This window comes from Prorops nasuta, unplaced genomic scaffold (assembly GCF_024137725.1).
Source record: "Prorops nasuta isolate Cenicafe-Biocafe unplaced genomic scaffold, Cenicafe_Pnas_1.2 PNAS00034, whole genome shotgun sequence".
Taxonomy (NCBI): domain Eukaryota; kingdom Metazoa; phylum Arthropoda; class Insecta; order Hymenoptera; family Bethylidae; genus Prorops; species Prorops nasuta.
In genome coordinates, this window is record NW_027116831.1 from 1,643,337 (window position 1) to 1,715,425 (window position 72,089).

Consider the following 72,089-nt stretch of genomic DNA (forward strand, 5'->3'; position numbering starts at 1 on the left):
TTCTTGGATATATTCCTTCGATATTATGTACATGAATAGAACTATACAAATTTTCAGACAATGTTTCCTTTTTTGTTAAATAATAAAAGTTGCTATATATTGCAAAATTACATGGAGGCACAACGCAATAAATTTCCAGCCTGAAATTTCATGCATATATTCTCTGAATAATGTGCAATTCAATAGAACCATGAATATTTTGGGAAAACGCTTCATTTTTTGTTTAGAAAGTAAAAGATCTTCTATCTTACAAATTTACGCAAAGGCCAAACGCAACAAGCATTTTAACTGAAATTTCTTGCATATATTTCTTGAAATATAGGTAGGATTATAGTGTCATGAGGGTATTACATATTATTCAAGGAATATATGCAAAAAATTTCAGCCCGGATACTTTCTGCGTTTGGTTACTATTAAAAGAGCAATATACGGGAACTTTTATTTTTTAAAAAACAGTGGAAGCGTTGGTCTATTATCTTCATGGTTCTATTGTTATACATATATTTCAAGGAATATATGCAAATAAATTTCAACTCTTATAGTCTTGGCATTTGGCTTCCACTTATTTTGCAAGATGTGAGAACTTATTTTTTGAACAAAAGAAAAAACGTTGGCCTAAGATCTTTTTGAAACTATTATATTACCTATATTTCAAGTAATATATGTAAAAATTTCAGCCTGGCTGTTCTTTTCGTTTAGCATAGGTGATAATTTTGAAAATTTAAGAGGATATAGTGCCTAACAAAACTTAAGCGGAGTCTAATGTTCTGACCGCTACTTTTGTCCGCCAGTTTCAGCTTTGTTTTCTTTGGAATTAAATAGGCTGCATGATTGTATTTTTGAAATACTTAGCTTTAAAATTTTGAGACCTTAGCCATTTAGCCCATTATTTGAAAACCTTATGTTTCAACGGATTTTAATATAGTCGCTATCTGTTTTTGGATTTTTCGATTGCTATACTGTTTTTCCTGAAATCATATAGGCACGAAGCTGGACCCAGCGTACAATTCCTAGTGGCTGATGCAATCATTCTTGTCATAATTGTATACTGACCAGCATGTGTAGCGACCTCTATGAATTTAGGAACCGCGTTAGAAGGCCACCCAACACTAATAACTCAAGACGAAGAAGCGCGTTGTAGTATACATTTTTGATTAAAAATGTTTAAGTCTTATTATTCAAATTTTGTTAATGTAAACCGGATGCTAATTTGCGGTTTTCTTTCTTGAGTTACTGATGATAAAAAACTATAACACAGTTCATAAATGCATTGACGGGCGCCATACATCGCGGCCTTTATATACGTAGTGCATCACGTAAGTAGAAACTCGTATTCTCGCTAACGCGCCGTATGTAGTCAGACATATTCCACATCTGTGCGTCTGATGCGATCAGTTCTATAAAGTTAAAAAAAAATTAATGACAACGCGTAATTATAATAAAAATATATGCATTTTCTTCCTTAATTTATAAGGAAGCGACCCATATGTGTTAAAGAAAATCGTGATCTACGTTAATTTAAAAAAAAAAATAAACCTCCTTAAATTTCATAATTTATTGCTCTCTAAACCTCCCGCGTAAAAAAAGTAAGTCTTGGTAATATCAAATACATGTCTGGTCAAGATATTAGCCGTATTATAATTTGAATATGGCCATGCATCGAGTCTTGGTAAGATACTGGAAATGTTATTTTCTCAAATTATTTTCCATAACTAAAAAAGTATTCCGCTAGTGAGCAAATTGTTTAATAACTATTATATTTTTACACTGTGCAAAATTGATTCGCCGACTTTTCAGTTAACTGAATTACGTACTTTCATTGCCATATTTCTTTACAAAACTTGACATTCAATCACACAGGAATTTGACTCTCTATGCGAACGGTTTTCTTTGATATTTCAAGATCTTGAAACACACCTTATGTTACACTAAAATTGAATAATCGGTGCATGAATCAGTTTTTCACTGTGTACTATATAAGTATTATATGCATGTTTCATTTACGAATAAATAAAAATAATATTTAAAAATAATATTTATTCAACAAGATGTTATAATATTTTACTCTATCTCTACATTATTTACAAATTCAATCACATAACTATTAGATGACATACTTAGGTAAAAACATACGCTTATCAGTTGTATAACATTTACTGCAACACATTCTCCAATGTTTAAAATGGAATGAATATAATTTAAAGAAATATTAGCATTGTTATTTTGAAATATATTATTACAAATATGATACTTTTGTATTATTGCATATGGAATGGGGTGACAATCACAATAACCTATACAGTGGCACATTAAAATCTTAAGAAAATATTTTATTAAACCAAAACAGTCCTCATTATCATTAATAAATTTACAGTGGGTATTATCAAACTTAACTGACTGTCGATAATCTGAAGAATAAAAGCAAATGTTATCTTTTAAAAGTCTAAAAAATTTGAAACATCTTGAATAGTTGCAATTTAATAGTATTTGTTCATCTTCTGAGAGTAAGTGTGTGTGTTCAATTTCTTTTCCACATATATAAATATTGTTTTCTATTAATTTTAAGTTTAGTTTATTTTTTACCTTTTTTAAATTGAATAAATTTCCTCTGTGATCCAATTCAGGGAAATTATCAATTTCATAATTATATAAACACGTATATTGTAAAATTGATGAGCTTATTTGAATTTCTGACCTTTTACTACTGCGTATAAACTTTTTTAAAGAACCATTTAGACTTTCAAAAGGAAAGCAACTAGTAACCCACAAAGGCCCAAAATCTATTACGCACTGAGACAGATGTAACAGAGAATGAATGTTGCAAGTCATGTGACACTTTCCATAAAGTTGTTCACATTGTGAGATAAATTTATGTAAATTTCTTGATGCTAATTCAATTTCTTGTCTAGTTATTGAATTTTTCATTAACAAATAGATACTAGATACAAATAATACATAATGGGTAACATAAGCTGGTTCTAATATATCGAAAAGAATAGGCAAACTGTAATAAAATAACCATAATTTCAGCTCAGATGCTTTCCAGTAACTAAAATGCTTGCTAATGGATCGTGGATAATGGCTGACATTACATGGTGGTCTTATTTTACTTAATTTATTATCAATAACATTTATAAATTAGGAAATAGAAAAGTGTTCTTTACTATATTTTTTATCGAACCAAAAATTTGTTAAATTTTTTGTTACACCTTCTATGACACAATGCATCGAATCGATACAAGTTGTTCGAATAAATTTATAAGCCATAGACGAAATTATTGTTGGGCCTTTGACTCCGTAAATTGCAATATTATTAACAATTGCTTCTTTTGCTTGTGCTATCGTATCTTGTTCGTTTCTTAATATAACATTTTTCTTATATGGATAGACTCTGGTACCGTTAAGATACTCTCCCATATCAGTACATTTTTGACAACCGTATTTACCGTTAAATTGTTTCATATTAAGAAACAAACATTTGCCGGTAAATCGCAGGTTCCACATATAATAATACCTCTAATTATTATATCTGAATTATTAATTTTTACTGAAATTCCATTATAAATTTCCTTAATACTTTTATACAATGGTTTTAAAAATAAGTTAACATCTGGTTTCTTTTCACCGTATACAATAAACCCGTTAGTAATAAATTTTGTAATTGAAACCGTTTACTGTAAGGCAATTCGTTAATTATTAAACATAAAGGCCAAATTGAAAATTTAGACGATTTAAATGGTGATACACCATCGATGTACCAAGTGAAAGAAATATTGATTTTATTATTTAATATTTCTCCTTCTTTATCCAGCTCTTTATATATTTCTCCATCGTAAATATCCGCAAAATCATTTGTAAGATTGCGATTAAATCTATGTTGAATATCTTTTACGAAAGTTTTTCTAAGAAATAATGATTTTATTTGATTTATTAATGGGATTTCAATAAAGCTGGATAACTCTACATTCTGTCCACAATTAAGGCAGTTTTCGTTTTCTGTTAAATCTACGTTGCATTTTTTGCAATAAAAATGCTTCCGTATATTATTTTCACACTTAAAATTAAAATGTTTTTTTAGCTTGTACAAGCTTTTAAAACATTTGTTGTTTACAGGACAATGCATTTCAATCAATTGTAAAATATCATTTACCATTGCTTTTGTACAATTATGCCTTGTAACTACTGATAAAATGCAACATGCACTTTCTTTAATTGTCAACTGCGAGTATTGATGAATTAATGAGTTATCATTCTGATTATCATCATCGTTTAAGTTTTCATCTTCCGATTCATCCTCATCTGAATTATTTTCATTCGTCCAATCTTCGAATCCATCAAATAGCTCGTCAGCATCCGATATATAATTATCTATAAAATAATTTTTACAGAAATGTCAAATTGGCAAATTTCCTTATATTTATTGTTAGTTTAAAAGGTCAAATAATAATCGACATTGGTTCAATTATTTACCTTCAGAATTATCTTCACTCATTATATCAGTGTTATCAAATTCATTAAATATTGTCTCCATAGTAGAATTATTTTCCTCCATAGTTATATTCCTATTTTCTATGGAATTTTCGGTAACCATTTCGGTTATTTCATTGTCAATTAATTCATTTAAAGTAATTCTACAAAATAGAGAATAATTCATTTAACCAATCTTAACTCAATATGAACGTACAATCTATGTCTGAATATTCAAATATACCTGTTTATATTTTCTAACTTTTTTTTTATGATTCTTTTACTGTTTGTAGAATAATCTGCAAAATTAATGCAGCGTTTCGGCATCGCAGCCTTTTCTTTTAACCTTTTCTGTAAAAGAGATAAAGAACTGCAACTACTTTAGAAGCAAAGTTTTATTGCTTTGTAAGGATGTAAGATTTATTTGGTTGACAAGGCAACATCAACATTGGATATTACAAATTGTGTTCCGTTTCATGCATATGCGACCATAGTATGCTATACTTCTACAGGGTCTTTTTCTAAACTGGAAACATAGGAGATACCGTGTTATCGGACTATAAGCTCTAATGATGGAATCCAAGAGCGTTGATTGGACAGTATCGAGTAGTGCCAACTTAAAGTAGGTCATTGCCAATAAAACGGATGTGATAAAAGTTTTATCCGCCATGTTGAGTGTTCATTAATGGTGCTCATGCTGTTTATAAATAGAAAGAGGTGTAAATAGAAGAAATGTCAAAATGTTGAGGTTACCGAGGGAAAATTTAAAAATATCAGAGTGAAATTATGGTACAAATATTAATTGACAGTTAAATTATATGTAATGTTTAGTTAAAAGTAGTATTTAATGTACTAAATATTACTTTTAAATTGTTTTTTTAAGATTTTGTTGTTTTCTTTTAGACTCGTCAGAAGGCTGCGCTGCTAGGACATTAAATAATAGGTAGAATAAGGAAATTTAATAATGTATTTTCAATATAAACATGTAATAATTCGTTTTTAAAGATATATTAAAAATAAACTAAAAAAAATTTTTACACAAATAACAATTGCAACATTAAATTTTTATTTACAGGTACAAATCAAATAAACCTCCAGCAACTGCAGAAAAAAGTTCTATTCTCTTCTCAAAGTACCCTAATACCTTCTGCAGTTGCTGGAGGTTTATTTGAGTTGTACCTGTAAATAAAATTTTAATGTTGCAATTGTCATTTTTGTAAAAATTGTTTTTAGTTTATTTTTAATATATCTTTAAAAACGAATCATTACATGTTTATATTGAAAATACATTATTAATTTTCCTTATTCTACCTATCATTTAATGTCCTAGCAGCGCAGCCTTCTGACGAGTCTAAAAGAAAACAACAAAATCTTAAAAAAACAATTTGAAAGTAATATTTAGTACATTAAATACTACTTTTAACTAAACATTATATATAATTTAACTGTCAATTAATATTTGTACCATAATTTCAATCTGATATTTTTAAATTTTCCCTCGGTAACCTCAACATTTTGACATTTCTTCTATTTACACCTCTTTCTATTTATAAACAGTATGAGCACCATTAATGAACACTCAACATGGCGGATAAAACTTTTATCACATCCGTCTTATTGGCAATGACCTACTTTAAGTTGGCACTACTCGATACTGTCCAATCAGCGCTCTTGGATTCTATCATTAGAGCTCTATAGTCCGATAACACGGTATTTCCTATGTTTCCAGTTTAGAAAAAGACCCTGTATAGTAAACATTATATAAATTATATACTTCATGGACTTTAATTGTGTGTTCTAATGGAGAAAAGTTGACGATCGCACTTAAGTTTGAAGTTGGTAGGACAATCGATATGATAGATGCTTTTCACATTTCATTCGAGTGTAGATTTTATTGATTAAATATTAATCTGTATTTGCTCTCAGGTTAGAGTATTATTAAAAATTTTAAATCAATTTGCATTAGAAAATGTATACTCTCGTGCAATGGAAATAGTAGTGGTAGCTAGGGGGTTCCTGTGACACGGTGGTGAGGGGAGTGCGGGTGTGCGGGGGGAAGTGTCTTGGGTTCCTGTGACATGGTGGTGAGGGGGGTGCGGGTGTGCGGGGGGAAGTGTCTTCTTAAGAGCTAGGGTTTATTGGGTGATGAGGAGGGTGCGGGTGTGCGTAGGAAATGCTTTGGCTATGGGGAGTGAGAGAGAGAGAGAGAGAGATCCCTCTCACCCTCTCTTTCTCTCTTAGAGTCTCTCACCCCTCTCCCATCAGCCTAGGGCCCGGATGGTTAATTATCCTACGGGTCCACTAGTTCTCTAAGGCTTACCCCCTCTCCCATGTCACTAGGGTCCGGATGGTTAGTTATCCTACGGGTCCACTAGTTCCCTAAGGGTTACCCCTCTCCCATCACCCTAGGGCCCGGATGGTTAGTTATCCTGACAGTTACCCAGAGAACTTTTTTTTGTATTTTAGTTGGTGGAGGAAAAAGTTTCTTTTTTCTCCACTAGGTAGCGATCACGAAAATTACTGGGGCAGCTACACCGCTAGGGGTCCTAAGCATCTTACGGACTGCCATTTTTGATTTCTTAGTCCTGCCCTCGGAGGGTCTTTTCTCCCTCCACATACTTATCCTAGACCCTCCCACTATTTTCCTACTATGGACCCGCCATTTAACTTGATTTCACATTTAACCATTTTTCTTCCCTCTCAACCTACCTCTACACCATTGAAGGGTCTTTTTCCCTCCACATACCCATTCTATTCCCTCCTACTATTTTCCTCCTTGGGTCCTTCTTTTAATTTCACATTGTACCTTTCTTGAACCTTGGATACAGATTCCTTTTTTCTTATACAAGCTGTCGATAAATATAAAGTGAAAAAATATGCAGTATCAAATGGTTATTAATTTAGCGTATAGACAGAATTCTCAAGTAATTCCTATAATTACAAGAATAATAGGTGAAATCATGTCAAATTTATTTCCTTTTTTCTTTTTTCTGTTTTTTTGTTTTTTTTTGTTTTTTACAGATTAAATTAAGGGAAATAGGAGTAGAGGAAAAGAAAGAGTCTTTTAAATAAAATTTATCATATAATTAAAAACGAACATGAAACTTATATAAAAACTAATACAAATGAAACTTATATAAAAGCTAATACAAATTAAACTTATATAAAAAACTAATACAAATTAAACTAATATTTAGCCCATTCAGCTAATAACAGACTCTGAAACATACAAAAAAGTTATTAATATCAAGTAAATTGCGAACTTAATTTTTATTATTTACCTTCTATTTGTTTTCGCACCCACTTTGCGAAAACATCCACCTCCTGGTAGACACAGTGGATTGGTTTTCCTGATCTGCCACTGAATTTTAATTTATGCAGTTCGCATGGGAGGTTGAAAGTTGTAAAATGTTGCCTTAAATTGTCATACTTGGGGCACTTGTAATATTCCAAATTAATGCATTCAATGCCCATTAAATTTAGAATATCACGTTCTATAGTGCCCCCTTTGTATGCAACTACTGGATACATATAGTCTCGTTGCACAATTCTTATGAAGTCATATATTTCACTTTGTATATACTTTTCAAAACCCATATTTCCATATTCTATGCCATGTACATTTCTATACACATAGTTAGCACTTTTTTGATCTTTAATACTTAAATCATGAAATGTGTTATTCACTTTAAACGAGGCGTAATATGTGTAATCAGTTTTTACATCTTTTATGGCTACTTCTTTATATACTATTTTCTTGTTCACCATAAATCCATCAATATCTATTATATGGGTGATACTGTTTAAACTGAACATTTTCTAACTTGAGCGAAAAAATAAAGTAGTATTCAATATTCTAAAGCTAGAACTGAACTGAAGACTACCCTACACGCTCCTCAAGATCTTTTAAATGCTGTAAGGGATGTGAAAAATTTGGTCTGTGGTGGGAGGTGACTAACCAGACACTTTTAGAAACACCATTGGTCCAAAGAGAGAATAGTTAAGGATAGTGGGAGAATTGAAATACTTGGTTTGAAGAGAAGGGGAAAACTTTAGAGAAACAAAAAAAGAATATATTTAAAATAACGGCAAAGTGTAATAAATTTAGTATTAAAAACGCTAACATGATGATCCCAACGTTCGTCGATTTTCAAGGATTCCATTTAATGGATAAGACATTTATAGTTAAAGAATTTGCAGTTTTACAAGAACTAAAAGTGCATCATATTTTATTTTCACCCCCCTTTCCACATACTTGGTTAAGTGAAGAGGAGAGAAAGAAAACAGAGTAAGTATATTTTATAAAAAACAACGAATTATTATTTTCAATGAATAAGGAATTTCTTTTTCAGTTCAATCTTTTTCAATCATCATGGCTTAAATTGGATGGATGGTTTTTCACCATATTATAAATATAAAGATATTATAAAAAAATATGTATATGAGGATACGGTTTTTGTAAAAGGGGTGGAAAAGTTAAATTGGTTAAAGAGTATTTGTGATTTAGAAATTAGTAATGTAGATGAATATGTGTGGGGAAATTATAATTTAGAAGATGGTTTATATAATTCACAACTTCCTATTTGCATGAATCATGAAGGTATATGCGCACTGAGAAATGTATATTATATGAAATATATGTATGAATCAAAAATCTAGAATATATGTATATTTTAAACTTGAATGCATTCTTTTTACTTCAACGCGAAACCTGATCCGTAAAGTATTTATGTTACTGAAGTGTCTCGGAGACTGATTATTTGAAGGGTTCTCCATCTAAGATTTTTCATTAGTTTCACGCTGATCATTTAAACGGAAAGAAGTACGATGTCGCTTCTAAATAGAGTTTTAAATAGCCAGGATGAATATCGTGAGTGGGTACGTGATTGTCGCGATTACATTAAAAAATTTAGAGTTGCTAGCCGCAATGCACGTATAGGGGCAAGGCAGAAAATATTTACGGAAATTGCTCAGATACAGTGTCGATTAATCAGAGCAGCAAGAGAAAAAAGTTATTCTTCAAATCACGCTCTTAAGAATCCCGATTTAAGAACTCAGCATGATTATCGCGAGTGGGTTTGCAAGTGTCGTGATTATATTCGAGATTTGAGAGAATCCAACCGGAATGCAACTCCAGATGCTATACAGAAAAATCTTGCAGAAATAAAATGTATTCGAAAGTTACTTCTCCATGCGGCGAAAAATAAAAATTCAATTGGAGCGGGCATTAATGCGGAAAAGCTTATTTGGAAAGATCTTGATTCATCATTTAAAAGTCGAATGTGTAGTGGTATGATAGTAAACACTAATTATATCGAACCACATGAATTTCTATTGGCAGCATCAGAAATGCTGCAATCCTACATGAACAAAGTATTCAGTAAAGTAAGCGCTGTTAAGATAAATATGGTATTCAACGGACAATTTATTTGCAAGGAAATTAGTGATATCAAATATATTTCCACAAAAAATGTGATTTTATTCAAGACTGATACTTTTAGTGATTGGTATAAAACAAACGTCATAGATAAAATTTTAACAAAATTAGGTGAATTTCAAGAGCGTGATAGTGGGTGGGCTTTGGAAAAAATATTAAATTTAATTGTGAATATTAATCACTATAATCCACTACATGCAGGCTGTGGAATCGACCTTCCAAAATATATTAAGAACAAACATGCAGTGATAAACATACAGAGTGATGATAATACATGTTTTGCATGGGCTGTAACGGCTGCACTCTATCCGACTATTTCAACTAAAAACCCACAACGACAATCTTCATACCCCCATTTTAAATCTGTTTTCAACGTCAGAAGTATAACATTTCCAACCACATTAAGGCAGATACCTAAATTTGAAGAAGATAATGATGTGTCGATTAATGTTTTCACCATGGTGGATGAGCAGGAAGGGCAGGAGAATAAAATTATTGCACCTCTTCAACTCACAAAATGTGAGAAATCGAGACATGCGAATCTTCTTCTTCTCGAACATCAAGGTGCAGCACATTTTTTATGTATCACGAATCTTTCTCGCTTGCTAAAGAAACAACTGACTCGAAAAAAACAATCTCATCTTATTTGTAATCGGTATGTTATACTGTTTATATTTTAATATAATTTTATTTAATGTTTATATACTAATATGATTTTTCTCTTAGATGTTTACACTATTTCTTCAATGAGGATAAACTTCAATCTCATAAACGTGATTGCAGTCAGCTCAATATAAACGTCCGTATACTGCTACCTGAAGAGGACCGTTGGGTGTCCTTTAAAAATGACAAGAACAATGAGAGGACCCCATTCGTCGTATATGCAGACATTGAATGTTTATTAGAGAAAGTGAATGAAACGAGCGGTAATAGTAGTATTTATCAAAAACATTTACCCTTTAGTGTAGGATATTATTTTAAAAGCGTTCGTGATTCATCGCTCTCAACCTATAAATCATATCGTGGACTCGAGTGTATAGAATGGTTTGTGCGAGAACTCGATAAAATTGCTAGCATAGCGAGCGAAAAACTAAAGACTGTAGTGCCTATGAGAACGCTAAGTATTAGCGAAAATTTTCGTCATAACAATGATCCCGACTGTCATATATGTAAAAAGCCATTTCTTCCAAATCAAATACGTGTTCGCGATCATGATCATTTAACAGGTAAATATAGAGGACCCTCTCACAACAATTGTAATTTAAACTATAAAGATTCGCACGTTATTCCAGTAATTTTTCATAATTTATCTAATTACGATGCACATTTCATCTTCAATGCGATCGCAAACATGTATGAGGGTTCAGTATACCTGCTACCTGTACATAAGGAAAAGTATATTTCATTTACAAAATACATACGGAAATATAATATTCAGCTCAGATTTATTGATTCATTTAAATTTCTTGCATCAAGTTTAGACAAATTGAGCTCATACTTGGAGAGATCTCAATTGCAAAACTTAGAGTCAGAATTTTCGAATTTAAATACGGAACAATTTAATCTACTAACAAGAAAAGGTATTTTTCCTTATGATTACGTAGATAATCTGAATCGTCTGGAAGAAAATGCTTTACCGCCTCGCAAGTTATTCTATAACAAATTAACTGACAGTGATATTAGTGAAGAGGCATATAATCATGCTAAGGAGGTATGGATCAATTTTCAAATACAAACACTTGGGGAGTACAGCGATCTCTATTTAAAAACTGACGTATTATTACTGACAGACGTTTTTGAAAATTTTCGCGATAGCTGCATGGAAAATTATAATTTGGATCCTGCACATTATTTTACACTCCCAGGCTTCACTTGGGATGCAATGCTTAAATATACTAGAATAAAATTGGAACTTTTCACTGATGTTGAAATGTTGCTTTTCGTAGAACGCGGAATACGTGGTGGTTTGAGTCAGTGCTCTCACCGCTATGAAAAAGCAAACAATCGGTATATGAATGATTATGACTCAACAAAACCAAGCAAATATTTAATGTACTATGATGTAAATAATCTATACGGATGGGCAATGTGTCAAGCTCTACCTACTCATGGATTTCGCTGGATTGAAGATACTAACAACTTTGATATCTCTAGCATACCTATAGATTCATCTGAGGGTTTTATTTTAGAGGTAGACTTGGAGTATCCAAGCGTACTTCATGATAATCACTCTGACTTGCCATTTTGTCCGGTACGTGAGGCTCCGCCCGGAGCACGACAGAAGAAGCTACTTGCAACTGTCGAAAATAAGGAGCGTTATGTTATACATTATCGGGCTTTACAACAATGTATTCGTCATGGAATGGTACTGAAACGTATCCATCGCGGATTAAGATTCCAGCAATCTGCCTGGCTAAACAAATATATAGACTTAAACACACGTTTGCGAGCTGCATCTAAAAATGAGTTTGAGAAAAATCTTTTCAAACTAATGAACAATGCAGTGTTCGGTAAGACGATGGAAAATGTAAGAAATAGAGTTGATGTGAGGCTAGTTAGTAAGTGGGAAGGAAGATATGGAGCAGAAGCATTGATATCCCAACCAAATTTTCACAGTAGCGCCATATTCAACGAAAATTTGGTTGCGGTAGAATTAAAAAAATTAACGGCGAAATTTGATAAACCTATATATGTAGGTATGAGTATTCTAGATATTTCAAAAACATGTTTATACGAATTCCATTATGAATATATGCTTCCAACGTTTGGTAGTAAATGTAGAGCATTGTATACCGATACAGATAGTTTGATATACAGTATCGAATGCGATGACATTTACACGATCATGAGAGAAAATCTTTCAAGATTCGATACTAGTGATTATTCGCCTAATAACCAGTATAATTTACCTCTAGTAAATAAAAAAGTGCCTGGTTTGATGAAAGATGAGAATAACGGGAGAATTATGACTGAGTTTATTGGGCTGAGATCGAAAATGTATACATTTAAAATACAAGATAAAATTTTTAAAAAAGCTAAGGGCGTTAAGAGTTGCGTTATCGCTAGAAAAATAACGTTTGAAGATTATAGAGACTGCTTACAAAATTTTACTGTTCATATCCATAATCAAAATTTAATTCGTTCAAAATTGCATAATGTTTATTCAATTGTACAGCAAAAAATTTCTCTCAGTCCACATGATGATAAGCGCTATATTGTACAAGGTACTGTATCAACTCTACCATGGGGTCATTATAGGATAAATGAAATAGAATTAAGTGAAGTAGATTTAAATGAAGATTAAATAATTGCTTCTTTATTAATAAATTGTATGTTACAAAATATTGTTTTTATTTATCCATGAATTATGTGTATTATTGAATCCTAACCACTTTACAAAGACTTTGTCCCCCTTCTTACGTAATACCTTCTCAACTAGATATACATTAGGATTAGCAGTTTTTAAAAGTTCATGTTCGTAGAATCCACCATATATATCTGTACCACTAGAATCCCTTAGTAAATATGTAACAGGATTTGTTTTCTGCACTTTTATAATTTCAAATATTTCAGTTGTCCAATTTGGTGTGTAGCCTTTTGCAAATACATTCTTATATTTACTGATTCGTACAAAATCACCGACTTTGAACTTGGCACGACCAACGATCTTTATATTACTGAATACTGTTGCTAAGAGCTTATTAGCATGTTCAGGTTTCACATCGGCTGGACGCATTCCTATAGTACGATGTTTTCTTGAATTGTATTTGTCAACCAGTTGTTGTAGCATAGCTCTCCACTTGTAATTTCCATTCAACGTAAATCCTTTCCACATTTCTGTCTTCAACGTTCGATTCCAACGCTCGACTATGGTTGCTTTCAATACACTGTATGTTGAGTAATGATTTATTCCATGCTTTTTCATAAGCGATTGGAAATCACTATTATAAAATTCCTTGCCATCGTCGGTCTGTAGATTTTTCGGACATCTCCCACTCTTCAGGATTTTCAGCAATGCAGCTGTCACTTCCTTGCCTGACTTGGTTTTCAGGGCTATTGCCCAGCCATATTTCGACAATGCATCAATAAATGTGAGAATGTAGTGGTAGCCTGCGTCTGCATAGTTTCTCATGTCTACCAGGTCTGCTTGCCAGAGGTCATCGAAGCCTCGTATTATTACCCGTCTACGTAAAAAGTTCCGTCTGGCAGGCACATGCAACTCTTCTACCAATTGCTTCTTCTCCTCACTACTCATAATTATTCCACTACGTGTTATGTTTACAGCAGGTCATCAAGCACTGGCGGTAGTATAAGTTTCTTCAAGGCATAATTTATATCGTCTTCTCTATTCTTCTCATTTGCAAAATCTTTTTTTGCCAGCTGATTAGAGAAATATTCTACAACAATTTTCAATCCAACAATCATATCATTTCGTAATTCCTTGTCTTTTCGATCCAATTTATAATCATTATGATCGACTTTATCAACCAATTTATCGATTCTTATACCAATTTCATCAATTTCATCGATTTTTTTCATTAGAGTTGTAAATTTTTCCTCAAGAATGTTACATTTTAGGTAATAGTGAGTTAGCTTCTCACTGTATTCAAACAATTCTCTCATTAAGCTATCACGTACAGTCATCGAATTACGTAACAGAGCAGCCATATTCACCGCACTTGTCTCATCCGTAACATCACATTCTAAGTTTGAAATTATTTTCTTCTTGGCATTAAATGCATTCTTTTGTTTATCAAACTTTAACGTATCATTATCAATTTTGTGGAAATAATTTCTCACTTTACCGGTATTGAAACCAGCTCCAAATTTATTTATTGTCATAGTGAAGTAGTACGTGGAACTGAGAAAATCTTGAAACTGCAATCTCTTTTATATAGAATAACGCTTTCTTCTCTTATTTAGATCCTGCCAATTTGTAACTATTATGATCGATTTTATCATTCAATTTTTCGATTCTTTCATCAATTTCGTCGATACGTTTTTTCAACAGATTTGTCATTTTTTCTTCTAGAATTTCACATTTTAATGCATATTCATTCAGCTTCACACTATATTCATTCAGTTCTTTTGTAAAGCTATCACGCAGTGGTGTCAAATTACTCATCAGAACACTGATATTCACCGCACTTGTCTCATCAGTAACATCAGATCCCAAGTTTGAAATTATTTTCTTCTTGGCATTAAATGCATTCTTATATTTATCAAACTTTAACGTATCATCATCAATTTTGTGAAAATAATTTCTCACTTTACCAGTATTGAAACCAGCTCCAAATTTATTTATCGTCATAGTGAAGTAGTACGTTGAACTGAGAAAATCTTGAAACTGCAATCTCTTTTATAAGATGATACCTTCTTCATGGAGCTCCTCAATTATTGACTGTATCTCATTATGGTGATTCGTATGACCAGCAGCAGATGATGCAATTAATAGTTTTAATCGCTCGACCAGTTCGTTTGGATCGTTCCAATGTACATAGCTCACGGGATTATTATTAACACGCATATATCCCTTGCCTTGTACAAGTTTTGTCTTCGGTGGAAATAATTCACTAATTATTTTCTTCCATTTATGTCCCTTATTCCCACGAAGCTTTCCTGTACTAATGTTATCTGCTCTGTGCACATTAGTTTGAGAAAGAATACTTTTATATGTGTCTAAATCATCTTTAGTATAATCTTCAGGTTCTTTCATGAAGATCAATTCAAATAGACCTTTCGTGCCAGGATAATACTCCTTATCGATAATAATAAAATTACTGTAATCATCAACATTAAAAGCACATTTCGCAAGCCACATTTTATTCGTCACTTTATCTAACTTAACTCCAAAATTACTGTCAATTTTATCCTTAGCATTATTCGTCAACAATTCTATATATTTGGATGCAATTGAACCAGACTTTATCGTACTTCGATTAGCATCTTTTACATCCTCGATGGATGTATGCACAGGTAATTCTATTTGTCTCGCTAAATCTTGCGTGCCATATTCATTATTCTTCTTCACCTTCTCCTCCTCCCCCTCCCCCTCCTCCTCCTCCTCCTCCTCCTCTTCATCATCTTCCAGAGAAAGGTACTGTGTTTCGTGCGACTGTGGATATTCCTGCTCATAATCCGATGAATGACCTTGAACGTTAATTCTGGAGCTGCGTATGAAATCTTTCCGCTGTGGAGTCGATGTGAGATAAGACTTTCTTCGTTTCATCGGAATTATGAAAGATTCCTCGTGTGAGAGAGATCTCTTTATAGGTTCCATTTTCATCTCATGTTTCGGTGCAACGAAAATTGCTTGATTATTTTCGGTGAGCTTCTTTAATGGTTCAACTATTGGTTTAAAAGTTTCATTTAAACTGTCTTCCATCATTACTCTGTCTGATTTGAGTGCGCGATATTTTTGACGAATTACTTCACTTGCCTCAGCAATCTTCTTTAGAAGCTTTTTCTCCTTCATTTTGTAAAGCTATTCTCTATTCAATATATAGACTTGTTCAACGTTCAAGGTTAAACTAACATTTTTGACCATTAACATCACTCTTTAATCACAGCATATTTATTGAAACCCTTTCGATATCGTCCATTTTGCATTGCACTGTCTTTATCAATTACTAAAAATCCATAATCACGCTTCCAACAATTTGAACACAATTCATAAAATTTTTCAAACGCCATATCTGTATTTACATGTTCGTTATATATATGTTTTAGGTTAGTTCCATCTTGTTTAAAAATAATTAAAAAATTTGCATTATCACGTATTAGATGTTTTGGTATCCTTGCATAAGTCTGACAAAGATAAAAGCAATCAATCTTAGAATGTCTACCCATGGAGAAGTAGTCTCTTATATTGTCTTGCTTATCGGTTGCAACATCATCAAATATGAAAATTGAATTTGGTAGTGCTTCAGCTACTTTTATAACCTCACTATTATTAGAAAATTGGAAATAACTAATTTCTTCATTGTCCGATAATAGTCGCTCCAAGTATCGATATTTTGGTTGCTGCAACGATTTTGAATAAACGTATAGGTTTTCAAATCTCACACCCTGAGGGCTTTCTATAAGGCTCAGCAATACATTTGTTTTTCCACAATTTGAAGGGCCACAAACTATACAGCGTATGGTTGATGGGAGTAGAGGTCCGTGACGTCTCATGCATTTATCGGTTGTTCGGTAATCTATATTAGAAACACGAATACCGAGCGGCTGCTTTACGAAGTCCATGACTGAAAACTCTGTGGTCATACAACCTATTTATAGGAATGAAATGAATTGTTTGATCAGTTCTCATCATGCCGTTATTAGTGTTAGATGTGTCAAGTTTGGAGGTATTAACCGCTGAGCAGTTTGAATACATACCGAAAATTTTACTTTTAAAGTACTTTCCGCGTAGTATTCAAGAGGTTTGGAATAAATTGCCTGAACATATTCGTGCAGATCCTGAAGTACAACAATATCGCTGGTGTTTTAAACATCATAATCTACCTAATACAGATCACATTGATGGACCGCTCCCTTCAATAAAAGATTGCTGGGCTTGTCAGCAAACTCTGTGTGAGAAACAGAAAGAAAGTTCCACATGGTAAGCTGCGGTTGTGGAACTTTTTTCAATAAAATACTGAATAAATTACCGTTCGAAGTACACATACCTGGCTACAATTATTGCGGACCAGGTACTCGACTTCGAGAACGGTTAGCACGTGGTGATCCTGGTATAAATCCTCTAGACGAAGCCTGTCGTGAACACGATATCGCATATTCAATATATAAGGATCTGCCACCACGTCACCAGGCTGATAAAGTTCTTGCACAGCGTGCACGAAAACGTATCACTGCTAGTGACTCATCTTTACGTGAACGAGCAGCTGCAGCAGCAGTCTGGGCATCCATGAATGTAAAACGAAAACTTGGCTTAGGCCTACAAGTGCATGGAAGAAGCATGAAGAAAAGAAAAATTCGTGTACCGAAGAAACGAGGAGGTTTATTGAGGAAAAAGCAATTTACTCAACAAAAAAAACGGGGGGGTTTATTACCTCTGCTCCCACTGTTGAGTGCAGTGGGCGCATTAGCTGGGGGCGCAGCAGGTATAACAAAAGCTGTAAACGATGCGAAAGCATCCAAGAGACAATTGGAAGAGATACAGCGTCACAATCGTGTAATAGAAGGCAGGCGTGGACATGGTTTATACCTAACCCCTTACGGACGAAGGGGAGAGGGTTTGAAAAGGAGGAAAAAAACCTCACAAAAAAAAAAATAAGCAACCTCCCGAAATCTGGAGCTACTAGTAATATTCAATTATTACATGCATGTCAAGATATACCACATTTTCGAGGAGTTTTTATGCGCACATCTCTACCGCAAACCGTACTATGCAATGAGTGTGCAATCGTGAATCTTGATGAAGATAAAGGTTCTGGTACACATTGGGTTGCCTACGTTAAACGTAATAATTACGTAAAGTATTTCGACTCCTTTGGAAATTTGAAACCTCCAATCGAACTTTTAGATTATTTTGGTCCTTCTGCTATAATCTACTACAACCACGATCAATATCAATCGTATGATACAAGCATATGCGGTCAGTTGTGTGTCAAGTTTCTACGTGAACAATGTCTTTAACGGTTACGCTGTCTGACCGCGAGTCCATATTAGAGGCAGATTTTTTCCCACCGATCAATCTTCGGGAGGAGCAATATGAACTTGGTCTCGTAGACTTTCAGAGCTTCAATTCAATCGCTAATGTTGATGAGTCGAACAATAAGTTTTACTACGATACTGAAGATCTGACTATACCTACAGGTTGTTATGAATTGAGTGCTATAAATGATCTTTTGCGTACATTGATGCATGAGGCGGATAATGAAGATGTCATTATTCTACGTGCTAATAATAATACGTTGAAAAGTGAAATAAAGTGTAAATATCTGATCGATTTTACAAAACCTAATAATATAGGCTCTTTATTGGGTTTTTCGTCAGATCGAATTATTCAGCCGAACACTCTAGCCGAATCAGACCAGCCCGTAAACATTATAAGGGTGAATATTTTACGAATTGAATGTAATATTACTGCTGGTGCATATACAAACGGCAAACCTCAACATGTTATACATGAATTTTTTCCAAGCGTGCCACCAGGCTATAAAATCTCGGAAACACCGAAAAACGTCATTTACTTGCCAGTCATTGTGAAAGTAATTGACCGTCTTACTTTGCGCATTCTCGATCAGGAAAACCGTCTAGTAAATTTCGGTGGGGAAGAAATTACAATTCGATTACACATTAGAAAATGCTAATTTACAAGAATACTTATAAATCACCGATACCAGATGAGCCTATCATCAGTCCAACAGTTGCTGCAGGAGCAGATACATTGGGTGGGGATTACGTTAGAAGACCGCTAACAAGAAAAAATATAACCTTTCTTCAATCACTGGGTTTCAAGGTCAGAAATAAAAATGGACCTGTTGGACGTAACCGCACAACCTGTGTACGACAATCGCATTACTAAAATGGAAATACATGCTTACAATCCGTATGCAAATGCATCATTGGGAAATAGTGACGATATTCGAATTCCAATACAACAGCAAGATTTAATTCTTCTACCATGTGAGAGTTACCTATACATAGAGGGAAAATTAATCGAGGGCACTCGTGCTCAGGGTGCAACAGTTCAAGATACAGTGGGACTTGACTGCAATTCCATGGCATTCTTGTTCGATGAAATTCGCTATGAATTGAATGGTATTGAGATTGACCGCAGTAAGAATGTGGGTATTACTAGTTCCATGAAGAATCTCATTTCTCTGACTGGGGAGGAGAGTACGAGTCTACACCATTCAGGATGATTTCTATTAGATTATAAGCCTACGAAATATTTTAATTTTTGCGTACCACTGAAAATGCTGTTGGGTTTTTGTGAAGACTATAGAAGAGTCATATTAAATGTACGTCATGAGCTCGTTCTCATTCGAGCGCGTAATGATACGAATTCGATATATTCTTCAACGAAAATCACCGACTCCAAAATTGATGTTCAAAAAGTGCAATGGAGAATTCCTCATATATCATTGAATGAATACACAAAACTTCAATTTCTACGTATTATCGACCAAAACAAAAGCCTCACCATGGCTTTTCGATCCTGGGAACTCTACGAATACCCGCTTCTAGCAGAAACACAGAGGCATACGTGGGCTGTAAAAGCTGCAACACAATTGGAGAAGCCTCGATACGTTATTCTAGCATTTAGAACAAATAAGAAGAATACGCAGCATATGAAGGTGCTTGACTTCGATGATAGTATTGTTCGTGATATTAAAGTCTATCTTAATTCTGAATTTTATCCGTATGATCGACTTGATACTGATACTGAAAAATCACGATTTTCTGTACTATATGATATGTATGTTAAATTTATCCAATCCTATTATGCTGGAGAAAAACCGTCGAAACCAATGCTTGATTACAACAATTTCTTAGAATATGGCCCTCTCTTTGTCATTGATTGTTCGCATCAAAACGAATCTATTAAATCTGGCACAGTTGGCGTTAAAATAGAGATCGATTGTTCTAAAAATATTGCAAGTAATACTACTGCGTATTGTTTAATTATACATGATAAAATTGTTGAATATAACCCGCTTACAAGTATTGTTAGAAATGTATGTTAATCGCTAATAGACTATAGTTAAGCTTACCATTATAATGAAGGAAAAAAATAATAAATAAGATATAATAATCATTTATTTGTGTTTAAATTATTCCTTACAAATGTTTTCTAAATTAATTTTTTGAAATTTGACTAACAATTGCAAATGTCATATTATTGTAATTTCTACCATGATACGTGAATGTTAATATTTGATTTGAAGCTGCATCTTGAAAATTCTTGAATTGTTCTGGTTTTTCCAGTAATGCCATCATCCTCGCAGGCAAGAAGAACCATTCCTTCGTAAGCAGCTTTGCTATTATTCTCTCCCCATATTTGGTTTTAATTTTCGATAATTCAGTTATTCGGTATGACCCCCCAATCTCCAAAGTATTCAGTTTTATAAAAGTTTTTGGTTCTACAGTTGCGAGTTCATTAATCTTAGTTAAATCCATTTCTATAATAATAAAATAATATTAAGAATAGAGAATAACGTAAAAAAGAAAAAATAATTCTTACCTTCTAAAGATTATCTACGACAATTACGTGACAATAAAAAAATATTCTATCTGCAACGTGAAACTGGTACTTTGCACTGCTTGAAGCTACAATACTGCTATTACACCACAATAAAATATTATGACTGCAGCGTTACAGACTTGAACTTTCGACTGCTTCACGCTTCTAATCGAGACTGAATGAAATTTCCTAATTGCTAGCGTGGGTGACTTTGAATAATATCCTAGGAGGGAATAAGATATACACACTTGGAAATTGAGAGTAGGGGAAGTGTTGCAGGCAAACGAAACTTGGGTGGCTTTGAATAATATCGTAGGAAGGGATAAGATATACACGCTTATTGGAAATTGAGAGTGGAGGGACTGTTGCAGGCGAACGACATTTTTGATGGGTTACTCACTCATGATTGTAGATTTCAAAGAGAATTCATTATTTTAAACCTGTTGATACATGTATTCTTTAGATCAAGTAGTTGTTAATTAAAATAAATAAATCCATTTAATTATATACACGTTCCTTATATAAAGTGACATCAGTCTAGAATATAAACTTTTCATTGTTTAAAAGCAAGTCGTGAGATACACGTTCTTCAGATCAAATAACCGTCATCTAAAACAAATATATTTAATTCAAACGTGTCATAACACGTACTAGATGGTGCAGATAGTCACGTTCCTCAGATAAAGTAATGACAGTTTAAAATATAAACTTTTCATTATTTAGAAACGAGTCGTGAAATATACGTCCATTATTACTTGGGTTGGGAATACTAGCATCTTAAGGACATATCCTGAGTGCAGCTTAAAATTTACGAGCGCATCAATTGCTTTTCGACAATCTTACGTCACACTGTGACTCTGTTTAGCACGTGGGATCATTTGTCTGCTCTGCTTGTGAGAAAAGTCTTGAGAAAAAAATAGCTAGAGGCTGAATGATTTGTCTGGTCTGCTTGAGGGAGGAAAAGTCACGAAAAAATAGCTAGAGGCTGGTTTAGAGGGTAAAATATGGTCAGAAAGTATCGAGCGCATCAATGGCTTCTTGACAATCTTACTTCACAACTGTGACTCTGTTTAGCACGTGGGCTCATTTATCTGACCTGTTTTGTGAGAAAAGTCTCGAAAAAAAATAGCTAGAGACTGGTTGAGAGGGTAAAATATGGGCAGAAGGTATCGGGTCAGTTTTAGAGAGCCCTGGGAAAGCTCATAGGAGGAACATTGGGTGGTCCATAGAATTTCACTCCCCATTGTTTCGCAAAAGGAAAAATAATGTCTGTTAACTATGTGACATGTAGAGCATGCTTACAGGAAGATGTAATGAATAATCTATTCATTTATAATATGCTTACAGTAATTTTTATTCAATATTCAAAAGATTTAACATATAATACTTTTATTCAATATATATATATATATAACTAAAAAGAGTTTTAACATATAATATTTTAAAATATCAAGCTATTCTTCTGCCCTTGCTACCTCCATCGTTGTCTCCTCCTCATCCTCCTCCTCCTCCTGCTCCTCCTCCTCTTCCTGCGGAATTATCCCTGCCTCTATCTCAATCATTCTGATACCTCTAATCAACAGTTGTATACAGCGTGTTACTGTAAAAAATCATCAGATTTTAGAAAAATGTATGATGCAATCTCATTCATAATAACTTACTATTTTCATACTCCATTCCATGCGTCTCGATTGTTTCTTCATTTACCGCTTGTGATAAATTTTGCATAATTTCATCTATTATTCTTGTAATTATATGAATTACTGGAGAATTCTGTCTATACGCTAAATTAATAATCACTTGATACTGCATATTTTTTCACTTTATATTTATCGACAGCTTGTATAAGAAAAAAGGAATCTGTATCCAAGGTTCAAGAAAGGTACAATGTGAAATTAAAAGAAGGACCCAAGGAGGAAAATAGTAGGAGGGAATAGAATGGGTATGTGGAGGGAAAAAGACCCTTCAATGGTGTAGAGGTAGGTTGAGAGGGAAGAAAAATGGTTAAATGTGAAATCAAGTTAAATGGCGGGTCCATAGTAGGAAAATAGTGGGAGGGTCTAGGATAAGTATGTGGAGGGAGAAAAGACCCTCCGAGGGCAGGACTAAGAAATCAAAAATGGCAGTCCGTAAGATGCTTAGGACCCCTAGCGGTGTAGCTGCCCCAGTAATTTTCGTGATCGCCACCTAGTGGAGAAAAAAGAAACTTTTTCCTCCACCAACTAAAATACAAAAAAAAGTTCTCTGGGTAACTGTCAGGATAACTAACCATCCGGGCCCTAGGGTGATGGGAGAGGGGTAACCCTTAGGGAACTAGTGGACCCGTAGGATAACTAACCATCCGGACCCTAGTGACATGGGAGAGGGGGTAAGCCTTAGAGAACTAGTGGACCCGTAGGATAATTAACCATCCGGGCCCTAGGCTGATGGGAGAGGGGTGAGAGACTCTAAGAGAGAAAGAGAGGGTGAGAGGGATCTCTCTCTCTCTCTCTCTCTCTCACTCCCCATAGCCAAAGCATTTCCTCCGCACACCCGCACCCCCCTCACCACCATGTCACAGGAACCCAAGACACTTCCCCCCGCACACCCGCACTCCCCTCACCACCGTGTCACAGGAAAACCCAAGACACTTCCCCCCGCACACCCGCACTCCCCTCACCACCGTGTCACAGGAACCCCCTAGCTACCACTACTGGAAATCTTCAAGAGAAACAAGCATTATTAATGAATTGGATAATATAGAAAATAGAAACGAAGGAGACATTGTTAGAATTGAATACGGGAAACGAAAATACAAAGCAAAAGGTCTCAAATTCAGTGGTAAAAAATTAGTTTATCATTCTCTTCCTCTTTTCGTGTTTAAGTTTTAAAAAATATTAAAGGTTATTTTAGATTAATAATTTTTACAGAAAATAAAAACTGGTTAGAGGAACTAACAGTAACAACTGCAGGTGAAGTAATAGACGGAAATAAACGCAAATGTAATGAAGAAACTGCCAGGCAAATTAGTTTCAAGAAATATAGAAAAAGCGTTGATAATCAAAGAAGAAGCTTATATTCAAATGATTTTCCATCAATATTTGAAACCTCTGGTACGATTTATAAGTTTACATAGCTTTATGTATAAAATTGAAAAAATATATAATCTTAGCAAAGGACTTACTAAAAATTGTTGGCACTGATATAAAAGCACGCGTTTACTAATTCTAAATATTTCTTATAAGAGCCGCAAAACAATCAAAATGATGTGGATATTCAAGAATTGATTGAGGTAAGCGTTGAAAATCGAAAAACAACAAACATTGATAACGAGACCGAAACAGCATCAAAATCAAACGCACCAAACCCGAATTCTTCTAATAAGAATATAATAAATTTAATCAATCAAATTAAAAAGGAGTATCCAAAAAGATCAAACAAGTTAAATAAGGTAATAAAAGCAATATGAAATTGTTTGAATTACATTATCAAAAAGCAGCTTTTTAAGATGATAAAAGAAATAAGAGAGGAAATAGAAAATGATGAGAATGCAGACAAAAATGAAGATAATTGTGTGAGATTGTTTGGACATTTATTATTATTAAATTACAGAGTATGTTCAATAGAAAAAATAACAGCTTTCAATTTTCTTTACAGAAAGAAATACAACCGGGCTCAAAAGTCTATGTAAAACAAACGGATTTGAACTGGCTGAAAATATGGCGTAAAAGGCCAAACGAGTTAGTTAGACGGTTATTACATTTAATAATCGGAAAAGAAAAATTAACAAAAATGACTGCATGTGGCAACAAAACCATGGAGGGAATACCACCAAATATCCTTAACGCAGTTGAATGTATAATATTTAAATATGTACATAATGCAGTATTCATTGGTCGATCTTTCAGATATAGCTTTGTAGCTTAAAAATATGACAAAGAAAGTAGACAGAGGGGCCAGTAAAGTTAACTGAAAGAACGGCGAATCAATTTTACATAATATATCACTTTCAGAAAAGTAACATGATATTATAAATAATTTTAAATTTTGTAAATATTCAGGGTATGTGCAAAGAAACGCGATCTACAAATTGGAGCATTCGGAGTACATACGGGTTATAAATTTAATGTGTGGAACCCTACGTAATCCTAAAAAGTAAACGTGATATAAATTAAAATATTAATTTTTCTGTTATGTTCATATGTTCACAAATAAAATTAAAAAAACCGAAAGAATATAGTTATGTAATAATTTATTTAATAGTGATCACGCTGGTTTTCGAAACATTGGAAATAATTTGAGAAAATAATATTTCTAATATTTTACCCATACTTATTGATGCATGGCCATATTACAACATATAGTTCTGCCATATTCGAAATGTAATATGGGCAATGTATTACCCATATATATATTTGTTTTTACGCGGGCTATATCTGAAAGTTGGTTAGATACAAGGAAATGTTTTAACATATCCAACAAATTTGCATTATTTTTGTATTTTTTAAGGAAAAGATCGATATATGTTAACAAGCGACACGTCCTATGGAAATTGGTTAAAAAAATTAAACAAGCACCGATTTCGTAGCCTTTTCGCTCTCTAATTCTATATCTGAGTGTCCGCTAGAATCTAAGAAATTTGTACGCCAATTAAAAAAATATGCATCTTCTTCCTCATTATATAAGGAAGAGATCTACAGGGTGTATCACTTAAAACGCTCCAGAACATAGATACAAAAACACGCGTATCATTTTAATTGTAAGAGATATTTAATTTTTGCATAGGACCTTCTCGAAGCCACTTATTATTTATTTTCAAAAAGTCATATGCAAAAATTGAATATCTCTTATAGTTAAAAAGATATGCGTATTTTTGTATGTATGCTCTGGGGCGTTTTAAGTGTTACAACCTGTATACAAGTTACATATAAAACTATATACATTCCGTATCCGAAAATCCATAAGTGACTTGGTCGTCGAATTAATTGCGAATCTCAGAATTTTCTCTACGATAGACTATTATTCCAACTATGATTTTATGGCTCTAACTCCTAATTCACGCACTTTGGGAATATGTTTAACTTGTAATTCGTGATTTTCGACACTCCCAATGCTAATTAGCGCGTTTTCCGAATTTTACTCGTATTATACAGAATTGCTAGGAGCTGAGAATCCCGCTAATCTTTTTTTCGCCGAAGCTAAAAGAGGAGGTTGAATTCCTCGACGGAAGTTGAGCAGCGCTGAACAGAGCAGAGTTGAGCAGAGTAAAGCGGAACAGAGCAGAGCCGAGTAGAGCAGAGCTGGAGGTGCTTCCGTCCCCTTCCAGGACTAATATACGAGTCCGAAGTTCACGTCTGAACTCTTTCAGGACTAAATTACGAGTTCGAAGTTCACGTCTGAACTCTTTCAGGACTAAATTACGAGTCGGAAGTTCACGTCTGAACTCTTTCACAACAAAATTATGAGTGTCGCAAAATTCGGAATACGCAAGCAACGAGCTGCTGGTTCCTTTATCCCTAATTTATCATAACACTCAATCTAATTGGTAAAGCCGATTAGGTTATTGGTACCACCAATCAGACTCAGGGTCCGATTTCTTCCGAAAATTCATCTTGAATGTTCGGCAGTCGCGGAAAGCCGAAGTTCGTTAGACCTATTTAACACGCGTCTTATGGGCCAGGATCGTTACTCTACTTTTATGACCCATCAATCACCGAGCTTTATACAGTATTTCGGAAGATAGGTAGGTCAGTCGTATATGACTCGGTATTATGGCCTTGATAATATGACCATAATAGGTATCATTGTTCTATACGAAAACATATTTGTCTTTTTAGTGAACATATACTATCTTAAAATAGTACAGGGTCACAGTATATACATAAAAGCTTAAAGAAGTACGTGAAATCTATTTTTCTACAAATAACTTACGTTTTGCTACCTTTACTTAAATAAAATCACACATAAATATGATATATTTATGATTATAAGCATATTAACCAACAGTTATCTTATTCGGTATTGTATTAATAGTACCTAATTCTTTCAATTTTCTCATCTTATATATATATATATATATTATATAAGTTATTTAATAAAATAAATTACACGGACTTTATCAGAGTCATTATCAAGTTACAGTCTTAATACAGTTACTAACTGCATGTTTCTATCCTTCAATTGTGGAACACTTTTAAATGTTACATCGAGAAATATGGTGTCAGCATTTATACTATTTATCAAATTTTTATCATATAAATTTAAACTAATATAATTTAGGTTTTCAATCATTTTAACGTTTATTTTATAATTGTTATTATTATATTGATAATGTAATACTTCGTTATATTTTATTAAAGTTTCTCTCAATTCATTTACTGTTTTATTTTTTAATTAATATTATGTATATTATGTATACGTTTGACGTATCTTTGAATTGCTCGCCGACACGAAGGAAAATTGACAAAATTTTGCACTTCTGGTTGTCTGTTAAAAATGAAGAAAAAGACTATTAATCATAAAATTTTACTTGAAAATATTAATGCAAATAATAAAAATAATAATATTACTTCGCTATTACAGCATTGTATATATTTCTTGGTGTTGTTCCTTTTTTTTGTGCCATTATAGAAACATTATTACAAAATGACATCTTCATATTTTTTTCATTGTCGGGCTCATGATTATGTCGCACTTCCGAACTTTTAAAGGTATTATTATAAAAAATACCATAAGCTTTGCAGCCCAAGTGTTTATATTTTATGCAGTTTAAGTATCTAACAAAAAATATCAAAATTGTTATAATTTGGGAAACTTTTTATTTTATTGAAGAAATACAAAACTCTACCTTCTTTCATTTTTTGTCTTAGTAATGTAATATCTATATCCATTAAAAAGCCATACTCTTTTGTTAAATGTCTCTTTATCGAAATTATTCCTATTTTTATTATTATTACGTATTAACAATAAGCCTCAAATGGTTATGTTAACAAGATGTGTGGTGTATATACGTGTTTAGAGAGGAGAAAGATGAGAAGTATGCGTAGAAGTGCATGCATATATATTACTATGTTAAGATTAACAATAGAGGGTGTACTGATTAAAAATTATTCAAAGAGTAGATCCAAACATCCGTGATTATTTCAGTAACAATAAAAAAAATTATTTTTGGCATAAGTCGCTTTATAATGTAAATAAAGAAAAGCTTAAAAGTAAGATACACTGAAAAAAAATTCTCTTAAAGTTATTGAGGTAAAAATTTTATTACTTTCACGCTCTAGGTTATTTTAAGAGGAAACCCTGTATAATAATCGCGGCTTTTTAAAACTATTTTCCGATCTTTGTTTGTCATTTCCAAATGCATATACAGGGGTTTTCTCTAACAGCGGAAAGTAGTGGTAGCTAGGCGGTTCCTGTGACACGGTGGTGAGGGGAGTGCAGGTGTGCGGGGGGAAGTGTCTCTGTGACATGGTGGTGAGGGTGGATGCGGGTGTGCGGGGGGAAGTGTCTCTGTAACATGGGGGTGAGGGGGGGGGGGGTGCGGGTGTGGGGAGGGAAGTGTCATAAGAGCTGGGGTATATTGTGAGATGAGGGGGAGTGCGGGTGTGCGGAGGAAGTGCCTTGGCTGTGGGGAGTGTGTGTGTGAGAGAGAGAGAGAGAGAGGGAGAGAGAGATCCCTCTCACCCTCTCTTTCTCTCTTAGTCTCTCACCCCTCTCCCATCACCCTAGGGCCCGGATGGTTAATTATCCTACGGGTCCACTAGTTTCCTAAGGCTTACCCCCTCTCTCATGACTCTTGGGTCCGGATGGTTAGTTATCCTACGGGTCCACTAGTTCCCTAAGGGTTACCCCTCTCCCATCACCCTAGGGCCCGGATGGTTAGTTATCCTGACAGTTACCCAGAGAACTTTTTTTTGTATTTTAGTTGGTGGAGGAAAAAGTTTCTTTTTTCTCCACTAGGTGGCGATCACGAAAAATAATGGGGCAGCTACACCGCTAGGGGTCCTCACCATCTTACAGACTACCATTTTTTTCTTAGGCCTGCCCTCGGAGGGGCTTTTCCCCCTCCACATACTTATTTTAGACCCTCCCACTATTTTCCTACTGTGGACCTTCCATTTAACATGATTTCACATTTTTTCATAAACATTGAGCAATAGGATGATTTTTTCTTTTATGAGTTAGTAATAATTATAAAGTACTTTTTTCATTATTTTTCTTTTTTTCTTTTCCAGAATAAATTAAGGGAAATAGGAGTAGGGGAATAGAAAGACACATTTGAATAAAATTTATCATATAATTAAAAACGAACATGAAACTTATATATATATATATATATATATATAAACTAATACAAATGAAACTTATATAAATATTAATAAACAATAATATTTAACCCATTCAGCTAATAACAGCTTCTGAAACATAAAAGATTAATTAATATCAAATAAATTGCGAACTTAATTTTTAATATTTACCTTTTATTTGTTTCCGCACCCACTTTGCGAAAATATCCACTTCTTGGGCCACACAGTGGACTGGCTTGTTCTTTCTCGTATACAATAATTTATGCAAACTGCATGTTTGCGTATACGTTCAATATTCATTTATTAATATATCAAATTTGGGACAGTTGTATGCTTCTAAGCTCATACTGATAATCCCCAGTGAATTCAGAACATCTCGTTCAATGTGGCCTCCTTTGTATGCCACTATCGGCCGTTCACAGTCGTTGTTGATTTGATTGATAAAATCAAATACGTCATATTGGTTGTATTTTTCACAACCAACATTTCCGTATTCAATTCCGTGTATATTTTTAAACACAAAACTCACTGTCTTTTTATCACTCATATTTAATTTTTCATAGGGCACACTGACCCTAAACGCCCCGTAATGCGTATAATTATTAGCCAAATTTTTTATAGCTATTTCTTTGTAGATAATTTTTTTGTTGACCATAAATCCATCAATGTCAATAATATGCGTAATTTCGTTTAAACGTATCATTGTGGCAGAGTAGCTTAAGAGTCACTAGCTTAACTTGAACTGAAGATTTTCTGAACTGAAGACTACCCTACACGCTCCTCAAGATTTTTTAAATGCTATAAGGGATGTGAAAAATTTGATCTGTGGTGGGAGGTGACTAACCAGACACTCTTAGAAACACCATTGGTCCAAAGAGAGAATAGTTAAGGATAGTGGGAGAATTGAAATACTTGGTTTGAAGAGAAGGGGAAAACTTTAGAGAAACAAAAAAAGAGTATATTTAAAATAAAGGCAAAGTGTAATAAATTTAATATTAAAAACGCTAACATGATGATCCCAACGTTCGTCGATTTTCAAGGATTCATTTAATGGATAACACATTTATAGTTAAAGAATTTGCAGTTTTACAAGAACTAAAAGTGCATCATATTTGTGCGAGACAGTGCCCAAGTAGGCTCCAGCCCTGTGGTCAGAAGGGAAGGTTATATCTGAGAATAAATTTCGAAGACAAATGTAGGAGGTAAAAGAGTCTTTATTCAAATAAATAAAATGTACAACTATATTTACAAAGAACCGCTAGACTAAAATGATAGACTTCCTAGGGAATTTGTTGTCGTCAAATTCTAGGGAATTTCGGTAATCGAAGATTCCCAAGAACCCCAAAGAGTAGAATTCCCCAGGAAGGAACGCGGACTTATCAACTCCCGGACTGGACAATTTTCCCTAGGGTATTCCCTAGTAAAATCCCCAGCCACGGGAGGAAGCGAAGTAGGAGAGGTGGATTTAGGGAAGGGGAAGTCCCCTTACCCCTCAGCCCCCTTCTCCCAGAGCTATGGTGGCTCCGAGCCACCCCAACCCCTAGGGTGAATCTACCCCTCCCACTACCCGACTCGTCGAGAGCCCTGGATTTGAGGGTCGGAACACTGGGTCCGAGGTAGTCCTCGGAGGCAGTGTGGAGGGGAAGGAGAGGGTTGGACTTCTCCCGGGCAGTCCCCGGAGAAATTTCCCTTAGGAGGGAGGAAATGCCGCAGAGGGGTAGTCCCCTCTTGGTAGGCAGTGGGTGGTGGGTGATACTTACCAAAGTAGTCGACCCGTAGAGTTCGCCGGTGGAGGCGGTCGTTGGCTGGCCTGGTGGAGGCGTCAAAAAATGCTGTGGAGGCGGTGGTGCCAAAAGGCTCAAAAAAGGTGCTGCTGTTGCTGCGGGTAAGGCAGCGGTCGAGCAAGGCTGAGGTGCGATGGCTCCTTATCAAGGACCCATCTATACAGGGTGTATCACCGAAGGCGCACCAGCCTCGAAATAACCGTAAGAGGACGGATAGCGCGTGGTGGGGGTCGACGCATAACATTGGACGGAGTTAGATAAAGCGCGAGTAATAGATGGAGAAAGGCAGGGCTATACGCTCCTATACGCTTTGCCTATGCCTTCCCCCCTCCCCCATCAACGCGACACCAATAGTCACAGTCTCTCTCTCTCTTCTCTCTCCCCGCCGTTTCCATTTCTTTATTTTCATTTACCCAGGAGGCGTTTTCGTCCTTCTCTTCTATCAAGTCAATTCTTGCGGATTACTAAACACATTAATTTTTAGCATAAAATTGAAAAGCGTTAGCTATCTTTTCCACACCACCTTGAGGTAGATAGCTAGGCGCGTTTTTTTTAAAGTCGTTTCCCCCGGAGGCCTAATCCACTGGATAGAGCTAGCCTATAAATTCTCAAAATATCCCCCTCTTTGTTGAGAACAGAGGTTAGCTCTTCGACATCTTAATCCATTCGACTACTTTTTGTGGGGACACATAAAGCGTCTAATGGAAAATCGGCGTGAGGGTAGAATGATGGAGGTTCGTGAAGAAATCATTGCGGCCTTCAGAACAATCACGCCGGACATGGTGAGACGAGCAACACGGGACATAATTCGAAGAGCTAACCTTTGTTCGCAGCAAAAGGGGGGATATTTTGAGAATTTGTAAGCTAACTTTACTTTGAGTTATCCAGTGGATTAGGCCTCCGGGGGAAACCACTTTAAAAAAAAACGCGCCTAGCTATCTACCTCAAGGCGGTGTGGAAAAGATAGCTAACGCTTTTCAATTTTATGCTAAAAATTAATGTGTTTAGTAATCCGCAAGAATTGACTTGATAGAAGAGAAGGACGAAAACGCCTCCTGGGTAAATGAAAATAAAGAAATGGAAACGGCGGGGAGAGAGAAGAGAGAGAGAGAGACTGTGACTATTGGTGTCGCGTTGATGGGGGAGGGGGGAAGGCATAGGCAAAGCGTATAGGAGCGTATAGCCCTGCCTTTCTCCATCTATTACTCGCGCTTTATCTAACTCCGTCCAATGTTATACGTCGACCCCCACCACGCGCTATCCGTCCTCTTACGGTTATTTCGAGGCTGGTGCGCCTTCGGTGATACACCCTGTATAATTACGCGACACTAATCTTGCCAGCGAGAGAGCTGCCGCGGGCGCTGGCCACCTAGTGGCCAAGCGCGCAAGTAGTGTCGCTTCGCGGCCGCGACGCGCCAGGGCCAGAAGACGCGCAAGCGCGCCGCGGAGAGAGAGACAGAGCGGCTAGACGCTGTCGGTCTAGCCGTCTATTGTGAGCGCAATAGAGATGGGAGATATAACAGAGAAATGCGGAATCTACTTCGCAACATTTTCTGCTCCTCCCAATCTCAAACAATATTTTATTTTCACCCCCCTTTCCCCATACTTGGTTAAGTGAAGAGGAGAGAAAGAAAACAGAGTAAGTATATTTTATAACAAACAATAACAAATTATTATTTTCAATGAATAAGGAATTTCTTTTTCAGTTCAATATTTTTCAATCATCGTGGCTTAAATTGGATGGATGGTTTTTCACCATATTATAAATATAAAGATATTATAAAAAAATATGTATATGAGGATACGGTTTTTGTAAAAGGGGTGGAAAAGTTAAATTGGTTAAGGAGTATTTGTGATTTAGAAATTAGTAATGTAGATGAATATGTGTGGGGAAATTATAATTTAGAAGATGATTTATATAATTCACAACTTCCTATTTGCATGAATCATGAGGGTATATGCGCACTGAGAAATGTATATTATATGAAATATATGTATGAATCAAAAATCTAGAATATATGTATATTTTAAACTTGAATGCATTCTTTTTACTTCAACGCGCAACCTGATCCGTAAAATATTTATATTACTGAAGTGTCTCGGAGACTGATTATTTGAAGGACTCTCCATCTAAGATTTTTCATTAGTTTCACGCTGATCATTTAAACGGAAAGAACTACGATGTCGCTTCTAAATAGAGTTTTAAATTGTCTGGATGAATATCGTGAGTGGGTACGTGATTGTCGTGATTACATTAAAAAATTGAGTTGCTAGCCACAATGCACGTATAGGGGCAAGGCAGACAATTTTTACGGAAATTGCTCAGATACAGTGCCTATTAATCAGAGCAGCAAGAGAAAAAAATTATTCTTCAAATCACGCTCTTAAGAATCCCGATTTAAGAACTCAGCATGATTATCGCGAGTGGATTTGCAAGTGTCGTGATTATATTCGAAATTTGAGAGAATCCAACCGGAATGCAACTCCAGATGCTGTACAGAAAAATCTTGCAGAAATAAAATGTATTCGAAAGTTACTTCTCCATGTGGCAAAAAATAAAAATTCAATTGGAGCGGGCATTAATGTGAAAAAGCTTATTTGGAAAGATCTTAATTCATCATTTAAAAGTCGAATGTGTAGTGGTATGATAGTAAACACTAATTATATCGAACCACATGAATTTCTATTGGCAGCATCAGATATGCTGCAATCTTACATGAACAAAGTATTCAGTAAAGTAAGCGCTGTTAAGATAAATATGGTATTCAACGGACAATTTATTTGCAAGGAAATTAGTGATATCAAACATATTTCCACAACAAATGTGATTTTATTCTAGACTGATACTTTTAGTGATTGGTATAAAACAAACGTCATAGATAAAATTTTAACAAAATTAAGTGAATTTCAAGAGCGTGATAGTGGGTGGGCTTTGGAAAAAATATTAAATTTAATTGTGAATATAAATCATTATACTCCACTACATGCAGGCTGTACAATCGACCTTCCAAAATATATTAAGAACAAACATGCAGTGATAAACATACAGAGTGATGATAATACATGTTTTCCATGGGCTGTAACGGCTGCATCTATCCGGGTATTTCAACTAAACACTCACAACGACAATCTTCATACCCCCAATTTAAATCTGTTTTCAACGTTAGAAGTATAACATTTCCAACCATATTAAGGCAGATACCTAAATTTGAAGAAGATAATGATGTGTCGATTAATGTTTTCACCATGGTGGATGAGCAGGAAGGGCAGGAGAATAAAATTATTGCACCTCTTCAACTCACAAAATGTGAGAAATCGAGACATGCGAATCTTCTTCTTCTCGAACATCAAGGTGTAGCACATTTTTTATGTATCACGAATCTTTCTCGCTTACTAAATAAACAACTGACTCGAAAAAAACGATCTCATCTTATTTGTAATCAGTATGTTATACTGTTAATATTTTAATATAATTTTATTTAATGTTTATATACTAATATGATTTTTCCTCTTAGATGTTTACACTATTTCTTCAATGAGGATAAACTTCAATCTCATAAACGTGATTGCAGTGAGCTCAATAAAAACGTCCGTATACTGCTACCTGAAGAGGACCGTTGGGTGTCCTTTAAAAATGACAAGAACAGCGAGAGGACCCTATTCGTTGTATATGCAAACATTGAATGTTTATTAGAAAAAGTGAATGAAACGAGCGGTAGTAGTAGTATTTATCAAAAACATTTACCCTTTTGTTTAGGATATTATTTTAAAAGCGTTCGTGATTCATTGCTCTCAACTTATAAATCATATCGTGGACTCGAGTGTATAGAATGGTTTGTGCGAGAACTCGATAAAATTGCTAGCATAGCGAGCGAAAAACTAAAGACTGTAAAGCCTATGAGAACGCTAAGTATTAGTGTAAATTTTCGTCATAACAATGACCGCGACTGTCATATATGTAAAAAGCTATTTCTCCCAAATCAAATACGTGTTCGCGATCATGATCATTTAACAGGTAAATATAGAGGACCCCCTCACACAATTGTAATTTAAAATATAGAGATTCGCACGTTATTCCAGTAATTTTTCATAATTTATCTAATTACGATGCACATTTCATCTTCAATGCGATCGCTATCATGTATGAGGATTCAGTATACTTGCTACCTGTACTGTGACGAAGCATCTGCTCGTCAAATAACTTACTTTTACGCTCGGCCTTCTCATTACTATCGTGAAAGGGAAGGGCAGGCGCCACCTGTGCGATCCCGCGATCGTTACTCATAATAGGTTCAATCGCGGGCCGATAGGGGGTCGACCCGCGCACGCGCGACAGTGATTATCTCCCGTGCTACTGTCCTTCCGACTCACTCATAATTTTGGGACTAGCGAGTCTGGACGTACTCCTTTTTTTCTCCTTTTCTCTGACGTCCATTTTTATATCTCGGTAAGGGCGTTGCCCTGTAGTTATTTCCCAGCCCGCGTAAAAAAATTTCGACTTGCGAAGCGCTTGGATTCGGCTGGAAAGATCCTCGAAAGATCTTGGAAAGGTCTTTCAAAAGTATTGGAAAGTAGCTTGCTCTGTCCCGCCAGCAAGACAAGTTCCGAGCTCTTGGTAAGCGCTTTCCAAGATCTTTAAAAAATTTTTAAAAATCCATTAAAAATAATTTAAAAAAATTAAAAAAAATTTGTAATGGATAGGTCAGGCTATTGGCCGTTCACTTTTTTAAACGAAATAGAACTTATATCATAGTACCATCCATTGAAAAAAGAAAAAAATGTAATTAATTTGTATTTTCCACTGACACTGTCTCAACTTCTACTGCATGAAAAAAAAGCAACATGAACTATAAATTTAAATTAATCTTTGGATAATTGAAAGAACAGTTTCAAGAACGAAGATAAAATCGCAATTGTATAGCCTGAGACAATTCCAATGGGATAACATATAAAGAAATAATGCAATTTTACAAATACCATATGCAAATATACTTTAATATGTTGCAATAATATAATTGAAAATACAAACTCCATTATTATCATAATTCTATATTGCACAGAATAACTGCCAAGGAACAACCAACTTTCGTTAAAGGTAGGGGTTCTCCGATAGGAACGACTAAATATTACATAAATATGTTTTGTCAAACAAAACTAAAGAGAACAATCGACATTGAATTAAACAATTATAATAATTTCAACTAGAATATCGTAACGTAATATTTAATGCGTAATCTACATTTTCAGATTTCTAACAGTCCACCGCGACATTAATAGCTAATATGGTCGGATGGAAGAGTTGACACTCCACAAGCGTTGGTATTATACAAGTACATTTTGGTTACATTTAGCATTGGCAGCTGATAAGAAGCAATTACATCCAGTTGCTCTATAATGCAAGTCTAAGAAAACATTCGACATTTAATAGTACAATTGCATTCGTCGAAACTATTGTATCGCAATTTAACATCTACTCTGGTCTCTACATTTTCAGATTTCTAACTGTCCACCGTGACATTAATTGCTAATATGGTCGGATGAAAGAGTTGACACACCACAAGCTTTGGCATTATACAAGTACATTTTTCTTACATTCAGCATTGGCAGCTGATAAGAAGTAATTACATCCAGTTGCTCTATAATGCAAGTCTAAGGAAACATTCGACATTTAATAGTACAATTGCAATCGTCGAAACTATTGTATCGCAATTTAACTTCTACTCTGGTCTCTACATTTTCAGATTTCTAAATATCCAACGTAACAATAATAGCTCTTATGGTCGGATTGAAGTGATTACACTGCACAAGCGTTGGCATTATACAAGTACATTTTTCATACATTCAGCATTGGCAGCTGATAATTAGCAATTAAATCCATTTGCTCTGTACTGCAAGTCTAAGAAAACATTCGACATTTAATAGTACAATTGCATTCGTCGAAACTATTGTATCGTCATGCAACGTTTACTCCAGATTATACATTTCCGGATTTCTAAATATCCAACGTAACAATAATAGCTATTATGGTCGTATTGAAGAGTTGACACTCCACAAGCTTTGGCATTATACAAGTACATTTTGGTTATATTCAAGATTGGTACCTGATAAGAAGCAATTACATCCATTTGCTCTATAATGCAAGCCTAAGAAAACACTCGACATTTAATAGTACAATTGCAATCGACGAAAAAATCATGTCATCACGCAACGTTTACTCCGGATTGTACATTTTCAGTTTTCCAAATATCCACCGTGACATTAATGGTTACTCTGAATTTTCATCTTCAATTATCCTTTTTTTGTATGATTTCTTGTTCCTCAGATTCGAGCAACATAAGTTCACTACTCGAATAAATTCAGATCTATTCACTTTTACCGTAGACCGCTTATTTACATACCCTAAAATTTAAAAAAATTTTAAATTATTAAAAATTATGTCATAATACATATTTCTGAAAGAATTAAACGAAATTGGAGTTTAATAGAAGCTTATAGAGGGTGAGACACTTAAGGGGAATCCGTATATCGAGATTACAGAAGAAAACACTTGCCAAACTTGGATCCATCATTTCTTAATCGATTTAAAAGTTTATAAACTTTTTGGAAAGCGCTATAAGGAGATGTAGGGATTCACGTTGGCAGATTTTTCGTTTTTTTTTTCAAATTATAATTTTGTGGAAAATTGGCCAACATGAATCCCTAGATCTCCTTCTGACGTTTTCAAACAAGTTTATAAACATTTGAATCGATTAAGAAATGACGGATCTACGTTTGGCAAGAGTTATTTTCTGTAATGTCGGTATATGGATTCTCCTACGGATGCAGAAAGACATGTATATCTTTAACTATAAAAGATATTTAATTTGTCCATAGGGTATTTTCAAATCGTCTTATTATTTGCTTTCAGAAAGGTCCTATGCAAAAATTTAATATCTTTTATAGTTAAAGATATATGCGTTTTTCTGCATACGTTTTCTAGGGTGGTTTAAGTGTCTTAGCTTGTATATTGCTGGCCGAAACTGGTAGCCAATGGGATTATAGGTCAAGAAATAGGGTTAAATTTTAGCCGATTTGTTATATAAATATAATTACAAAACGAATGGTATAGTCGTACATGGGACTACTCCTACATATTAAGTTTTATCTTTTTCAACATCAACTCTCATCTATTCATTTTTCGCTAATAAATAAAAAATCGTTAAAAGAGTGTTAATGGCGTTAATGGACAAATTGTATAAAATTGAAAGACGATGAAAATGAGACTCGTAAAACAGCAATTAGATAATTACGAGCCTAGATAATGAGAAAAAACGAAACAATTGGAATCTTTTGTAAAAAATATAAACTATGCTATTTGTTTACATTAAGAAGTTGTATTTCAAATTGTAATAAATTGCTATTCATAGTTGAAAGATTATTTTGTCTTATAATTGGAGAATTATACTATGAAATGAAATTTTCAGTTTACTGGTAGTTATATTGTATTTACATTCCACAGATTTCAGTATATTCTCAGGAATCGCTTTATTCACCCCTTGGCCTTTCGCCGACATATTCTTCAACTCGTCTTCGTCTATGAGAAGTCTTAGGAGCCGTCTTATTAATTCATTCGGTTTGTTACGCCAACGATCCAAGAAAAAAAGCTCTTCATTACTAATGTAGATTCCCTAATTGAGTTTTATCTCTACCTACAAATTTTTAATTATAGAGTAATTACACCAAGTTAATAACTAAAAAAACACATTTTGATATTTGTTGTTTTACAAGTTGAGAAATTAAGAAAATGCAATTTTCATATGTATGACACTGGAGTTTAGTTATAAGTTGGAGAAAAACAGGAGTAGAAAGAAATAAAATGATAAAAATATATATCGGCAATTATAAAGAAATTCAAACAAATGTTGTTACTATAATTAACAATTATTTCATTAAATTTGCAACATTAACGAAAACACTTGCCTGGAAACTGCCTTAAGGAAAAAACAAAATAACTACTCATACAAAGCAATTGTAACATATCAGTCATTTTTTGTAATTTTTATCAACTGCATAGCCTTGTAGGCAATAAAATTCTAAAGAGATTCATATTGATTTCATTAGGGGTCATAACACCCTTAATGATTTTTGTCAACAGAATAGGTGCAAAAGTGCATTGTGAAATAACGAATCCACATTTTTAACCAATCTCATCGAATTTTCCATCAAAACAGCATGAATCTGTTCAACAATTTTTCGGCTACAAGTCTGTGATGTTGAAAAATATTTCAAAAAAACACTGATACGTTAAAATTGTTTTGTATGAGTAATCAGTTTTTTGTTCTTCTTAAGGAAGTATTCAGGCAAAATTTTTTTGTTTTTAGTGCAGATTTGGTGAAATAATTGTTAATTACAGTAACAACAATTGTTTGTATTTGTTTATAATTGCTGATATACATTTTTATATCATTCTATTTATTTTCACTCCTATTTTTATCCAACTTTTGTGGCTGAAAACTTGTGGCTAACTTTAATGTCATTTTGATTTATATGTATATGTTTCAATTGAGTATTTCATTGAAAATAATATTAATTTTTTAAGAAAATATTAAACAACAAGGTAATCTCACATGAAGTAATAAAAATGCATCACTACAGCATATATAAAACAACCTATAATATGCCTTGCATTAACAACATGGCACAAATTGTTTATAGTTGAGAGAAGCCAATGAAATAGAAGAAGAAAATACCTTGCACTCTACATCATAATCTTTATTGTCAACTGCATTCCTCAAATTTATCAAATTATTTGCCTCTTCTATAGCCTGTTAATTAAATGTCATTTACATATTACATGTATATAAATTTTAGTTATTAATAATAAGAAATTTTTATATATGAATGAAATAAATGTAACGTTTAATAGAATGAAATTAACTGATTGGAGATATTTAACCCGCCAATAGGCGCGTGCTTTTTTTTACGTAGATAGGCGCGTGGGGTGCCACGGACACCCCATTTGTTTTTCGTTATTAGACGTAAAATATTTACAAATACAGATTTATTTTTCAATAAATATCATCTATGCGAAGTTCCCTTTGGTATACAATAGCAATTGCATTTCTTTACATTATTTGTATTAATTAAACGCTAATATTTTTAAGTGACTGCACAAATTTTTCGCTACGTTACCAATAGATTTCTATTCTTGGGGTGTTCTGAACACCCCGCGCGCCCATTGCCGGGTTAACGTGAAATAAATGAAATATTTTTGATTTAAATTTAGATCATGGAGTAAAATATTAAGCAGCTAATTATCGTTTCATGAATATAAAAAAGAAAACAATATTTCAATATTAAGATTATTTTCTTAATAATCTTACTACGATAATATTTTTTTTATACGTATACAGGTTACATTTATAAAGTATTATCATTTTAAATTGTTCAATTAAACTGTTAAATTTAATAATTTAAAAGATTTATAATCAAAAATATTGTTCTATTTACTGATTATTTTAATTATAAAGCTGAAAATAGCAGCAAAAAATAGCCCAAAAAAAACAACACCAAAATTTTTTATTGGACTACATACGCTAAATTTTAATAAATAAATAATATATCTGAAATTATTTATAATTGAGGAACGAAATTTTAAACAAACGTTTATCAAATTCTAATATTTCAATATCTTGAAGCAAAAATGAGGATTAATACTATAGGAACTGTTGGAATAATTTATAATGCATCTCTTGTTGATAAATGTGCAGAAGGCACATGCAAATGAATTTTAATATGAAATTTCGTACAAATAATTAATTTAAAGGACTTTCTGCCAATATTTGAAAAAAATGTTAACGTTTCAGAAATTGTTTAAACAAATAATGCCTATAAAATTTAGAATACATTTGAGACAAATTTTAAGGATTGTTGAAATTAAATATGGTAGAGATATTCCAATTAAATACATTTATATGAATATCTGTGCCTAATTTCATTTTAAAATCGCTTTGCGTTTTCCTTCTGCAAATTTATCAACAATAAATGCATTATAAATTTGTTTAAGATTTCCTATAGTATTGATCCTCAATTTTGCTTCAAGATTCTGAAATATTAGAATTTGACAAACGTTTGTTTAAAATTTCAACTCTCTATCTTTAATAATTTCAGATATATTATTCATTTTCTAAGATTTAGCGTTTTATAGTCTGATACAAAAGCTTGGTGTTATGCTTTTCTTTGGCTGCTAGTTTTGGCTGCCATTTTCAGCCTCATAATTACTTCCCGAATTATTTTTCATATTGAGCATATTTTTTCAAATTTAAGACTATTATTCGTAGTATTCGCAGTGTAACAGTACATCGTGGGAAAAATTTTTAAGAGTGCGCGTAAGAAAATTCTTAGGGTCATTTACGTGATTATCAAAGTAACAAAGTTGAGCTTAAGACATGTCTGAATGAAAATAGTAAGAAAGATGAAATAATAAGTTCAATGACGAAAATTTTATCTCTTAGAGTTACGAAAATATACGTATTCTAACATGTAAGGTTTGAAGCATTAACTTTGAACCATTGAAATGGTAGTATTACAGATCCAAGAGATCTTAGATTATTGGTTTTGTTTGTTTTTTATTTTTTTTTTAATTATCGTATTTACTTTTCTTAAGTTATTTTAAAAAATTTTTTTCATTTAGAAAAATTTGTATGACATAAAAGGTGAAGAAATGCAATATTAATGAGTATATTGAATAACAAAATTTTCAATACACAGCATTCTTTAAAGATAGTATGACAGACTACATCTCTGTATTATTTTTTGTAATTTATCACGTCAATGGTTAAAAGCTATATGCCAAATTCTGTATAATGAATATGAAATTATAGTTAAAATATTTACTTTCATCAATTTCAATGATTTATTGGGAACCTCTGCATTTATTACATTTAGCAAATTTTTAATTGCCGCTGACGCTGGTTTTAAAATCATATCTGAAAACATACATTTCATTTGCCATTATTTGAAAATAAAGTAACACAGTAAATCATAAATATCAAATAACTTTCGATATAATTTTTTTTAATAAATTTTGTATATTTTTAAAGATTTTCTTGGAATAATAAACTACGACTTCATACCATATTAGATGAAGTACAGCTGCTGCATAGGTATAGCTAGCTGGAAAAGGGAGGATAGTTTTACTTAACCCGTTTTACGCCAAAATGGCATAATTTTAATCATCTTTTCTTTTGAATCATTTTAATAGTAATCTTTTACATATTTTTTATGAACTTCGTAACATAACATTTTAAGATGTGCTCTTTCGAAATCCAATGCTATCTTTTTGATATCTTGGTCCATTTTACCGGTTTTCCACTTTATATTACAAAATTTGTGAAAAACAATCGCATTTCGAGCAGTACTTTTTCATTTTTCCTCATGGTAACATCAACAAATCATCTTAGCATTAGGGATATAGTGGCATAATGACTTTATCTAAAATATGAGTCTATATAGAAACAAAAATACAAGATGGCCGCTAAGATATGGTGATTTTTTCAAGAAATTAGCGTTTGATGTAGATTATGCCATTATATATGGTAAATTTACATTTAATTTTCTATATATAGCGTTTAATTGTCTTTAAAGAAATAAATAATGAATAAAGAGAGCTAAATACATAAGAGATTAAAAATTTCAGATTTTTGAACATTTTTATAATCTTTCTCTACTATAAATTGCTCATGAGATTACATTTTTCAAATTTATTCGCGTAATGGTTACGAACTTCGAATAATGTCTTATTTAATTATATTTTTAATTTTGTCTTCATCTGATAAAAATTTTATTTTCCTATTTTAATATATAACATTATGTTATATTATATTCTACGAATGAGTATGCTAATTTTTGAAAAAAAAAAGCCATATCTTCACGGCCATCTTGTATTTTTGTCTCTATATAGTCTCATATTTCAGATAAAGTCATTATGCCACTATATCCCTAATGCTAAGATGATTCGTTGATGTTATCACAAGGAAAAATGGAAAATTACTGCTTGAAATGCAATTTTTTCGGAATTTTTGTAGTATAAACTGGAATACCGGTAAAGTGGATCAAGATATGAAGAAAGTAGTATTGAATTTCGATAGAGCACATCTTAAAATGTTATGGTACCAAGTTTCGAATAGATCTACAAAATATTACTATAAAAATGATTCAAAAGAAAAGAAGATTAAATTTATGCCATTTTGGTATAAAAAGAGTTAACAAGTTCTCGACGTCAAATAATTTAGAAGTGATTCATCATGAACGTTTTAATTTTCTTTTTATCGCCGTAGTTAAATCATACAAATATAAAAGAACGCTAGGTTATGTTATGCTTTGCTTTTTCTTTATTTATTAAAATTTTAATCGTGACCCTTCGGTGGACAGGCATGAAGCTATTGATCGAAGATTGGAGGATATTTGATTTATCCAAATTATTTGTAGTTAGGTTAATTATTACCTATTATGAAGCTATTGGACGTCTGATTCACTAAATCTCTACTCTCTTCTTCATGAAGTGAACTATTAATGGCATCCTCGTTTTCGGAGGATTCATCTCGCACGAATCTTTCCATCTCTTTCTCCGGATTAGTGACGCGCGCGCGCGACCATTCTATTTACTTCTGCATCTTTATTACTAGCAGCATCAGTGAAAACATCATCTGTTGAATTTTAGAACACATAAAAAAGTATATTTCATCATACGTGATGTGAAAGTACAGCTTTTCATGCCTGTTTTGCGGGATGAAAATTAAGTTTTGCTCACGAACGGGTAGAAAATACGTCTAGCAGGGAGAAAATAAATCCAGCGGGAAGAAAATAAGTCCAACGGGCAGAAAGTAAATCAGTGAGGGAAAATTAATTCAGTGGGGAGAAAGTAAATAATTTTCATCCCTCCAAAACATGCATAGAAAATTGTACTTTCCATCACTTGTAATGAAAAGTAATATGTTAACCACGGAAAAAATCAATTGCTGACGAGTTTATGAAGTTTGGATGTCCTCGGCTATGTTAATAACCTTCGCCTTCGGCTCGGGTATCAACCTCGCCTCGGGCATCCAAACTTCACAACTCGTCAGCAATCGATCACTTTCTTCCCTAGGTTAACAATGTACTATTTAACGTAAAACACCCTAAATCATAGATATAAAGCGACTTGTATCTCTTTAACCTTTTAACGCCAAAATTTACATATTTTATACATTATTTTCAGTGGTATATGAAGGTAAGAAATCGAAGAGTCAAAAATTACATGGTTATCATTTCGTATGTATTTTGAATTGCTGTTTTCAAGCATGAACTGCTAATTACTTGCAAATGCTTCGCAAAAAAGATACAAGTCTTTTTATGCCAAAAAATAACCTCTTTTTTGTACGAAATCATTTTTGTTCATAAGGAAACGCTTCAAAATAGGCACTGAGGGATATAAAAATCGCGACAAGTACATTCAAACTAATAGATTTAATTTTTTATATCATTAAAAATTCAAGATGGCCCATGAAATACGACGTTGAAAGCATTAAAAATTAATGTTTTTTTTTTTAATATCTCTTACATAACAATCGGCGGCTATAAATTTGATGTTAATCAGAGCTACTTACAATTTATTTCGATAACGCCTGCAAATTAAATTTTATATGGAAATTTAAAGAAAAGAGAGCATACTTATTAAATGAAGAGAAAAATGAGAAGAGATTAATGTAAGGTGATAGATGTACTTTTCTTACGTTTCAAAGGATGAGCTTGTGTTATCATTATACTTCTCGTTCGCTCCTAGTAACCTTTCATTCAAGCAGCCAGCAAGCTTGTCGAAACTACTTTGTAGAGAGAGAAAACATCCAGAACCAAAAAGAAAAAAAATGCATAGCGTATCTCTATTCGTCTATGTCTAATTATTAATCTCTCTATACTCGGCCAATCACAAATTTAGCACTTAATACGGGTTTTTTTTTTAACTGCTTTCAACTACGCATTCGTCCTTTGATACGAATCATAAGATCCATCTTGTATAGTACTTAATAACAATAATACGTAGAAAGTTGTATTTTTATTTTAAAATAAGTTACTTCATTTCACGATGTGAATGTATTAAGTAATCTCTACGAATTATCTTTTTAAAAAATAGCAATGAAGTTGGGGCTCTGTTAAAATGGTTGATTTACGTAAATTATAATTCATATATTTTTTTAATTTAAAAGAATAAAACAGTGGATGTTATTTAATAAATCATTACCTTCAAATTGTGTCAGATCACTGATAAGTTCATCGGTAGACTTATGGGGAACATTATTTGGCTCTTCAATTTCATTGTCAGCTACTTAAAAATTAAATATTTTAATTGATAATAAATAATCATCCAATAATAACAAAGACAGCAGATCTTTAAGCAAATGAATGGGCACATAGGGTGTTTCGCCTTAAAAATTTTTTAAAAATATCTACAAAATTAAATAAAATGTAAATATTCCATATGAAAGTTGATGGTTTTTCAAATGGTAAGGATAATGAATATATGGAAATATTATTTACTAATCTGTTAATGTTAAAACAAAGGAAATTTTTTTAACGATAAGCATCATTTTTCATTATATGTGGTTATAGCTTTTATATTAAATTCTATTAAAAATACTTTTATAATGTTTCGATTTCAATCAGTCGTTTATGGGATATTATTATTTGAAATTGTATGCAGAAATGGGTTTGATAATTGTTAATTCGTTAATTATCGATGGCGGCGATGTTATTCACATCTAACATCCTGTTCCGTCGTTATTTGTTCGGTATTCTTTTTGAATACTTGTAGACTTAAACAAAAATTATGCAGCGCAGTTTGTAAACGATTATTATTTCGGAATATAATAAGTTCTTTAAGGCTAAATATATATGTTTAAAAGCAAGTGATGAAAATATCTTCGTTCAAAAAGTATTTGATTGCTTCGGAAAATTGTGAAACTAGCTAGGTTACGTAAAAGCAAAATATATTAATTACATTATTTTAGTTTAATTTACGATTTCCATATTTTTATTATATGCTTTTAAACATATTACAGTTACCTTGCTGATGTTTAACCTTTTAAACTTTATTAAGGGAGTCGTCCAATGTTTCGGGTCAAAAAAATCTATTTCTTTTTATGTAAACCACATCTAAAGCATGTGTAGAATACGTGGATAAAAGGATTTTTCAAAATTCGATCACGTTCAAAAGTTTCACCCGTAAACTGGTGCATGCATACACAGCACAGTATACGGGACGTACGGGAGTTTGTTAGTTTTTCTCAAAATGCTGCCATGATATCTCAAAAACTAGTTGACTGATTATGTAAAAATTTATACAGCGTCGTCAGTATATATATAACTACAAAGTGAACTAAAATAATTAAGATTACTTCAATCTTTTTTTTTACGAGCTAAATAGACCACAAAAAAATGATAAAAATTCACTTTTAATTTTCTAAAGCGTGTAACTTTTTTTCGCTTTTGGAATTTTAACTTCATTTTAGTTCACTTTATAGCTTCAAGTCTCACGATTAAAATGGTACTTGAATTTTTAATATTAGATAAGTAGAACAGCTATAATAATGGCAGCAGTGGAGCGCCGTTTTTTAAATACGCATTCCTGTTGGTCGGCATATCTTATATTTCGTGCAAAATATTGGCATGAAAATTTTTAAAACGTTGTTTTAAATGTTAATTAAGCAATATACAAATTATAGATTGTTTTAATTTAATGGTTCGGCAGAAAAAAATTCTTAAAAAAACAATAAAAGTACAGCCTTTACACTGGACAATGACGCTGAAGTTAGCAGCGACTTTCCAGCAGCGAGTTTCGGCGTCACATAACCCAAAACTAGCGTGTCACCCGGTACACAACACATATAGAAAACCTATATAAAATGCTTTAATATCAAATTAAAAGCAAGATAAAAATTGTATTTTTTTTTAAATAACATCAATTATGAATTAAAATAGAAAATAACAATTAATACACAGAAAAAATAGTCAAAGGAAAGATATAAGTTTAAACTCTTTATCATCATATTTGACAGACAAGGAAATTTTTGTAATTTTTTAGAATTGCACAGTCCTCTAGCCTATTAAATTCTGCGTAGGCTGGTATGATTTTTGTTAGGGATCTCGGCTTATACAATGGTTTTTTTTACGGAGAAACGGATACAGAGAGCGATAACCATGTTTTCCAACTTTCGGCAATGATTCTCAACTAGTAAGAAATTTTTGTAATTTTTTTGAATTGCACAGTCCTCTAGCCTATTAAATTCTCCGTACGCTGGTATGACTTTTGTTAGGGATCTCGGCTTGCACGATATTTTTTTTTACAGAGAAGCAGCTATACACAGCGACAACCGTGTTTTCCAACTTTCGGCAATGATTCTCAACTAGCAAGAAATTTTTGTAATTTTTTCGAATTGCACAGTCCTCTAGCCTATTAAATTCTGCGTAGGCTGGTATGATTTTTGTTAGGGATCTCGGCTTATACAATGGTTTTTTTTACGGAGAAACGGATACAGAGAGCGATAACCATGTTTTCCAACTTTCGGCAATGATTCTCAACTAGTAAGAAATTTTTGTAATTTTTTTGAATTGCACAGTCCTCTAGCCTATTAAATTCTCCGTACGCTGGTATGACTTTTGTTAGGGATCTCGGCTTGCACGATGTTTTTTTTTACAGAGAAGCAGCTATACACAGCGACAACCGTGTTTTCCAACTTTCGGCAATGATTCTCAACTAGCAAGAAATTTTTGTAATTTTTTCGAATTGCACAGTCCTCTAGCCTATTAAATGCTGCGTAGGCTGGTATGACTTTTGTTAGGGATCTCGGCTTGTACAATGGTTTTTTTTACGGAGAAACGGATACAGAGAGCGATAACCATGTTTTCCAACTTTCGGCAATGATTCTCAACTAGTAAGAAATTTTTGTAATTTTTTTGAATTGCACAGTCCTCTAGCCCATTAAATTCTCCGTACGCTGGTATGACTTTTGTTAGGGATCTCGGCTTGCACGATGTTTTTTTTTACAGAGAAGCAGCTATACACAGCGACAACCGTGTTTTCCAACTTTCGGCAATGATTCTCAACTAGCAAGAAATTTTTGTAATTTTTTAGAATTGCATAGTCCTCTAGCCTATTAAATTTTCTGTACGCTGGTATGACTTTTGTTAGGGATCTCGGCTTGCACGATGTTTTTTTTTTACAGAGAAGCAGCTATACACAGCGACAACCGTGTTTTCCAACTTTCGGCAATGATTCTCAACTAGCAAGAAATTTTTGTAATTTTTTCGAATTGCACAGTCCTCTAGCCTATTAAATTCTGCGTAGGCTGGTATGACTTTTGTTAGGGATCTCGGCTTGTACAATGGTTTTTTTTACGGAGAAACGAATACAGAGAGCGATAACCATGTTTTCCAACTTTTGGCAATGATTCTCAACTAGCAAGAAATTTTTGTAATTTTTTCGAATTGCACAGTCTTCTAGACCATTAAATGCTGCGTAGCCTGGTTTGACTTTCATTAGGGATCTTGACGCCCTTAACACTGTTTTCTTACAAATTTTGGAGAATATGATATAGAAAATTTGCGCTATTGGGGATTTTGCTAGATAATTCAATAATAGGACATTTTTTCATTTTTTTGTATGCACATGCTCTTATAGAGAATGTAACGACGAATTTAATGGTACCATTTTCATATGAGATCTGGATGCAATTTGCAGTTTTCCTTAAACTATGCGTAACGAACTTAACAAGAAACGGTATAAGCAATACGTGTTTTATATGTGTATGTTTAATGAGCGGCATTCGAGTTAGCAAGAGACGATAGCTTTTGCTGTATTAATTCATTTTGAACAAATGAGTTGTCTCCTCATCATTGTAGTATTTTAATATATGACTATTGTGTTAATATTGCTTGCTAATCAGAATTGGCAATTATATCTACAGAGAACTGCAGGTACTACAGTAAGTGAAAAACTATTTGGTTTATTATTTGCACTAAAATATTTGAAGTAACTATAAACTATCGCAAGGAATTATTTTTTACTATCAACTCAAAATGTACAAGATGTGATGAAACAAAGAAATGGTTAATTGATAAGGATGTTCGTCTTGATTCATATAATTAATCGTCAGATTTCATGATGCTTTTCTACTACAGATATAAGCGATTGTATAAAATAATGATTTCTTGTAAGACTGGCCATCTTGATTTCGATGAGGTGTGAAAAATTTACTGTGGCCCCTCGTAGCACAAAGAAACAATCTACTTAAACATTTGAATTCTTTCTAGTATTATTTATTTATAAAACAATTAAATTAACTAATAGTGTTTGATTAAAATTTCCAAATAAATGTATGATTTGGATAAGTACTTGATAGAAATATTTCAAATTAGTGTTCAACCCATTGTTTTTATGTTTAAATTGCGGTAATTTTCGTTAAAAATACGGCAGTTTTTAGTTTAGTACATTTTGATTGTATGATGACAAATACGTTCTTACGGTAGTTTACTTGTTATTTGAAGTTATATTTGATTAATTTGTTACAGGTTTTATGAATTAATCAAAGTACCGATTATCATGCTTTTAACCCCTGATATGATAGCAGAAGCTATTACAGCTGTTTTTGGTAGTGTAACTGATATTAACTATATCATGAATACCTTATATAAAGCATCCTACAAAACTCCTAACAACTTGTACGAATGTATTTGCAAAAAAATATTAATTGGTTACAGCGATAAAACGGTTAAAAATCATACCAGAAGGTGCTACTTGACATTTAGCCGACACGCATACTTGATAAAAAAATTTCTGATAGAAAAGATGATCGTACAAACTTTAGATAATCAAAAAAATTTGTGTGTTAAAGAAAGCTTTTTCAATGAAAAAGATTCATTATTAAACACAGAAATGCAAGATATTAAGTCCAATTTAAATGTAAGCACCACATCTGGCATTACTGATACTACTGTATCTTGGAATTCGGAATATGAACCTGAAGACAATATGCTTCCAAATGCCTCAGATAAAACAGAAATTGAAAATTTAGTTCTGATTCCGAGTAATTTTTGGAGAAAATATTGGCGAAACTCAAAAAAAATGAAACCGGGTTGGACAAACGATTTATATGCCATTTTTAAGGAAAAATATTCGTGTGTCATAAATTTTGATTGTAGCAGGTGCAGCAATCCTGGTGGCCGTACGAAAATTTATTTTTATGCCAAAGCAACCTGTAAATTTGAAAATTGCTCTTCTTATTTCTTTAGAGTAACCACGCCTATTAAAGAGCCTTTTGATAACATAATTATGCGTGTTACACAAAATAAGCAAGTCAATCACAACAGTGATGAAGTTTATAGAAGACATCTGAAAGGAGAAGAAAGGAAACGAATAGCGCAGAAAACAATCAATAGCACGCCTAGCCTTGAACGGTTGAAATTAATTGCAGATAGTAATGAACGCTATTTTGAAGAAGGGGATTTAACAACAGGTCCAACTCTAACAGTTATGCAGAAAATTTCTTCTGAGTGCAACAAAGCGGATGATTTAGATTCAAATCCAATTATATTTATGTGTAAACTGATAGAAGAGTTCACAAAAACATTTCCGGGCAAACAGTTTTCTGGGTACATCCAACATTATTCTATGCACCCAGTGTACACAGTTCTCTTTACGGAGAAACAAATTGAATATTTGTTATCTTTACCCAAAGAAGCTTCAACTCTTCATTTAGATGCTACGGGATCAATAATCGGTCAGCCTATTAATTGTATTAAAAGGATTTATTATTATGCCCTAATTTTACCTGATAAAGAAAACGACTTAAGTCCTTTGCCTGTAGCGGAACTGATCAGTAGTAATCATGATATTCCAACAATTGTATATTTTCTGTCATCTTTCGATTACCAGTTAAAAAAATTATCCAAACGTACACCTACTATAATGAAAATTGAAACCGATTTCAGTCTCGCACTAATCCAAGCAATTACGGAGGCATTTAATAAGATTCATGTGTGGGAATACCTTGAACTATGTTTCCAACATGTCAATGGAAAAGAATCAGCGTCATTTTCTCAATTAACAAAAATTCATATATGTTCATCTCATTTTTTGAAGAATTTTTTAAAAAAAGTTTCGACGATCTGCCAAATTCAATCACACAGAAAACTCGCTACTCAGGCAATAGTTAAACTTATACACTGCACTGAATTAAAGGAAGCTGTAGAATGCTTCGAACATTTTGCCAAAATATTTGGGCTAAAACACCACGAGGGCCATATAGATGAACATATTATATTTTTTGAAAATGAAAATAATACAAATGACGATTATAATTTAATCAATTCTGAATTAGTGGATAATCCAGACTCAATACAGATTGAATCATTAGACACTGAAAATTGTGAAATTGAAAATAAAGAGCAGGAAAAAAAAAGATCTCGTCGTAATTCTTCGCCTTTTACTATTCTTTTTAAAGAACAATTTAATTCATACCGATGTATATTTGCAACTAATAGTGCAAATGTACAAGATAATCAATTTTACAATGCAAATTTAATGGATTACGTCTTAAATTATTTAATGCCTTATTACCCATTATGGTCGGCACTTACCTTAAAATCCTTTTATCTAAAAAGAGAATCAAATGCTCCTGTAGAAAATTATTTCCGCTCTGTAAAACACGATTTATTGTTGAACAAAAAAAATATTTTGTTACCACGTTTTGTGCAAAAAATGGGAAAATTGTTGAAAGGAAAATTGTTGGATCGGAAATATAAATTGCACAGAGCAAGAAGAAGAAAGCCAGCTGTTCAGGATCTATCTTTAGTAGAAGAAAAATGGTGTAGAAAAAGATCATATAAGAACAAATATTTTAAGACTAGCAAACAAATTAACATGGAGGAAGATTTGAACCATGAACTAGTAGATGATCCATCAAGTGTACAAATAGAATTAAACTCTGATTTAGCATACAATAATATTACAAACATATCGTTAGAAGAAATCAATCCTGATATAGCAGCAGCTCTTCAACTAATATCATCAGATAGCTCGTATCCAGAAGGGTTTCCTAGATTGTATAAAAATCTAAACAACGTTGTTGTTAACGAAGACAGCTTTCGGTCACTAGAAGAAAACGCTTACGTGGATGATGCTATTGTAAATTGTTTTGGCGTAATATGTCAAGATATGCTCAAGGATAATGACAAATTCATAATTTTTGACACTTTCTTAGTATCAAAAATTATGGTGGGCAATATATCTAAAGGTTATGAAAAATGGGCAACAACTCAAGTTATAAGCAACGCGTTACTATGGATAGCACCTGTATATGACCAGAATAGACAGCATTGGTCTTTGTTATTAATAAATTTTAAAGATGAGTTAATCCTTTTCCTAGATTCTCTGCATTCCGCTCCGCCGCAAAATTTAATAAACAATATATGTTCATTTACCGAGCAAGTATTTAAAATACAAAAATCAAAAGATATACATTGGAATAACTGGTCTTACTACCTACCTAAAGATATACCAAGGCAAATTAGAAAAAATGGTACAATTAGTGCAAATTGCGGTGTACATTTATGTTGGTACATGTACATTATATGTTCCGGAAATCATGTAATCGTCAATGACCATGATATGGATAATTTCCGCAAAAACTTAGCCAACTTAATTATGGGACAAGACGATAAACCACTAATACGGGAAACACGAATAAAAATAATACAAGAAACTGCCGATCTTCACGGAAGAGAGAAACAAAGGGCATATAATTTAAAGGGAATAAAGAAGCCACCAAATGGTTGGCCCAGCACTTCATTATATTGTGCATCCCTGAAAAAGAGATTATTCAATCTACCTTAACAAACCGAACATCTTGTTAAATTTTCCAATTGTTCTTTATAAAAGCGTTTATTTCAATAAAGAAAAATGTTATAGCATCGAATATATAATAATATGTTAAATAAAGTTAATTTATAATAAAAATATTGTCTAATTTAAAAGTGAGTAAAATAACTTCTTATAATTGACTCAAATTTTTACAAAATTAGGAAAAACTTTCTATACAATTCGAGCGTAAAGTAACAGTTTCTTGCTTGTACGATTAGGCATACTTCATTTCAGCTCGTATGTGTAAAACCTTTCTACTCATTCGAAAGAGTACTACTTAATCTTCGTTGCATACACAACTGATTTATATTCGAAACTTTTCGCAAATATGAATTATATAATTCTTATATTGAAGCTGTTAATTTAAATATAACTTTAATTCTTTATTTGAGAGGTACATGATCTCCATTACAGTGGAACTATGTTATGAAATTAAATGTTAAGCCTATTTTAACGATAGTTGGAAGAAATGTAAAAGCGTAAGCTTTTCACTCTCTTTTACTTCTATTATATAGTATTGGAACTACAGTTTTCTTATCTATTTGTCAAAAAAAGAATAGGAAAATACACAACTGAACAAGGTTAATGTAAAATCGAGCTAAAAATGAAAATAGAATAATCATTACAAATTCGAGCATAAATATAGAACATTTTATTAAGGAATTCTGTAATTATCATTAACAGAGTTAAATTTCTGCCAGAAAGGTTAATATGTTCTTAATTCCTCCATTAGGTTCACTAGCATGGACATAGGAAAACACAATATTAGCGCATTTTCTTTGCTTGTTATTTTCTTAATAATACTGTTAGGAGAATGGAGATCACCCTTTACAATACTACCATTAAACTCTACATTAAATTCGCTAAAAACTTAATATTTCTAACAATCAAATATATGTCGCGATTTGTAAAAGGCTTACCAAAAAGCGAAGAAAAGTGTCTTTGCGGATAAGCAGTTTCATATCTTTTTAATAAAAATATCAAGGACGTCAAGATCACTCATAAGAATATATTACCAATATATTCATCATTTTATCGTGTATACGAGCATATGCATACAAAAAATTAAAAGAATTTTCAGCTGGTTGAAAATCATAGCCGAAGTTTTGAAAACATGGTTATCGCTCTCTGTATCCGTTTCTCCGTAAAAAAAAACCATTGTACAAGCCGAGATTCCTAACAAAAGTCATACCAGCCTACGCAGAATTTAATAGGCTAGAGGACTGTGCAATTCGAAAAAATTACAAAAATTTCTTGCTAGTTGAGAATCATTGCCGAAAGTTGGAAAACACGGTTGTCGCTGTGTATAGCTGCTTCTCTGTAAAAAAAAAAACATCGTGCAAGCCGAGATCCCTAACAAAAGTCATACCAGCGTACGGAAAATTTAATAGGCTAGAGGACTATGCAATTCTAAAAAATTACAAAAATTTCTTGCTAGTTGAGAATCATTGCCGAAAGTTGGAAAACACGGTTGTCGCTGTGTATAGCTGCTTCTCTGTAAAAAAAAACATCGTGCAAGCCGAGATCCCTAACAAAAGTCATACCAGCGTACGGAGAATTTAATAGGCTAGAGGACTGTGCAATTCAAAAAAATTACAAAAATTTCTTACTAGTTGAGAATCATTGCCGAAAGTTGGAAAACATGGTTATCGCTCTCTGTATCCGTTTCTCCGTAAAAAAAACCATTGTATAAGCCGAGATCCCTAACAAAAATCATACCAGCCTACGCAGAATTTAATAGGCTAGAGGACTGTGCAATTCTAAAAAATTACAAAAATTTCCCTGTCTGTCAAATATGATGATAAAGAGTTTAAACTTATATCTTTCCTTTGACTATTTTTTCTGTGTATTAATTGTTATTTTCTATTTTAATTCATAATTGATGTTATTTAAAAAAAAATACAATTTTTATCTTGCTTTTAATTTGATATTAAAGCATTTTATATAGGTTTTCTATATGTGTTGTGTACCGGGTGACACGCTAGTTTTGGGTTATGTGACGCCGAAACTCGCTGCTGGAAAGTCGCTGCTAACTTCAGCGTCATCACTGGACAACCCCCTTAAAGAACATATTAACCGTGTACAAACTTTAATGCATAATTATTGTGTAGGTATACGAGTGTTCAAAGAATCTTTAACAGAGTAAGACTTATCAAGATATTTGATGCGAATTACACATACACACATTAATTTTTTCTATATATTAATTTTAATTTAGATTTCAATTCAATTTTCAAAATATACTGAGTAAGTTTAATTCATTTTATGATCTATCTATCTCAACATAAAAATACTGCAATAAATCGTAAACAGATATATGAAATTATAATATATCTTTTAGAGTGCGTTCTTCAAAAAGCTTTATTAATATTTTTATAAAAAATATAGACTTCCACTTAAATTAATTAAGATGACCTGGAAAATTCTTTTAATAAGTTTTTCAATGCTTATACCATATTTTAATCGTCTATCCATTTGAAACCATACATCTTTTGTCTGAAAAATATTTTCTTCTTTTTGTATTCACCAAACTATTTATGCATCGAAACTTTACAATGGAGCTGCTTGTTTAAATATTTATATATATTTTTTTTAACTTGCTTGATAAATATAAAGTATTAACTTTATTCGAAAATAATAGCTATACGTAAATTACAAAATTTTATATACTAAATTTTTATTATTGTTACAAGCAAAAAAATATATAGAAAATTCAACATTTGCTTAAAGATATTGAGGCTATTGTTAACTCATACTTTGCGAAATTGAACATGAGGTTGAAGTTAGCCTATATTATCAGTCTACAGTTATGGGCGCTACTTGAGAACCACAGCGAATACCTTATTCCTCAAAAATTCATCTCTTTTTTAATTTTCAGTAAATGAATAGCTTAGTTTACATATATATCAATAAAGTACATTTCTTTCTATTAAAAATATTAACGTTATTAATGGTTTTAACAAATACGAAATAGAAGATTCGAACGACAAATAGCTTCTGTGTATTATTCATAACAGAAATTTATTTTTAATTTTAATGAACCATACTGTCTTGAAGCCTATTAAATTCTGAATAAAAATATACGAGAATTATAAGGGTTCGCGAATCTCATACTATTTTTTTTTAACAATTAAATAAAAATAGTTAAAGGTAGATAGATAAATCTATAATTTGAATCTTTGATCTAAACTTTTTAAATAATAGGAAATTAAATTTTTTTTTCAATTACACAGCTTTGCAACTAATAAAATTCTGATTAAGCCAGTTTGAGTTTCATTAAGGATCGCGACTTCCTTAATGATTTTCAAATAGAGAGCATGACTTTTAAAATGAATTTGTTTATTCTAGTAGAAACTGCAGTGACGAAGTCCTGATCCTTATCGAATTTCATACCATCCTTTTTAGCTTTGAAGAAGCTAGAAGACACAGTGAAGCCAGATCGTGGACGGACTATCGTCCCCACCACACCGTCTGCTGCGCACACAGCTCTCACACAAAAAAAAATAGCTGCTAGGTCCGTGAGATATGCTTCACCAGTCGTTGCACGCACACTCTTCCACCGGTACATACGTGTATCGGTCTTTCCCGACAAGCTTCGGTAGATCTCGGGAGCGAGAAGGAACGACGTCCATTTTCGGACCTCTCTCTTCTCTATAATACGTTTACCCCAAACGCGACTCGCAAATCAAAACAAAATCCTTTTCCTAATGCTTCGGTAAAAGTTAATTACCGAAGGTCCCAGCCTCAAATTAAAACTTTCTTAAATTAGTTTTCAATTATTATAAAATGCTTATATGTAGACATTAACTTACTATATTTGATAATAAATACAAAAAATGCGTTCTTATAATATCAAATGAGTTGAGGCATAATAAACTCAATGTTTATGTATTAATCTGTTAACAAATGCATTTTTATATTTATTATTGAGTCCAATAAGTTAATGGTTATTAAAAAAATAATATTTGTAATTAAAAAAAAATGAAAAAATTTTAAACTCCGCCAAGACTCGACCCGAGCTCGCCGCATGAGAAACGGCAACCTTACCGTCTGCGCTACAGCGCTCATTTAGTGAACCAAAAGCAAATCGGCCTTTTAAGACTGACTACAATTCTTTCATTAACTCGTCTTAAACGATCAAGAATTAGCTGTTATAAAAAAATGCATTTATTTATACAGCATTATTTCACTAAATTTATTATGTTTTTTAATTTGAAGCATATATTTTGCATGAAGATACGATAGTTTAATAGTATTCATGCAGTACTTTAAATACAAAACTCTATTCATATGCTCTATTGTCATAAATTAATTAATTAATATTATATTTATAAGAGATTTGACCCGGTATGTGGCTTTCAAACGAAAGTCAATAAAGGTTAAAAAAAGGATAGAATGTAGACTGCGCAACCAGAGTGGTGTACGCAGATGGGTTATTGTGAAGTTAAAGGAAGTGACAGTGCTATTGCACTCCAAAGAGGAAAGTTAGAGAGCAGAGTCTCTAGGGTCTCGACGTAGTCGAGAGACAACGAACAAGTGCGACTCGCGGCTTAAGTACCTCACAGGCAAAATCTTACCAGCGAGAAAGTCGCTACGCGAGCCAGCCACCTAACGGCGTTATGCCGAACTATGAGGTGGAAGAGAGACGTGGTCTAGAGGGAGTCGGCCCGATTCTCGAACCGCTCGCAATAACACACTTAAAATCCCGAACAATAATATATGTTACCTGTAATCGAATAATTTATGATAGTTAAGCTTATGAATAGTTTTGTATTTAAAGTACTGCATGAATACCATTAAACTATCGTATCTTCATGCAAAATGTAGGCTTCAAATTAAAATGAAAATAAATTTTGTGCAATAATGCTGTGTAGATACATTTATTTATTATTGCAGCTAATTCTTGATCGTTTATAACGAGTTAATGAAAGAATTTTAGTCAATCTTTAAAAGGCTATTTTGCTTTTGGTATATCAAGTCAGCGCTGTAGCGTAGACGACAAGGTTGCCGTTTCTCACGCGGCGAGGTCGGGTTCGAATCTTGGCGAAGTTTAAAATTTTTTCATTTTTTTTTTAATTAGAAAGTTTTTTTTTTAATAACCATTAACTTATTATAGTCAATAATAAATATAAAAATGCATTTGTTAACAGATTAATACATAAACATTGAGTCAAGAGACACGGTAGTGTCTCGACGGCAAGTACATACAAATATAAAAAGTCATGCCTATACCGCCGTCGAGGCACTACTCTCTTATACAACTAGTTGGGGTGTCCCAAATTTCAAATAGACTTTTTTCCGCGAATAATCCATTGCCATTATTTAAGTAAAGCTTTTTTTAAAATGCTTTTGAAAAAGCTTTAAATTTGCAATTAAAAACATCAAAATCGGTTCACGCAATCCAGAGATCTCATACTCTTTTAGCTATATATATATCGAAAATAAAATTTTCCTTCATAATCTTCTTCTTCTTCTCCAGCCAGAGTGTATGTCTCGGACTGAAGTTGGTTGTTAAGAAAAATGACGTCATTTTTACAACGCTTCCAACATAATATACTCAACGACCAAACTATATATGGTTGTGAACTGTCAATTCGGTGACTATATTAAACTGTGTAAATTGTAATGTGAGGTTATTTTTATTTATTGCAGTGAGGTTATTCATCGTGTTGCGATATTGCATCTGTTAATTTATACAATCACAAATAATTCAATTAAAAGTGACTGAAGGATTCGCGAATTAGATAAGTATAACATTATATTTTACAATACAGGATGTAGTATACTTTGTGGTACTTTGTGGTATTTCTTTTTCAGATTAAATTAAGACAGAACATTTTCATATTCTTTGATGAGGATAGAGCTGACTGGATTAAATAAGATTAATATTTACAACTCTGTGCCAAAGAGAAGCATACTTTCAACATTAATGTGCATCGGTCATTATCAGGAGGATATTAATTGAAAGAAATTGTTAAGGTATTTAATAATCATATGCTAGACTTACAGGTGTGGAAATCTTTAATAAAATTTATGTTTAACTTTTTCTCTTTTTAAACTGATATGGATATCAATTGTTCGATAGGTTATATCATTTATGCAAACAAATATTTCAGACTAAATTATAGTAATGCTTGTTTGGAAAATATGAAGCATTCCGATGAACCTTCATCTACGTAAAGTATAAGTTGACTAGCGTTTGGATTAAAGCTAATTATACGATAATAGATGTTTAAAAAAGATGCGAAGACAACCAAATATTACAGAAGTTAGGTCACCAAGCAATAAAGAAAATGGAGATGAGGCAACATCAAATACTGGTAAGTAACTGAGATGCTTCATGTTCCTTCAAATATTTATTTTCTTTGAAGATTAAGATTGGTAAATAATGAATTTGATTTCAGGCTTACTCATAGTGTTATCATTTAGTATTTTACAGTCACTGTGCAAGTATATTATAGCAAATAGTAATACTTGTGCTTTGACTTAAATACATTTGGTACAATTGAATTAAAAATCCAAGGAGGAAGGTTCGCACACATACTGACGATTGGAGTTGAATCAAACATTGGGTTTTTCACTCCTGCATTCTGGTACTTGAAACAGGCAAAGATGAAACCATTGAAAGATTGGCAAAGTAAGAATAAGCCAATTTCCAAAAAAGCGTCGCCTATTGCTCAGCCATAATTTGAGGATGAAATTCATTAGATAAAATTCTGTAAAATTGAGTTAGTAACTGCTGTTTGTTTTCCTCCGTTATCTATGCTAGTATTCTAGGCCAAAGGCAGTATACTGGTCATTGGTATGGATGAAAAAATGCATGTTTATTCTCAATTGAAACTCAGTCCAAAAATTAATGGTTTCCACTCCATTTTGCAGCACCAGAAATCCGACCAGTTTCAACAGTGTATAGAAATTAGGAAAATGAACATTTGAGGACTCTGGCACAGGAAATGTTATAAGGACGACTCGCCAATGTATCTCCTATGTCACTTTTGTCAAAAATTAGCAGCATAAATGTGAGAGTAATTGGTGCTAAAAAGAAACGCGGTATGCAAAACGACAATGTCAGCTTTGAATATATGCTTGATTGTAGCTTATTCATAGCTTTGCGAATTGCTTGTCCAGTCATGCCCCAATAATACCTCAAGCAGCTGATGGAGTTACTGAAGTTTCGCAAAGTCAGATGTTGGTAAAAAGTCAAATGTTGATAAGCAGAAAATGTAAATTAATTAAAACATACATTTTACATAATTATTTTTATATGTTGAAAGTATGTTTATTGATTAAGAACAATTTAATCAAACTTTTATTATAGTGAAACTGAAAACATTAAACAATTAGCCGGGGCATTAATTATGAAGTTCATTTATGCAGAATGCATTACAAATATCAATAAAGTCAATAGTTGTGTTTCAAATATTAAACGCTAAGGTAGCGCTATATCATGATTGGTCACTTGAATCAATTTGACCAATTATGATATGTTGGAAATCAATGATAAAGAAAACGATTATTTGAAAATGGGTCTTTTATTTTTGCGGCTGGCTCTAGGTTGGTACTACTGAGTGCATACCGAGCATAGATGGCGGTATTGTTCCTACTCTTGGCAGTTATTCTTTTTAAAAATAAGTTGTTCGACCGTTACTAGAGAAAGAGTTGGACCGTTAAGACTTGTAACATACTTTAGTCTGATATAAAAGTGTTAAGCAATAAAAAGTATTCAACATTTTTGTTTCTTCTTGTCTTGGATTGATCACCTCTCGGTCACATTGTTTAATATGATACATATTTTACTTAGCGCTACTATAGCGCTAAAGTTTTGAAACGCAGACAGTGTAATTAAAAAAAAAAATATAAACATTTCCTATTAGTTGACAAAATCCGGGCTAAAAAAACGTTAAGTGTTGCATAATCCCTAATGCATTTCATATTGGGTTGCTCAGAATTACATTTGCTAGGCTAGAAGGCTGTGAAATTGAAAATAAGTGAAAAAATTTCCTGTGATATGAATATTTTAGTGATAATTTTAAAAACATAGATTTCGCTATCCATGTATGTTTTTATATTCGAAAAAAAGTTTTAAGAGACTTACGATCTCTAATGAAACTCATACTAGTCTACGTAGAATTGAATAGACTATTTGAGTATGAAATTAAGAAAAATCCCCGTAGGTCAAATACGATAAAAATTAATTTCAGCTTTTATTTTTTTTTTTAATTAACTTTTATACATATAAAATGTAAAAATATTATATTTTAATGCTTCAATTTCGTAATTTTAAAAAGAATGTAATATATCTGTTGTGCTTTTAATTTGGAATTAAAGCATTTGGTTAAAATTTTTAGTGTGCGATATATACCGGGTGTCACGTTAATTTTAGGTAAACCGATGGCGAATTTCGGGGCTGTAAATTCTGGACTAACTTCAATCTCATACATTATATTACTTTTACTATTTATATAAAAAATATCAGTTTACCTTTCTTCTGTTTCTTGTAAGAATCTAAGCGTTTCCTATATTTTTTGAATGAAATGTTTTTCGCTATTGGATCCTTCATTTTACGCTTTCCTTTATATAATAATTCACCATTTATGGTTACATATAAATTGTTTAGCCAAGATTTATCATCTGAAAAATTTAATAATGTATCACGAAGATAATGTACAAGTAAATATTTTTAATTATATATTTATTATTATCTTCCACTTGAATGTTTAATAGATTATGTAAATAGTATTGCAATATAATCAATACAGGGTTTTTCTCTAACAGCGGAACATAGGAGATTTCGTATTATTTGACTATAGTAAATTTTATTATAGTCAAATTACTGTTTTCCATTTAATTTAAATATTAAACGTAGTAACCAAGATTAATTGAGTAAAATGACATTTATAATGAATAATAAAAGCGATTAAACTAAAATAACCATTAAATTCTAACTATCTACGCTTTTATTAATTATAATAATGTATAGTAAGTGCTTCATTGCTATAGTTAAATAACACAATCCTATGTTCCGCTGTTAGAGAAAAACCCTGTATGTGGAAGGGGGGGGGGATAATATTTTTTAAACTTTGAACCTTATAAATTAATTTTATTATATTTTGACGTGCAGATTGCAAGTATGACAGTAAAATTTGGCGTAACTTTGATTGGAAGGGCCCTTTTGTTCCAAATTTTTTTTATCCAAATTTTTGTACAATGCGTATGTCACTCTACATAACTTTGTGAATATGGCGACCTGTCAAAACAGTAGTACATTCAGATTCAAAAGTGTGGCACCTCAATCTGCATTGTTTGTTAATTCATTTAAAATACTTCTTAGTGATGAACTTTAAATAAAATCATGTTGTGTTATAAATTTGTATAATAAATATGTTTTATACTAACCTATTATTGTGTAACATAGTGTATAAAAATAAATTCAAATATTTATTTTACATAAAATTTATATTACTTTTTGATATTTGTGCATGAAAAACATCATTAATTTTTTTATTATTAATAAGAAGCAATATTTTCTTGAATCGTAAAGTCCATTACAGCTTGCAAGCCAACTAGAGATAATAAACTAACAGCAAGAAGATTCTACAAAAATAAAGAAGATGCAATTTATTAATGAAATAGATAATCGTTATCATAGATTTCTTTGCAGAAACATAATATGAATAGCGACAAGCTTTTGTATGTATTTCCAACTGATGATAGTGTAACAGAACCTCTGATAGCTCCTGACAGCTCATCTGCCACAGGTCCAAGCAAGAGCAATTTATGTAAATATGTCCAATGCCATCCAATAAATTTTTGAGAAGCCAGTCTGCTATTATCCAACTGATGTTTCTACCTAATATAATTAATTTTTTATTAAGTTTCAAATGTAGTAAGTACGTAATGAAGAAAAAGCCATTAGATTAAAATCCATTTACCTACACCACATCACACTACGCAGCCATGAGTCAATATTGTTGATTGGTGACAAAATAGTTTAGAGTTGCAGAATCTCAATGCGTTCATGTGGATAATGTTGCTGGGTCCTTGGCCTTTCGCAATATCCTAAAGTAGTAGATTTGCAATGATTTTTCAATTATAGCCTATAATGAAAGGAAACATTGAAATTTAAGCTTAAATTGATGAATGTTCAAATGATTAATAGTAATTCCTCACGGATTAAGATGTCTTGCACTATTTCTAATTTCTGCTAAGTGTGCGTATTGGCAAATCTTGTTGTACATTGTCATTCTCACCATGTAGAGCTTGTTAATCCTGCAGGTTATCCAGAACTTTAAATTGAGCAAAAAAATCATTACGCATCATTATATTAGTATCCTTTTCCTTTGCTAATTTTTGGAAATTAAAATATTATTTTTATTCATGAGCATATTTACACCATGGATAAAAAATATTAGGATGAAAATGTCCATTTATTCTTAAAAGTAAGTGTAATATATTTCCATTCTGATAAAATTATACATATTAACCTACCCTATTATTTAACTGGATGTTAAATAACTGATACGAATACATCCATGTGAAATGTGTGTGAGCCTGCCCTCCTTTTTAATGTGTCCAATTTAAAGTGCTACGTGACCTGTAGGATTAACAAGCTCTACATGGTGAGAATGACAATGTACAACAAGATTTGCCAATACGCACACTTAGCAGAAATTAAAAATAGTGCAAGACATCTTAATCCGTGAGGAATTACTATTAATCATTTGAACATTCATCAATTTAAGCTTAAATTTCAATGTTTCCTTTCATTATAGGCTATAATTGAAAAATCATTGCAAATCTACTACTTTAGGATATTGCGAAAGGCCAAGGACCCAGTAACATTATCCACATGAACGCATTGAGATTCTGCAACTCTAAGCTATTTTGTCACCAATCAACAATATTGACTCATGGCTGCGTAGTGTGATGTGGTGTAGGTAAATGTATTTTAATCTAATGGCTTTTTCTTCATTACGTACTTACTACATTTGAAACTTAATAAAAAATTAATTATATTAGGTAGAAACATCAGTTGGATAATAGCAGACTGGCTTCTCAAAAATTTATTGGATGGCATTGGACAGATTTACGTAAATTGCTCTTGCTTGGACCTGTGGCAGATGAGCTGTCAGGAGCTATCAGAGGTTCTGTTACACTATCATCAGTTGGAAATACATACAAAAGCTTGTCGCTATTCATATTATGTTTCTGCAAAGAAATCTATGATAACGATTATCTATTTCATTAATAAATTGCATCTTCTTTATTTTTGTAGAATCTTCTTGCTGTTAGTTTATTATCTCTAGTTGGCTTGCAAGCTGTAATGGACTTTACGATTCAAGAAAATATTGCTTCTTATTAATAATAATAAAATGAATGATGTTTTTCATGCATAAATATCAAAAAGTAATATAAATTTTATGTAAAATAAATATTTGAATTTATTTTTATACACTATGTTACACAATAATAGGTTAGTATAAAACATATTTATTATATATACAAATTTATAACACAACATGATTTTATTTAAAGTTCGTCACTAAGAAGTATTTTAAATGAATTAACAAACAATGCAGATTGAGGTGCCACACTTTTGATTCTGAATATACTAATCGTGAATTCGGAGAGCTGCATTGGAGCGTACTGATTGTATCTTTTTCTTTTTATTATTAATGTGAAAGTAGAGGTTAGAGATATATCAGTGCACACTATTGCAGGTTCTTGAAATTGTGATAAGTGTTTTCACAGATCGCCATATTTACAAACTTATGTAGAAAGGCACACACATTGTACACACATTTTTGAACAGCTGTTGCCCAACCGGGGTACACGGGAAAGGGGCGTTTTTGCGATAAAAATGAGAGGGTTGTATTTGAAGATCGTGAAAATTAACAAGGTCAATTGGCAATTATATGTCCTTTATAAATATTGAAAGTTACAGAGTCCGCGAGTGATTGAAATCTACCCAGATAACATTTTGTGTGCAGATTGGCAGCAGATTGCTAACAAAAGTGCTCAAATGTTGTTGTCAGATTGCCATCAAGTATAGAAACATTTGACTTGGTATTTGCCGTCAGAACCAGCACATACTAGTCTTCTAGCAGAATGGCGCCAAAAACAAAACGGAATCTGTATACATAACCTGAGCGCAGATTTATAGCAGATTTGCGACAAAGTCTGCAGTACAGGCTCTGACAGCAGATTCAAAACAAAAACAAAGCAGGATTTGTTACTCTATGTACGCTCTTTAAAATGTTACCCAATAAAACCAAAAATGTTGAATCAACGTAATTTCTTAACGCGTTATCTATAGTTGAAACAACGTGCCCTATGTCGCCAAAATCCACGTTTCTATCAACGGTTGATTTAACGTTTACACAACGATTAAAATTTAACGTTTCTGTCCGCTTGAAAAAATTTTAGGATGAATAAATTGAATCGCGTGAATAATTTAACACTTAAATTTGCATTAAAATCACAAAATATTATAAGTTATCATTATACAATCAATTTTTACTAAAAAAAAAAAGAAAAAATATTAGGAGATGGCTGGACGCGAACCTGCGTGCAGCAGGTTTTTCCTCCTACACGTAATCTATATGAATTAATTGTCTTTATATTGATTTCTATCAATCATCGAATCTTACACACTATAATAATCTGCATCCTAGAAGCACAGCGGACGATCCTTCGAGTCTCCTTTCTCCTGGAATTGGCTACAAATCGTAAAATAGCTGAAAGAATTTCTAACATGGCGCGCACCTTAACCACTAAGCTACGTTAGCATATGATATATCGTTACAATTTTGATGAATATGCAACTGTTATTGAAAATCACCTTACATTATTTTTTATTTCGAATTAAATCCTAAAAATCTTTGTTGTTAAATATTTTTATAAATTACAATTTTTTAATCATTTGAATAAATATTACTAAAAACAATATTTGAACTGTTTCCTTGACATAATTTCAGTTCACGAAGAAAACGTTGTGCTAACATCATTTAATCGTTGCATCTATAGAAAAAATCAATATTTAAAATACATTAGAAAGATTCCATCAATTCTACCGTTTCATATTAGTTGTGGAGAAAAACGTTGCTTCATCAACGGAAGTTAAACGTTATTTCTCTTGGAGAATACAACGTACGTTTAAAAAATGTTAGAAAGATGCCTTGTTTTCAACCGTTTCGAATTGGTTATGGGTAAATACGTTGTTCCCTCAACGTCAATTAAACGTTATTTCTTCTGGATATTTATCATTATATGTTTAAAAATTTTCAGATATTATAATTAATACAATTTTAAACGGTGTACCACCTAGTGGCTTTAACGTTGTTCTAAAAGACGGCATCATGTTTATCGTTCTGCGCATGCGTCATACGGCGTAAGACATTTAAATCAAGTACGCAGAGTCTGCTGTGTTTCTGCTGCAAATCTGCTGCAGGCTCTGCCGCAAAGTCTACTGTGTTCCTGCTGTAAATCTGCTGCAGGTTCACTTGCGTTTCTGCTACAAATGTACTGTAGGTTCTGTCGCATAAAGCGATATCATATTGTTGTTAATCTGTTAGCAGAAACTGACAAGTCAGGTTCTGTTTCCAATATGGTGTCATTTTGTTGACTGGATTTTGTAGCAGAATTTCGTTTACTTTTGCACAATCGGATAAGGCTATCTGGGTATATGCTTTCCAGAGTAAATAGTTAATTCGGATAAAGTGGGTGGGAAGGGATGGAAGTAACTAAACACACAATCTTGCCTCGCACGTCTACGTTTGAGTATACGTTTTATGTGTTTTTTTTACTTCCATCATCTTCCACCGACTTCGTCCACCCTAAACCTATACCACACTTTATAGTTTACACGGTAGCGCTCCACGATAATTCAAAATTATATTCTTAATTATATATAGCACGTCAAAATAATGTAGTATACGAATTTTGAAATTAAACCGATTTCCAACCCATAGAACACTTAGTGACTTAAAGGCACTTTTTAGGTGTCTTTTAATCAACTGTGCTGTATGGGAAATTTTTATGGAAAATATTCATTGATATTAGAACTATAAAAATACAAAATATACATAAATGTTGTACGTACCACAAAATTTAAGCACCACTGCTTTGTATTTTTTATCACCATATTTAATTGAAACTTTATCACCTTCATTGCTATTTTCTGGTATGCTCTCCTTGCTCAAAACGCTTGTTTCTTTTCCCCTAACCCACTGCACCAGGCAAAACATTTTTACGTTTTCAGTATTTATCACAACCAATAAACTTATTAGAATTTCCTTTGAAACAACTTTTTATTTATAACAATTAATAAAATCTTTTTTAACAGAAACGCTGCTAATCACGAATCACACCACTTAAAGTAAACTGCATTTGTTTCGGATATGCGAGCGAGCAGATTGCAGTAGCATTGAAAAATTTGTTCGTTTATTAGCCATGTCTAGATACCTCATTGTTAATTTATACTTCAGCTAAAGTGATATAATTTGTTTAACAGAAGCTATACAAAATTGAATCAGATTAAGGCTAAGCCTATACATGGTCCAAATCACCCTTAGGTCTACTTTCATGCACCTGTATATTAGGCTAACTTTTAATTTTAATTTTAATTACCACATCATTGTCTGCTAAGTTTGCAGCCGTCCCTTTTTATTCTCCTCATTTTCTTACGTTGTTAGATATTTATAAATTTATAAATTTACTACTAACGCTGAGTTTAACCCGTTACAGCCAAGCATGTCACTCACTGTGCGCTGATCTTTCAACGCTCACGACTAATTCTACAAGCGTAAAAAATATTGTGAGGTACATGTTTTTAAAGCTTGAAACCTAACCTTTTCAATGATGGATTGAAAATTGCTAAAAAATATTGTTAATTATGAATAAACGTCGATTAAACACCAAAAAACATGATTTTTTTTATTTAATTTGAATTTTTCAAAGACTTTCCCTTTAGTAATCAACTTGGAATCTTATTAATTTGTGGAATAAATATTTGAAGTTAAAGAATGCATTATTTAACAATTAATTTCTCATTTAGGTAATTTCAAAATTGCGCCCAAAACGTAAAAATTTTGCCAATATATTTATGAATTTTGTCCTCGTAAACAAGGAATTTGTAAGCAGAGTACTAAGAGGAAAAATGTCTTGAAATCTTTTAAAAAATATGTCTGGCTATCTTAGTTTGCGTTACAACCTACTAATCACAGGCATTGTCACCTCACTACCTTGTAATATGGCGTTTGCTGTAGCTGTATTAGGGACATATTTAGAGTCCTTTTAAAGCGAGAAAACTTATACACGCGTCTTTGTCTAACGCAGAACGACTCTTCTCCGTTGATTAGATTAGTTAAATTTCTATTCGAATAGCTGCAATATTTTTTAAATATAATCTTTTACATTTTAGAATATATTGACTTCTTCTTGGTCTCAAATTGTTCATCGAACTCTTCTTCAGGGCGCTATAACCCCATTTTGTGAATATTATTAGTATCATACAAAATATTGTTTCTAATTTTTGTAAATAAATTTTGTAATGAGAATCGGAGCCTGTAACGCTCTTAAACACTGTTAGAAGAGTAAATTAAGCCTCTACTAAAAAGTTCATATTTTTATTAGTTTCAGAGATAAATTTGAATGAATTTTTTTGTCGGTCGTAGATCCCCTTAAGCGTAACTATTTTTGAGGCATGTAATTCAAAGTACTATTTTTCTAATTTCAAAGCATTTCTGAACTACATTAGTTTTCGGTTTTATTCTTGAATCATAATTAATGAGCATAAAGGAATTGATTAATTTAAAATATCTACTTGTTACAATGATAATGGAAATATTGTTAAGATTAGCATAGAGCTTTAGATTTATTCACAACGAATCCACAATAATTATTTTGCATGTGATACTGTAATTTTTACTTTTAAGTTAATTTTTTTTTTAATTCGTTTTTATCTGAAAAATAAAAGAAGAGTTTTGCTAAAATAATATAAAACTGTATAACTAGTTTGGATGTTAGAATAAATCTCATTAAATATGAAGTCTTGATGAAAATTTGCTTCTTACTATTGGTAAATTCAGTCTCAATATGCTGCAACGTTTATTAAGCGAAAATTCACCATAATTAGCGCCCATTGCATTCAACCATTCTGGTAAAAACTATACCTATAGATACTATCAGAGAATTACATGAAAAGGCACAATGTGCTTTCTCAAACAATTGAGTGTTGAGTGCATACGCTGTACGCATCTTAACTTGACCGAGAAGACGACCTCAAACGTTTTTGAAATTCAAATCGTGTATGGTGCATTTTTTTGTTAATAGTTTCATTTTCATTAGTGATAGGTAAAATAGTGACTGTGAAAGTTGTGGCTATTAAAATAGTGCTCCAAATATGCTGAAACGACCAAAACATTGTAGAGACTATTGCGATTCTGCTAAATCAAGAGACACGGTAGTGTCTCGACGGCAAGTACAGAAAAAAGTAGATAATGACATGTATATACGGCCGTCGAGGCACTACTCTCTTATACAGCAAGTTTGGTATAAAATTTACAGAAATGTAAAAAATATTCAAAACCAATCGCAAGTAGAAATTGGTGAGACCCTAGGAGAAAGGGAGCAGCGGCAAATATGTCCGATTTCAGAGTGAGTACCCTTTTTTATTTTTTTGTAAATATTTTAATATTTTTGATTTTATTTCTGATTTTTTCAATCACAAAATTAAATACAATACCTGTAATTATTAGTCATTGAAATTTTTTCGAATTATATAAAAAAAAAAGACTTTTATCAACTTTTTATAAAAATAATATACCAAATTTTTCAAAACGATATATTTCAGTGAACAATTCATTGTCACGATTCCAGTACAGCTTTTTTTAAAATCGTTTTAAGAAAGCTTTAATTTGAGACCATGAATATTAAAATCGGTTCGTGCAATCCACATATCTCATATCTCTGATTATTGATATGCCCAAAACCTTTTGAAATTACAATTTCTTCTCCTATGATTTGGAGTATGACTTCGTTTTAAAGTGAGTTTTCATGAATTTTTTTTCCCCCGAAATTATTACGTAATCGAATTCGAGTATCGTAACGTGTAATTTAATTCAAAATTAACAGATTTATGAACCCATACCGGCATAATCTTATCGCGAATTCGAGGACCTGCAATGGCGTGCACTGATATATCTCTATCCTCTGTTTTCACATTAATTATAAAATGATAAAGATACACTCAGTACGTTTCAGTGCAGCTCTTCGAATTCTCGATTAATATTTTGTTCAATTTGTTCGTTTGTGATGATAGTGTCATATATATGATTAAAAAGTGTGAACAAATAAATAAAATAGGGGAATAAACATGAAGAAGGTAGTAATAAAATCTGATAAGTAAAAACATTTTGTAAAATAAATTAAAAATTAATATTTTGAAGTATTTTGTGTGAATATATTATAGGTTATAAAATAATACATTTTTTTTTGTTATTAAAAATTAACTGCATATTCCTTATACGCAGCTGTGAGTGTCAGGCTTTAAACACATTTAAGGTCTTATGAGAAGAAAAGTTTGACAATGATGTATGGCAATGGTCGAGCAAGATCTGGTATAATAGTGTTACCATATGACGCTGGAAACATTTTAGTATGGGTCAAAGCATGCTGTACAGTAAGAGAAGGAGCTTTGGATTAATGCAAAATCCTGAGGGTCGGTTGAGCAATGGAAATAGTAGGTCAAGATTGTAGATTATGCAAGACTGTAGATGAAATAGAGGAGGATGATATTGTTGCATTTACTCCTAATAAACATAAAAAATTTAAAGTAAATACATTGTGAATAAACTTGTTTAATTTGAAGAAAAGTATATATAAAGCATCATTTCATATTTTACATATTTTTACCAAACCAATGTAAATTGCTCCAACAGTTCCTGTGGAAAAATACAAGTACCAGGAGTTATGACTGAAGACGCAGAGAGAAATCATTTGCAGTTTCACAGGATGTTACTGTTATTATAATGAAATAGATAAAGAAGATAGGTATGAAGAAGAAGTTGCGGAAATCAAGATTACTAGTTTCGACGTTAAAGAAGAGAAAATTTAAGTAATCGAAAAGAGGGATGTATAGCATTTGAGGATCCTTTGTAAGCAGAGCATGATTTTTGAAATGATTCTGTTAACCCTACCAACAATATTGGTTTAAAAACATCAGCAGCTTTAAGGCATTATGAGAAGAAAAGTTTGACAATGATGTATAGCAATGGTCGAGCAAGACTGGTATAATAGTGTTACCATATGACGCTGAAAAAAAGAGCTTTAGTTTTATGCAATTACGGAGCACTGGTTAAGCACTGGAAACAGCAATTTAAACTTTGGTAAATTGTTGATGTCTCGATGATATGTAGATTTTCTAGCGAAGCAAGAGATAAGCTAATGTGTGTGAGCTGTTGTAGTTTACTTACTATATATTCAGAGATTTCATAAACACAAAAACGTTCTTGGGAAGCTGAACATACAATGAAATGGCTGTAGGAACAGAAATAGAATATTATGATTTTTGGATAAAGTACATACAATTCCTGCAAGAATGTTCCATCGAGTACTAACAATTGTCCATTCCCATGGTAAATTATGTTTAACGGCTACATCATCAAGATAAGATAATAAATTTGTGGATCTTAACTTTTTAATCGGACTTAAGCTTTATGAAGCCAATTGGTTTGAATTTCCAAAAAAACGTTTTTTGCGAGGGTACAGTGTGCAGAAGTTTGTTGCTCCGTAACACTTGAATTTTATAGAGAGTATCTGAATAATGGAAAGTTGAGAAAGTAGCATTGCTCTATGTAATGAATCCAAATGAATTTCGTTGCTGCCAATATTTGATACGATATCATGAAAGAAGGGGAGATGAAAAAATTGATTTTTGACAATGTCTTTGCCTTAAAGCAGTATGCAATAAAAATGAATAAATCTTATATCT

The 72,089-nt window shown here is 32.7% G+C and overlaps 1 protein-coding gene across 1 annotated transcript; it reads right to left on the minus strand.

Annotated features, from left to right (window-relative positions):
• Nucleotides 1-2,428: 2,428 nt before the first annotated feature.
• Nucleotides 2,429-43,766, minus strand: LOC136783648 (probable serine/threonine-protein kinase DDB_G0283337). The gene is made up of 9 exons (XM_066743895.1): nucleotides 43,652-43,766; nucleotides 5,779-5,818; nucleotides 5,604-5,646; nucleotides 4,712-4,818; nucleotides 4,471-4,631; nucleotides 4,151-4,368; nucleotides 3,759-4,054; nucleotides 2,584-3,004; nucleotides 2,429-2,443 (listed from the first exon to the last, which is right to left on the minus strand). Exons 1-9 carry the CDS (start codon nucleotides 43,764-43,766, stop codon nucleotides 2,429-2,431), a joined length of 1,416 nt encoding a protein of 471 aa, XP_066599992.1.
• Between the last annotated feature and the right edge of the window lie 28,323 nt (nucleotides 43,767-72,089).

What these genes read in the sequence shown, in the direction of transcription:
- LOC136783648 (XM_066743895.1), bottom strand. Translation starts at nt 43,766, where the DNA reads ATGGAAAGATTCGTGCGAGATGAATCCTCCGAAAACGAGGATGCCATT. An exon ending in GTCCAATAGCTTCATAATAG is followed by an intron (nt 5,819 to 43,651) that starts GTAATAATTAAC and finishes GTTTTCTTTTAG; the next exon opens with ACTCGTCAGAAGGCTGCGCT. An exon ending in GAGTGAAGATAATTCTGAAG is followed by an intron (nt 4,369 to 4,470) that starts GTAAATAATTGA and finishes ATTATTTTATAG; the next exon opens with ATAATTATATATCGGATGCT.